Here is a 71171-nt window from a genome sequence, read left to right as displayed (position 1 = left end):
TTTTTCGCAAGACTGTGTGATGAAAACCGGATTTAAAAAATAAAATAAAAATTTTTTGCAGAAAGTTTTTTTTGCGCGTCATTATGTCTGTTCAATGCAGCCTGCCGCCGTGGTTACTGACCTGGTGGGGCCGGGGGGCGGACGAGACGAGCTGCACCGGCGCTCCGGCGCTGGATCGGACCTGCCGACGCGAGTCATGGCGACTGCCTCTCCCTCGCCGCGAACGCCTGTCTTTCTACTGCAGCCCCCTGTCACCTCTGACCCCCCCCCCCACTCGGCCAACCCGCAAAACACCTCCCGCCCGTCCCCCCCCCCCGCCAAGAAGGGTGAAGCACAAAGAGCCTCTTCAGATCCCACCGTGCATTTGCATGATTAGCATGCCGCGTCAGGTAAACCGCGATACCGGACGGACGCCAGCCCACTAACAGGTGTGATGGCGGCGTGATAAGGGCATTCATCAGGAACCCGGCGGGCGCTTTCTAACAAAGTCGGCTTTATCCTCTGTTATGATCTCTGAAACCGGCCCGAGCGGGTCTGCGCGTCGTGACAAAGCTGAGTGTTAAGGGCCGGGAAGTAAAAGCCACATGTAGACAACGGGGAGAGATCGAATCAGACGTCCACGTGGCGGCTGTTTGATGTCGCTTTCTAACTGGGGGGAGAGGAGCTGGTCACATTTCCAACCCGGTTGCATGCACAATAGCCCAATTAGCCACTAATGCACCCAAAAGTCTTTATTAAAGCTTCTTCTGGTGCTTATTAAATCTATTTTTGAGTCCTGAAAAAAAAAAAACCGCACCGGAGGCCCAAATAGGCCGCCGTGGACTAATATGTGACAAATGGAGGGAATGGAAGACGCAACGTCTTTGGCTCTCGCTGCTTCCGCGGTGGGAGAAAGGAAAAGAAGCTCCAAGCCGCAGGAAATGTTCCGTCGAGTGTGTACTTCATCTCCTGTATGAGATCCTTCTGGTCCGGCGATCGCATTCTGCCGCGTTACTACTGTTTTTTGTGAAGCCCGACTACACCTTTGGACCACGGTTATTTTTTTTACGACACTGTGCGTGTGCGTCCATGCGCGTGTAGCCGCTGATGGAGAAACAGCTGCAGCAGGTCACTTGAGTCGGACGAGAAACGTGCCGCGTCCACACTACAAGATACCGAACGTCGGCGCCATTAAAGGGTCGCCCGGGTCCCTCGGTTGATTGACGCTCTGCTGGGGTCGTTGGAGCACTGAAACAATGGCGACCATTCAGAGTGAGTTGGAGCGCGCTGTTTGGCCGTTGACGTACAGTCAACGTGAACCTTGGTGCAAGGTTGTGTCGAGAAAGATGATCATCCAGAACCAGAGCGGAGGCACACTCATGTCTGATGTGTCTGCTACTTTTAGCTTAAGAAAAAACTGAATTAAGCTTTGATCCCGAACGCACCGCGAGACATTGGTGGAATTATATCAAAGAGGAAAACTCTTTGAATTTAGAGTTATTAAGGTGTACTTTGAAATCCTAACAGGACTCGAGAAAAAAAATCGAAGGCATGGCAGGACGCTTATTGCAAAGATCGAACAAGACAACATAACAACTCACTTTGTAGCGGTGTTCAGGTTTCTGGCGTTTCTGATCTTTTCTTCTATTTAAAAGCTCTTTGGGCTGAAAGAAAGGGGATGAAAACAGAACAGGCTGGTAAAGAGTAGTAAGCGCTCAAAGGCGGCATAAAATAATCAATACTGTATATTTGCTTTGCAAAAGGTGTGGATCCCTTCCACACGAGCATTGACTTTTTCAAAATGCAGATCTGGATATTTTAACCAATGTCCGGTTATAACATCCACATCTGCATGTCTCAAACACCGGCTAATGTCCGCCGGAAACTCACGCGCCGCCCGCATAACACCCAAATATACAGTAAGAGTATATATATAAATATATATACATATAGTATGTGCATCTGCTGTGTGTGTCTAGTGTCCGCTCGGCCTCCAGTCCACATCCACTGCACCATTGAACGGTGAGCCGTGTGCGGCGGAGGACACGGCCTGTAAATGACCGGTCCCGTGTGATCGGGCGAGCGTTTGGGTAATTTAAGGTGCAACATATGCGTCCTGCTTTGGAGACTTTCCAAAGTACACTGGATGCAATGAAATGGTTTCTCTGGGCAGGAGCCAACTGGGGTCCAACGCATACAAGGAAAATGGTCTCTGCGAAGCTTCGTGTCCAAACGGACCAGATGGGAGAAGACAAGTTGTGCAGAAAAAGAAAAAAATATTTTTAAATAAAACATCGTGCGTATTCTATTCTTTGACAGGAAATACCGTGTCAATTACAACAAAGAGTGAGTGCAGGCGCAACGTTATGCGATGAACTATTTCAAGTTCTGAGCAGTTGTTGTTAACAACCAAAGGTGTGTGTGTCACAACACAAAAAAATCACAAGAAAGGTTTCCGGTTGATACGTTTTAAATGTGCATCAACCAAGAGGGGGAAATGCAACCTTTTTGTCTAGGGGGTCTTTGATGGTCCGGCCTAACGTGCACATGCGTGTGGTCGGTTAACAAACCGCCGCATGCTGTATTTACTCTCCAGCTTGACCTTTTAACTCCACTACCAGACGGGCTTTTAGTACATTTCTGCTTTTTGGGGGAAAATGAAGATGAAATGCTCTTCGGACCACACTGATAGATGTGTGTGTGTGTGTGTGTGTGTGTGTGTGTGTGTGTGTGTGTATTTGGGGACTTGAATGATCCCTTGCGTTGCTGACTGGGCCTCATTAGAGAATGAGCTCTCAGGACCAGCGACACAAAAGCCTTGGCCTCTTCTCCTTTCCTTCCCTCCTCTTCCTCTGTGCTCTTGGCCTTTTGATGTCGAGGGTACTGAACCATATAGTGCCGAGTCCAAAGAATAAGCTCATCAGGAATACACACTTAAGTGTCCTCATTTCTTTTGGTTTGTTTTCCACCTGTGTGTGTGTGTGTGTGTGCGCGCTGAGGAGCAGACACACACAGACCTACAGGCCTCTGATAAGGTGCTGCTGCTCTGCGGTCGCTGGTCATTATGCTGCACAAAGAGCAGTGTTGGGAACTCAGCGCTGCGATGGAGTGATAGAGACATCACAAAGAATACATTTGACTTGGAGTTTTAGGGGCAGCCCCTCCGAGGCCCGCTGCGCACACGCACACACACACACACACACACAAACACACACACACACACACACACACACACACACTCGTTCAGCGGGGACACACACTGCTATGTCATACTTCCTCCAGTTTCCTCCATAAATGTGACATGAATAGCAGGAGAAGTGGACCGGCGAGGAATGAATGGCCAACTTTTCATTTTGTCTTCACGCAGGGCGAGAGAGAGAGAAAGAGAGAGAGAGAGAGTCGGCGTTTCCTCTTTCCTGATGAAAAGATGATGCGTTTGCAGTAAATAACACAATCCAGGGTGCCGGCAGGGACACAAATAATAACCATTAATACCAGTTGAATGAATAGTTAAATATACTCTACTTATTAACATTTACTTATAATTAATAATCCTTTAAGTGGTTATTTTAAGTATTGTTTAACAATGTTATATTCAGTATTTGGAGATGACCTTAAATGGAAAAAGGAACAGCTATTTGTAACTCATGGTTGATATCGACAACTGTTTATTGGGGACTTTTGTAATCACACGTACTATATAACAGAATGACGCCACCAGAACTGAAGTGACATCACGGGTTTTGTCTGCCTGGTTTTCCCTCTGCAGTCCTTCCAGCCTGGTTCTAGAATGCTGGTTTTGTGTAATTTGATGCAGCGTGTTGTCATAAATAAAATATGTGAACGCGTAGAACAATTTGCTGAGGCACAAGCTAACTTGTTGCTTTGTATATTCACTCTCCATCTTCCCTCTTCCTGCCCGGCCAACTCAAGCCTCCTGTTTTTACTCCATATGGATTTGTTTGACGCCCGGTAGCGATGGAGAGGCGGGACCTTTTGTGTCCGCGTGGCCTTGGTATGAGAATAAATAACATGCCATTTAAATAGAGGATTCTTTTGTCGTCCCACTTCAATAATATCGTGTCATTTTCATGCAAAACAGGTTTACCCACCGAGCGGAGCAGAAGAACTCGGGACAAGACTTGGGAAGTAGCCCAATAGTGCAGCACAACCGGGGATGACTCAGCGCCGACCACGGAGAGATAGGCTCATTTTCTTAAACGAAAACCACAAAGACTTCCGTCTGTTGGCCCGGAGATCGGGGCGGGATGAGTCTGCGTACAGCGGTAGTTTTCACTTCCGGGCTGCAGTGTGGACTCTTTGTTAGCTATCCGAGCCCTCACAAACAGAAATGGGGAAAACATTCAAATCTTCGCGATGAAATTGGACGAGAGAAGCGTTTGGTGCGCTGCGGGACGCTCAGTAATCTGCCCCGTCGACAGGCCCGACCGGAGGGAAGCGCGCGGTTCAGAGGGCGCGACCTCTCCGCAACGCCGTGCTTTTCAAACGCAAACTGCACAGCCTGGTTTGTGTTTCAGTCCCAACGAGGCAACGACACATTTCCCCAGAGGCAGAAGACAGAAGTCTCTACCGAGCGGCAGAAACGGGGCTTATTTTGTTAATCCTGCTGCTTTTTGGCACGTTGTCACGGTCATGTCGCCCACTGGTCGGTCGTCTTATCAGAGGGCAGAAGCCACGGAAACAAGAGGCAGGAGAAACAGACACGAGGAAGCCGGCATGCTGCAGATTAACGTGCAACTCCCACAATACGAGCCATGCAGGTACCCAAAAGCCACGGCACAGTTACTGCCGATTCAGAAGTCCTCATTTATACGCACGAGAATCTATTGCGACGCATTAAACTACTCGTACTCGTCAGATTGGCTCCACGTCAACCTAAATGAGCGCGTGAGTACTTTGGATTTTATCCAAGGACGATGCTCCTCCGACCGAGTTAAAGGATCTGAGCACATCTTCTACCTGCGAGCTCGTCTTTGACAGTGAAAGGAAAAAAAACACTAAACCAATCACAACAAGTCCCCGTTGCGTTCGGTTGGTCGGAATAAAGAAATGAATCCCTTTAAAGCGCAGCTCCAGCAGGATGTGAGCGAACGTCTTTATGTTGAGCGCGTCTGCTCCGATGCACTTCACAGGCCTTTCTCTGTGGCCGCGCGCTCTCAAAGCTTTCTAAATAAGATGTATAAATAGGCCGATGACACAGCCGAGCCCCTCACAAAGACGCCGAGCGGGGAGAAAGGAGAGGAGAACAGGACTCCGGCTCCCGTCACCGACCCTTTCTTCTCCGCTTTTCAGAAGCGCAGGTTAAAAAGCAACCATTTCTCTTTTCTTTTCATCCCTCTCTCCCTCTCTCTCCCTCTCTCTGCCCCTCTCGCTCTTCGAAACAGGGTCGACTATTGTGGCGGCCCGGCGAAAGGCTACTGTGGCATTTATCAGAGAGGAGGAAGAGCAGCAGGAGGAGGAGGAGGAGGAGGAGGAGGGCCGAAGACAAAACACACTCCCAATAAAGAGATAGAACAAGAGGAAAAGGGAAGAAAGGATGCGTATGAAGGCCACTTTTTTCCCCCTCTTCCCTCACAAAGCCCCCCCCTCACCCCCCCTCGCCACCCCCCCTACTCCTTCAGGCTGGCTCAGACAAAAGGCGGCCCCCGACTCTCACAATACACTCTCTCCTTCAGCCCGGCACACTTTATATCCTCACTCCTTTCACCGCTGATTCTTGAGAGCACACGTGTGCACGGCATGTGTGTGTGTGTTTTATGGAGTTCGCGGCGGCGGTAGAGGGGGTCTGTGTTTGCCGAGGGGTCTTATAGACCATGGGGCGAGGGCTCGTATAGGTGTTACTATGGAAACGCCTCTGAGCAGCGAGGAGCACAACAGGTGACTCGGCCGAGGGCCCTCTGGTCGCCGCGTCCAGGGAACCGCGGGGGGTCATGCGCTGGGCGGAGTGTGTGCGCGTGCATGTTTCACGTGTGTGGCCGCTGACGACTTAGTGCCGTATGTCTCAACCAACGGCACAGCAGAGACGTGTTTTGCCAGCACGTGAACTGCAGAAGTTGCTCTTCACTCTCAGGACAGCAGACGGACGCGGCCCGTCCACGTAGCGGAGGACTTCAGCAGCCAGGGAGACACTTCCCTCGGGGACTACTTTTTTTTTTTTAAGTCAATATTGGACTTGCACTATGTAGCGGTGACAAACATGACAGTTTGCTTATAAGTGGATTATAGTCGGTTTGCCCACCAGCTATATTCCAAAAGGATGAGGCTCCTTGTTTATTTATTTTACACATAAAACCATTATTTATCCCACCAAACGCGGATTAATCCGCCACTAAAAATAGTCCCCGATCAAATGGAAGTTTACAAAATGACACGGCAATTCTTCTGTTTCAGTGGATCTGTACATCGGTGACTTGTTTTATGGATTTCCACCAATTGGCTGGAGGTTGGCTGCTGCAGGGAAGCTCTGCTCAGCTGTCATTTTGAAAAACAAGGAAAAGACACATGGATTTTTTAGATTTTGATGTCAAGCAGGCTGCACGATGGGAGGCGAAGGTCACTTTCACTGGAACGTTTCTGTTTTGTTTTGTTTTTTTAACGGAGAAAAGCGGGTTTCCTCAAACAAGGCACTGTGTGGCTGCAGCACGTGCAGCTGGACAACTTCTCTCTTTAATTCCCATCTATCAGGAACCCAAAGATATCAAGTCCCGTTACAGCTCAGCGTGTCGGAGGGACCCGTTTTGTGCGTCAAAGAAGCAGCCGACTTACCCAAAGTCACATAACGGCCTCCTGTTGCTTTAGATTTCACTGATTTTGAATGAAAATGCAAATCATGCCACTGTTTGCAAATGACCGCACGCACACACACGCACGCACGCACGCAGGTATAGAATAGCCTTTTGTCAAGGAAGAAGAAAACAAAAAGTCGACTTACAGTTTCGTTTCTTTGTCTGATTCCGGGTGACCGTCATGTAAATACATTAGGAAAGCTCTATGTGTATATTTTATTCATCAACGGCGCGCTTGTGAATGCTCACGGTGCAAATGTGAAATAAACAAATAGGCTACGAAAAAAGAAAAAAGAATAAGAGTTTTTAAAAAATGGCTCTTCGGTCACCGGCGGACAACGAAACATCTGTACGGATGCGCTCGTCTCCCGTGGCGATGCAAATGCGTCGGGGGCTGAAACATTTCGGGAGGAGGAAGCTGACGTGTGTGTTCGGGGCCAAATTGGGTCACCGCACTGCGCCTCCTTCGGGCCCCCCCCCCCCCCCTCCCCTCTTTCTTAAAACCATCCCAATTAAGAGGCAGGTGTGTCACGACCTGCTTCTTCACGTCCGCGCCAAAGACAAACAGAGGGGGGGGGGACCGGAAGTTACGGGCGAACGCCCGGGGGAGGGGGGGGGGGGGTGAATGAAAGCAGAAGAAAAGAAGAACCACACGCAAACCTGGCGACAAAACGAGGCCTCCCCTCTCCACGCCCTGGTCCTGTGGCAGCTTGCATTCTGACGCGCGGAGGAGAAGTTTCTCTTTTTCTTTTTTAGCCCTCGAGGGAATTAAGAGAAAGGGTCAAATAAATGCGTCTGCTCTCTCCCTTCTTCACACGCACACACACACGCACACACACACGCACCTCGGCCTTGTTAGCGCATTCATAGGAGCTTAAAGCGAGTGAGTGCACGCGCAGATCATGAAACGCACCGAGAGTGACGTCTCCCGCGCTGCGCTTTAAGTCCAAGTTTAATGTGCAGCTTTACGGCATCACTGCTGTCACACGCACGCACAATCCGATGTCTCAACACATCTGCATCAGAGACAAATACGTGAAAGCACACATTGAACCTCGCCCTCAGCAGAAAGGTCATATTTACCGTGACACCAGACGCTTGCAGGGTCGTGCGTGTGCGTGTGTGTGCGTGCGTGTGCGTTCGTTTCCTATGAAGTTCCTATACGTGCATCTTCCATGAAGACAACAGGTGGAGGAGGAAAGGGACGACAAAGAGACAAATTAAAGAGTTTATCCACACACACAGTTACCCTTCTTTAAGTAACACACAGGGGGAAGAAAACCACTTTGTCAAGTTGAGGTCAGAAAAATAATTTCATGTAAATGTTCTCCTTCCAGTAGAACATTTACACGAAGGATTCTGCTCCTTTTTGGATGCATTTAAAGAAAAGAAGTGCAGTGGCAGGCGTTTGAGTGCAAACTGCGTTTCACGACTTCAGCTCGCAGGTTTTTAGCGCTCGATGACAGAAATCATGGTGATTCAGACAGCGACTCTTATCTACAGCTAAAGTTATCCTGTAACTCATTACACGTAGATTCATCTGTCACTTCCCGTTGAGACGGGAGCAAAGCTGCGTAATTCGGCCCTTTGTCACTCATCCATCCCATGACGCCGATTGCATGAAAAGATGATAAACAAGCGTCTCTCCCATTTCCAGCGGCCCGTTCAATAAGCCGTGAGATGAGTAATGAAAGCCCCCCCCCGTCAGAGGCGTCAAGTGCCCCCCCCCCCCCGTGTGTACCGGCGCCGTTTGAACGTTCGCTGTGCTGGCGATCCTCACCGAGGGGACAATGGCGAGCCGGAGGGCTTTATTTCAAGAGATCATACGGCTTCCCCGAACCCGGCATTGTTGTGTGTGATTGGCTTGGGCCTCACACTGCGCTAAAGAGGAGCGGCTGAGGAGTGCGCACACACACACACACACACACACACACACACACACACACACACACACACACACACACACACAAAGGCACACCATTATTCTGCATTGTGGCGTTTCTCTGTGGACTCCTGGTTCAATAGGAATCAGAGAACAATGTCGAGAGGATATAGGAGGTCAGGAGGAGAGAGGGAGGAGGGGGGAGGGAGGTGGAGGTGGAGGTGGAGGGGGGAGACCTTTGTCTGCTCTGCTGCCCTCATGGAGACTGGCCATATATAGGAAATGGCGTGCGCACAAACACACACACACACACGCGTTGTCACTTCAACACACACATGACATAATCATTAGGAAATTCGGAAAGTGTAACGTGCGCGTTGAAATGATGCCCGGCGGCGTGTGCGGATCTTAGGAGATAACAGCAATTACACGGCTGGAGGAAGATGTGACGTTGTTGCGATAAGTCAGCTGATGCATAAACAAACAATCATAAATAAAAGAATTGATCTTTACTATCGAATGCCTGTGTAAGAGGTCAAACTATATTGATACACAATAATAATACGTATACCAGAAAGTTACGTTTGGAAATTAAACAATAATCTGGTTTTGATTGGATTACTTTGAAATGTGGTCTGTTAGCGAATTCTAATTACATATCATTTGTAACGTGATCCATCCATGACAAAATAACTGAATCAAAATAGTTTCAGATTACTTCAAATTCAAACATTGCACTTTGCACAGAAATGGATGCAGCCACACAAATATATATTTAATATATTTAAAATCTTAGAATCACCTCAAAGCACTCTAACACAATTCTGCCTCTTCGTGTAGTTGACAGGCGCCGACATCTGCACTCTGCTACACAACGTGTGCGACGCGACAACCAACAACGAGACGTCGTCAAAAATGCAACCGAGTCGTCCCTGAAAGGTGCAACTGCACCTCTGTAATCTAATGTGTTAACAAAAATACAGACAGATGCAACAGATGTTTTGCTTCTGTCTACACAAACTGATCCAGCTATTTTCTGGATGTTGGACTATTAAGAAAAAGGGTTTTAAGAATCTTTTCTCTTTTTCTAAATCAACCAATAAACGAAACCTTTGCTCATCCGGAGGGTTTGCAAACACACCTCAGGCAGCGACCTGTCACACAAGAGGGCCACTAAGAGGAGAGGGGGGGGGGGGCACTGTTGCCACGGTTACCAGGAGTTTGAGTAAACTTCTCTCTGATTGAATACGGCGCTCTGAACCCGAAGGACACCAAAGAGAGCACCTGCGAGGACAACCGGTAAGCAGTAAAGTGTCCCCTTGACCATCGAGACAACTTGTCGTCACTCTGAAGTGAGAACAATTTAGAACAATTTAACAAGAAGGTCGACGGGGGCTTCAGTAGAATGAGACCCTGAGCATGTTCTCACAACAGAGGGGACATCACTGTCATCACCACCCTCCTCCATCATCATCCTCCCCATCATTCCCATCACTATCATGAGAGTGAAGTAAAGAGATTCCACACAGACAGATGGAGAGCTGAGTTTAGACAGCGGATTAGTGGGAGAAAAGACAAGTTGGAAGTTGAATTTTTTTTTGGGGGGGGGGGGGGGTTGAAAATTGCGATCCCGTTGGGCTGTTTGGTTGCGATCCAAGTCACAACCATCGCGCACCCCCACCAGCTGACAGCAGAGGAAGTTTTTGGAAGCAAACGAGCGACTCTGCGCGTCTCTTCCCTACACGGCGGCACGCGGCTTCACTCACCGGGTCCCGGTGGCGTTTCTCCGCGCGGACGGAAGACTCGTCGAGGGAGGGAAAAACTAAAAAAAAAAAAAAAAAAACTTCGCCGGTGGAAGAAAACCACTTTGTCAAGTTGAGGTCAGAAAAATAATTTCATGTAAATGTTCTCCTTCCAGTAGAACATTTACACGAAGGATTCTGCTCCTTTTTGGATGCATTTAAAGAAAAGAAGTGCAGTGGCAGGCGTTTGAGTGCAAACTGCGTTTCACGACTTCAGCTCGCAGGTTTTTAGCGCTCGATGACAGAAATCATGGTGATTCAGACAGCGACTCTTATCTACAGCTAAAGTTATCCTGTAACTCATTACACGTAGATTCATCTGTCACTTCCCGTTGAGACGGGAGCAAAGCTGCGTAATTCGGCCCTTTGTCACTCATCCATCCCATGACGCCGATTGCATGAAAAGATGATAAACAAGCGTCTCTCCCATTTCCAGCGGCCCGTTCAATAAGCCGTGAGATGAGTAATGAAAGCCCCCCCCCGTCAGAGGCGTCAAGTGCCCCCCCCCCCCCGTGTGTACCGGCGCCGTTTGAACGTTCGCTGTGCTGGCGATCCTCACCGAGGGGACAATGGCGAGCCGGAGGGCTTTATTTCAAGAGATCATACGGCTTCCCCGAACCCGGCATTGTTGTGTGTGATTGGCTTGGGCCTCACACTGCGCTAAAGAGGAGCGGCTGAGGAGTGCGCACACACACACACACACACACACACACACACACACACACACACACACACACACACACACACAAAGGCACACCATTATTCTGCATTGTGGCGTTTCTCTGTGGACTCCTGGTTCAATAGGAATCAGAGAACAATGTCGAGAGGATATAGGAGGTCAGGAGGAGAGAGGGAGGAGGGGGGAGGGAGGTGGAGGTGGAGGTGGAGGGGGGAGACCTTTGTCTGCTCTGCTGCCCTCATGGAGACTGGCCATATATAGGAAATGGCGTGCGCACAAACACACACACACACACGCGTTGTCACTTCAACACACACATGACATAATCATTAGGAAATTCGGAAAGTGTAACGTGCGCGTTGAAATGATGCCCGGCGGCGTGTGCGGATCTTAGGAGATAACAGCAATTACACGGCTGGAGGAAGATGTGACGTTGTTGCGATAAGTCAGCTGATGCATAAACAAACAATCATAAATAAAAGAATTGATCTTTACTATCGAATGCCTGTGTAAGAGGTCAAACTATATTGATACACAATAATAATACGTATACCAGAAAGTTACGTTTGGAAATTAAACAATAATCTGGTTTTGATTGGATTACTTTGAAATGTGGTCTGTTAGCGAATTCTAATTACATATCATTTGTAACGTGATCCATCCATGACAAAATAACTGAATCAAAATAGTTTCAGATTACTTCAAATTCAAACATTGCACTTTGCACAGAAATGGATGCAGCCACACAAATATATATTTAATATATTTAAAATCTTAGAATCACCTCAAAGCACTCTAACACAATTCTGCCTCTTCGTGTAGTTGACAGGCGCCGACATCTGCACTCTGCTACACAACGTGTGCGACGCGACAACCAACAACGAGACGTCGTCAAAAATGCAACCGAGTCGTCCCTGAAAGGTGCAACTGCACCTCTGTAATCTAATGTGTTAACAAAAATACAGACAGATGCAACAGATGTTTTGCTTCTGTCTACACAAACTGATCCAGCTATTTTCTGGATGTTGGACTATTAAGAAAAAGGGTTTTAAGAATCTTTTCTCTTTTTCTAAATCAACCAATAAACGAAACCTTTGCTCATCCGGAGGGTTTGCAAACACACCTCAGGCAGCGACCTGTCACACAAGAGGGCCACTAAGAGGAGAGGGGGGGGGGGGCACTGTTGCCACGGTTACCAGGAGTTTGAGTAAACTTCTCTCTGATTGAATACGGCGCTCTGAACCCGAAGGACACCAAAGAGAGCACCTGCGAGGACAACCGGTAAGCAGTAAAGTGTCCCCTTGACCATCGAGACAACTTGTCGTCACTCTGAAGTGAGAACAATTTAGAACAATTTAACAAGAAGGTCGACGGGGGCTTCAGTAGAATGAGACCCTGAGCATGTTCTCACAACAGAGGGGACATCACTGTCATCACCACCCTCCTCCATCATCATCCTCCCCATCATTCCCATCACTATCATGAGAGTGAAGTAAAGAGATTCCACACAGACAGATGGAGAGCTGAGTTTAGACAGCGGATTAGTGGGAGAAAAGACAAGTTGGAAGTTGAATTTTTTTTTGGGGGGGGGGGGGGGTTGAAAATTGCGATCCCGTTGGGCTGTTTGGTTGCGATCCAAGTCACAACCATCGCGCACCCCCACCAGCTGACAGCAGAGGAAGTTTTTGGAAGCAAACGAGCGACTCTGCGCGTCTCTTCCCTACACGGCGGCACGCGGCTTCACTCACCGGGTCCCGGTGGCGTTTCTCCGCGCGGACGGAAGACTCGTCGAGGGAGGGAAAAACTAAAAAAAAAAAAAAAAAAACTTCGCCGGTCCTCCTGCTCCTCCTCTCCCGCTTTAAGTCCTCGCACGGGCTCGGGCTCGGGACGCTGGGGCCGCTGCTCGGTGCGTGTGCGCACGGACTCCTCTGCGCTCCGGGGCGGGTGGGGTGCGGGGAGGGTGGGGGGCGGGGCGGGCAGGTTGTCGAGGATGTCGAGCTCGAGAAGGCGGCGCGGCTGAAGCGCTGAGGCGGGCGAGCGCTGTCTGGCCCTCGCTCGCTCTCTCCCGGTGACTTTCTGTCCGACTGCCGCGCTGTCGCCTCCCGGCGCTCGTTCCCCGCGCGCCGCGCGCCCCGCCGCTCACCTCCCACTTAAAGGGAGAGCGACGGATTTCCAGGTGGTGGTGGAGGTGGGACGGGTGCGCGCGCGCGCGCGTGTGTGTGTGTGTGTGTGTGTGTGTGTGTGTGTGTGTGTGTGTTTGGGAGTTATGGCATTTGCCCCCTCAGCCACTCGTAACTTGAGTTTGTGGCATTTCCCCCTATTTGCTGACATTTTATGGACCGGAGAAAGTCCGATCCGCTCATCGTCAGTTTGCATATAAAGTTGGATTAACAACGAACGTTAACTGCTTATTTCTGTAAATAAACCTGGGCCTTTAGAGAAGGAGCGCGCTGCGACTTACCTGGACCTGTTCGTAAAAATGTATACGAAAATCTTGAACATACAAATTCGTAGTGATACACACTAAATAAATACGGACTGCAACTGATGACGTCACCCTATTCAAAGTGAACGGGGACCTGCGCCCCGTAAACGCACTTTGTGAAGTCTAACGATGTAAAATAAACGTGTTATGATTGCATTTTAACGAGAAATCAATGTTAACTTGTAAGAATACAATACTAACCCTAACCCCCTCAAGAATTCCAACATGGCGGACAGACGTTCACTCAAGAATCCGACATGGTCCGCCATGTTTTTCACTCAAGGGGCGTGGTTAACCACCGCCAGTTCCGATGTATTGTTACGAATATGTATGTTCAAGGTTTTCGTATACATTTTTACGAACAGGTTTTTTCAGTTCATTTTCTATTCAAATACACTTTTTTAAATCTAGGGGGGTGAAATACAGTTTCGATGGGGGGGAATTAAACAAGTTGTGGGCAAACAAGAGGGCCGAAACATCAGTTGCTGCATGTTAAAAGCACAGCAATGGTCTTACTGTGTAGTAGAGCTGAAAATGTTACTAAAAAAGCAATAAGTTGCAGATGAATGGTTGCATTGTTTTTCATGTAATAAGTAACCAATATTTTTCCTGAGGTCTTTGTGTTTTCCCTCACAGGTTCCTGTGGAAGGTGTTACATCTGATGGTGGTTGGCCCTGCCTCACACCCGGCTCGCTTCTATCAATATTTCAATCATTTCTGTCATATGATTTGAACGTTCTGTACACACGTCCTACTCCTCTGCTCTTCCCTCTCAGGTTTCTCCCAGTTGAAGGATTCTTTTTCATTTTGAGTTTTTTTCCTGTGAGGGTTTTGCATCTGTACAGACTCTATAGCTCTCTGATGCTAATTTGTGATTGTGTCTGTACATCATACAATGATTTGGATTTAATTAACACGTTGGTACCAGAGGAATCTGCAGTATCCCCTCAGCTTCCCTTAACACAAAGGGTCAAGTGACGGTGATGATTTCGCGTCTACACAGTATTCAGATTCAAGTGACTCAGAGCCACATCTTGTTACAAAATAATAAACGTTTCAAATCTTTCCAAAGATTTAGAAAAATGGGCTACAACACACACAGATGTAAACAAACGTGTCCATGTTGTTTTTCTGCAGTTTTAATTACATAGTTTATTTTCCCTGAAATAAAATATTAAATATTATATAATTTATTAAATATAAAAATAAAATATTTTATTTTTGTATTTATATTGCTATATTGTTTATTGATAATAAATAAAAAATTAATCAAATAATTAGTTAACATGACAACTGTGACTGAGAATGTAACTTGTAAGTTCCCAGCGAGCATTTTTCCATTGAAAAGGACGTCTATGGCCGACATTGAACATTGGTTCAAAAGTGAACATTTTCAGTCTATTTGTCGTTGTTGAAAAGACGTTCATACCCGTTTTAAACTTGATTTGTAATATTGGTCGTAAACCACGTAGAAGAAATGTGGTTTAAACGTAGACGCCGTTTCAACGTTTACAAATAGACGTCGGCCATAGAGGTTTTTTAACTTTTCAGCGTAAAAATGCTCACTGGGACAGTTTATCGCCCCATTACAATCAAATAAGTAGATAACGTGATCAAAATTTCATAGTGCATCTGTTTTGCATCACAACAGGAAATGTGAGGTTGTATAATCTGCTATTAGTGTGGCGACACAAAGCAGGATGATTGCGGCTGTTCACAGTTTCTTTTACCTCTTTACTCTGTTCTCCCTCGGTTAAGCCAGATGTGTACGAATGACTTGAAGATGACTGCGTGTTCCCTTTGCACAGGAATATTCCCACATGTGTGAAACGAGAAGGTTTAGCTATTATTTTTCCAAGGGTCAAGGGTTAGGTCCAAAGCAAATATGATGGGATGGGGTTTTATTCGTATTATTAGTGTTTTTAAGAAGTTGGAGTTAAAAAACGCTTGTTGTCTTGTGCTTAATTGCCTTCAAGTTATCTATCAATTCTTTTAAAAAAACAGGTTGAATTCCATCAAACTAGTTGATTATGCAAGTTAAACTCATGTATGAAAGTCGACGCCTTGAAGTTCTGCTGGACTATGTTACGCGTTCCTCCTCTGGTAGTTTGCACGCTCAGCAGGTTTTCACCGAAACATCTGCCGCCGCGCAAACAGCCGACACCAGAACAGGAATCCGTCTGCTGCCCGAGGCAACAGAATACAGGACATTCCAGCAAGTCACAGCAGCGCCTCTTCTGTTCCTTAATCAACTCACCTAAAATAGTTTGGTGACCTTTAAAAGAAAACCCTCACAAAAAGATTTGAAATAAAAGTCGTATCCATTGTTCCTGATGTCATCAAATGGCTTTAAACAAAACCACCTCTTTGTGCCATTTGGGTGAAATTAAGTTTAACATCTTTACTTATTTCCTCTTTAAATCCCCTTAAAATCTAGGAAGGATTGAAGGACTGCATGACAGCATTGCTTAGCATCACTACATACTGTATGTATTGGAGATTTGTTAATGGCTCCACAATCACATACAATTACAATATCATGAATCTCTTCTATATTTCAGCATTTTCTATATTTTGTGAAATTTCCTCCCTGGAGGCTCCCTGCCGGAACGAGGCAAAATAAATCTGACTATATAGTTCAACCAATACCAAAGGATTTATATTCTTGCCAAAACCAAGTGAAGTCACAAATAGATCACATAAAATAATATATGAACAAATAGAGAACTAAAGTACGTCACCCAAGAGACTTGAACCAATTCACTATAAGGTGAATCCCACTAGAAGTCAATGGAGGCAATTTCCATCAAATCTGTTTTGAAGTCCTTGTGTCCACTCGTCCTACGTCATGCGTCCTTGTGTCCACACGTCCTACATCATGCGTCCGTGTGTCCACTCGTCCTGCGTCGTCCGTACGTCACCAACACGTTCAGCTCAGGGATTTGCTGAGGCCACCACCAGAACCTCCTAACTGATACCACCTCACGATGGTGATGATCTTATTTGGTGTCCTAGCAGTCAGTTTCTCGTTATGTAATAACTGAAAAGAGAAACCCTTTTTATCACCATGTGGAATGCTTTCCCCGTTCTGTTTCTTGTCACTTTGAAAACAATAGGGGGGACATTTAATCCCAGTCTACGCTTCTAAACCTCAGACGGGGCCCACTGCACTGTGGATGGTTATAAAATGTGGTTTGAATTACGGCAGTAGGAAACGACACGGTGGTTCTATTGAGGAAACAATCGGACCTCTGCTCTGTTTTGTGCGTTGGTTCTGCGTTTCCATCTCTCTGAGCGGTTTCTGTCATCAGACGTCTTCATCAGATGTCTTCTGACACGTGAGCTGGTGTCTCGTTTATGCCCATGACGTCGTGTTGGTTAGATCAAAGGCCCGGACCTTGAATCCACGGTGGGCGAGATGGCAAATATCTCAAGGAAAATTGGTATCGTAGGGAGGGGACGCCTTTATTGCAACTGCCCCCCCCCCCCTTAAGGCCATTAGTCTTTTTAGTCCCAGTCTACAGCGATTTCTCCGGACAATCTCCGTGCGTCGCCGCCTCGGCCTGAAGAAGCTGAGACCTCATCGGGAATCAGGAATCAGGAACATTTATTACCAAAATGTGTCCGACGTACAAGGAATTCGACTGGGCGGCAGGCGCGTCACATATCGAGACGGGAAGAAAAGGAAGGAGCGAAATCGCCGAGGTCACGGGAGTGCACAGCGGTGAGGAGGGAGATAAAAGGAGGCGCGGCACCGCGGGGGGACGGGGGACAGATAGACGGGAGAGAGAGGGACAAAGGGAGGAGGGGAAAGAATGAAAGAGAGGGAGAGAACGAGGTAGAGAGAGCCCGGCGGTGCGTTGGGGGAGCCGATGTGCCATTTCTAATCCCTCCTGTTCGTGGCTTTGTGCCGCGGCCCAGCAGGAAGTGGGAGCTGGGCAGACAACAATTAACAAAAGAGCTGTGAAGAATACAATTAGCCATCAATGGCCAACCACGGGCCTTTGTGCCTGTCGCCATGGAGACGGCACAACACCACTATACTGAGATTACAAAACCCGTTTCTACACTTCTCTCTCTCTCTCTCTCCATCTACCCTTTTCTCTTTTACCCTTTCCTTATGTCTCCTATTCTTCAGCTTTTAAACTAATGTCCGTTTTTTCCTCTTCAGTTCATCTTTTCAGTCTTTTCTTCTCTCTGAAACACACACACACACACACACACGCACAGACACACACCTACATGTACTCCTCTATGCAGTCTGTCAAGCAACGTGACGTCTCTGTGTTGTGGAGCTCTGGCTCTTTAGATGCCTCACGACTGACGAGACGGAGGATTCAAGCACTAGATGACCCCCCCCACCTCATCCGGGACCAGCCAGGAGTTCGGTTTTGTTCAGGCTCTCCTGCGTTGTTACGTTTGTTTTTCGCGTGACGGCTTTAATTCCACCTGGCAGCCCCCTCAACCAGTTTTAACAGCACCTGTCGCGGCGTGGAGGTACCTGCCTCGACCCGTAGCGGCTCGTAAAGACGTCTGAGTTGGATTGGTTCGATCGGGCTGAACCAACCAGGCAAGTCATGGCGTGGTTGGAAAACACACTGAAGGTTCACACGGGTCATTTTACTCGATAACCAGCCGTTTGCTTTGTGAGGGGCGTTTTTACAAACAAAAGCTGTTTGCTTTAAAATAACTTTTTTTCGGGCTATTGGGGTCACAGCAATAACAGCCCGCTTGAACAAATCACGGCTCCCAGCGGTGAGCGATGAAAGGAGTGCTTTACCACCTTAATGGATTATAGGTCACCGGCTTATTTCTTCACTGTAATAAATAAAAAGAACACCTTGTATGTTTGTGTTTTCCACATTCTTCCAATAACAGATTTGATGTGTGGATCAGTGAGTGAAATGACTTAGTTGACTTGGATCAGGTCAAGACATCATGTAGACACTGGTTACCTGTCAATGATTATAAGCCAGATAAAAAGGCTTATAATAAATGATGAATAATAAATGTTCATACAGTCAAATCTCCGTCACCTGTCTTCAAAACTGTGCCTTTAGTCTCCAACAATGGATGTAAAACGACGGATGAGGAGAGAGAAGGACGCTGTGAAGGGCAGAGGGAGGAGGAGGAGGCCTTTAAAGAAAAGAGCAAAATAAATTACGGCCGCAATTTTGGATGCAAAACTGTCATTAGATCTACTGCAGGCAATATGGAGTCGCAAACATCTCGAAAGTGTTATTTTTAGCCGCGTCCTCCACCTCTTGTGATCTTCAAGGTGCAGCTGGTGAACAGGTTCACGCCTTGGACCTTCTGGGCTGTGAGCCGCGTGTCATCGCTTCTACAAATGGACTCAATATCACGAACGGAACTGCGAGTAGAGCGGCTTGTTTTTTTTTCATGTCACTGGATTCGTTTTTGTCTCTTTATTGTAGCATTTGCTCGCAAACCGTTCCGTGCATTATGACGGCATTTCAGCGTCCACCATTTTGGAAACTGAATCGCAGTTGTATTGATAAACAACTCCTTCCAAAAAAAGCGTTGTCTCCTTTAACGACCTCCTAAAACGACCAGGAACTAAATATGGTTTTCCTCCAACGACGAGCCGAAGAGACGGAAGCTCTGGTTCGCATCTCCATTTCTAAGAGGGCAGTTTTTTGTTGCTCACTCGTCTCTGTTTGTCGTCACGGAAGTGAACCGTGCCAGAGCGGGGGCCAAGGTGAATTTCCACTGATACCTGAGCTGTGAAGAAAAGTCCATCATGTCAATTATTATCAGGATTTGCATTTGCGCAGCCTGCAAAGCACCGTCGTCAGCAGTGTGTTCTGTGGCTTTGCTGTTATATACACATGTGAGTGGCTGCGATTCAAAGCTGAACTTTTTTAAAGATAAGTCGGCCACTGATGTAAATCTCTCGAGCTCCTTTTTTCATTTGAACGCCACACACTCGGCTGTGGTGTGAATGATCGTTATCCAACGCACAGCTGTCAGTTTTTGCACCGTGATGCGGTTGCAACTGTGAAGGTGGCTGCACGCAGTACACAAGTTGGTTTCTTGAATGACCAGACCAAAGCAGTTCAGCTACTGGGGTTTTCTCCTACTCACAAGCAAGGTACACCTGGACAGTCTTGTGCAAAACCAATGCGATTGATGTGCCGTTAATCACAAAGCTCATATTAAGCAGAAATGAGTGAATTGGATTGTGCGTTTATTATTGAGCCCATTGTTGACGGAGCGTTGCAGCTGTGTTGTTGCTAAACTACATTGAACTGACGGGTCTTTTTTTAATATGCGCGAGGTCAGCAGAATAATAGTCATTTATTTAAATATAATACGAGTCTAGCAATGAATGAACGCGTATCTTTCCGTATCTGCCGGCAGCGTTTACTTTCTCGGCTGCAGCTGCGCCAAATTCAAAAGTCAGCGTCACGTTTGCCAACACACGACAGGACTTTGTGTGCAGTTATTTCTGCTACTTTCTGCTCTGCCAGGTGGTTCCATCAGCTGAAAGTAACAGCTGAAAAAGTCCCGTGACTTTTTGATCCTCAAACTTCACTGTTTTAGTGTTCAAGAGACACAAAATGCGCCCTTGTAGAAATGGGTTTAAAGTGTTTGAGGCGTCTGTCATGGGGATTTGACATTGTCCCGCCCCTTTAGGCAATAAGTCCCGAATCTATTCACTCAAAAGAGGAAAAGTGAACATTGTCAAAGGCTGTGGCGGATTATTTCCCCCATAGTCGCCAAAGTGTTGTATTGTTGTGTATTTGTACTTCAGGTAAACAATCAGGAGTAACGCTCGCAGTGTCTGACTCTTAAGTCAAGCGTTGAACAGACAAAATGAAGCTAACGTCGACCAACGTTGCTACAGACGTAGCAAAGAAATTTCCGTTATGCTGTGTAAATAATATCAGCCAAAGAGTCAATACATCAGACCGTAAGGAGACGCAGAGTTCACGCCTTTGAGGAAGCTCCTCTTTTTTACCGAGCATCTTTAGTTTAACCTGAACAATTAAAGAGCCACTAGAAGATAAATCCAAAACACAGCGGGCGATATTTCTTTTTCCTTTCTCTATGGAAATAATTAACACGTCAATATCTCTTTTGATATCTTTGTTTGACCAAACCACACTTTTTGTTTTTGTTTCAGCGGGCAGCGTAAGGGCAGCGTCCCAATCTCGTAGCTACATTCTCCGTGTGAAGCCTTCCAGAGGTCCGCTCTGTCTGTTCCGCTCAGCCACAGTTAGCTGTAGCTTCTAGCGTAGCCTTGTTTCAGCATGCGCTGTGGTACACGGCCTCTACTCGGACTCTGCAAACGTTTCCATATCAGTGTGCCTGGTTATTTGGATGATGAAACTAATTATTCCCTCGGGGATATTCAGCAGAAAAATAGGATACAGCAGAGGATGCGAGGAGGCAAATTGGTACAGAGTAAAGTCCACACGGCAACCAGCAACACCTGCTTTGACCTGTCTTATTTAAAATAGTGTCAATATACAAGTTACGTACAGGCAGTAACCACCAAGGTCAGTTAGTGCTCCTCTCTGGTAACAGTTCACTTAGTAAGTCAACTCTTACAATCCGATTCAGATTTTCTTTTTGTTTTTTTAGATATTAATCATTTTTAAAGTTGCGTTTATTAATACTTAAAAATCAACAATAGATCACAAAGAATGTTCACTTGTCCCCCTCAGCTCTACAACGTTTTTTGAACCTCTTTCAGCTCATTGTTTTGTTCTTACGGCCTACAAATGTACTATTTTGGATCACTCTCACCGGTCCCATCAACCTTGTTTTCGGACCACCGGACATCAACTCACCTTCACAAATTTGACTGTGAATGTTTTTGAGGTTACAGCCTTTTCTTACACATTGCACGTGTGAAAAAGAATATTTTATTTAAATGTATTTATTATTATTGATATTGAGAGCAGCAGATAATGATTGATGGGGTTAGGGGGGGGGGGGGGGTTAGGTACTACATCCCTCGTCCAATACTGTTAATTTACCCATTGCTGTAAATGTCACCAGAATGCATAAAGCGAAGCTAGCGCCATCGGGATGCATTGAACGTACATCCTAATTTGATGGTTTAATAGTGAGGGATGTTTATTTACGCTTATTGTCCTCTGCTCGCAATGCCTGACGGGTCACCAGAAACGAAAACAGAAAGTATGTTACGGGGGCAAACCCGCGTTTTATGAACACCAGGACGCAGTGGCAGTTGCTGCAGGCCTGCTGTGCCTGAGCGACCCGGCGTAATCTATGGGCAACATGTCATAACAACCGCCCGACCTCAACCAAAGTCGAGCAGCCCACACGGTCTTCCTGTGTCTCACTTAGCCCCTCTTTTTCTGGGGGTTGTCAGATCCTGGTTGTAGAGATTGGAATCAGGTCACTCGACTGCTCTCTCCTCTCAGACATCTGTTGCTATCTGAGAGCTGCTGCCTACCTGCCGATCCTCGCAAGCGCACGCACACACATGCGCGCACCTCACAGAACCACTCAAACCAGTCGAGTGCTGGATAACGGCCAGCAGATGCTTGAGTATTTCGTTAATGCTGGAGGTGATGGACTGCGCCAATGATTTTAAAACTTTGCAAACGGGTTAAAAAGCGCAAAATTGCCAGTGTCCTCGGCACTGTTGAAGCGTGAGCTTCAATGTGGCGTGATAACACACTTTATAAAAGTGTCCTTCTAACCTTCTGCTCGATTGCCTCTCAAATGCACACAAAGGAGTCCGCTTCGGCATTTTCTTAATAAGATTCATCTATTTAATCACGTCTTCGCTCCATATAAATGCTGCAGATGTCATCTCACCTCGCTGCAAGTGCAGGTGGTAATAATGCCGCTGCCCAAGCAAAAACCCGCGTGCGCTCCGAATGGGTGTAGCGGTGACACCTCACACAACGAGTCCTCAATAAAGCACACAGAGATGGTTGGGTCACAGAACTGGATCAGAGCACGGAAATAAACTGTGAGAAAAACGGGGCAAAAGAGTGAAAAGTAGGCCTGGCGGGGTTTCGGGTAAGTGAATCCGGCAGCAGTGGTCACTCAGAACACATTCGCTCACAATGACAAGTCAATATATTTCGTCAGATCAGTATCTGATCTCTTGATTGTATTTTCCTTTGCTACTTCTCTTCTCACTGTAATACAGCATGATACAGATGTGGTATTTTTTTAAATGCAAAAAATACAATTATCATTTCAATGTTAATGTTTTGCTGTTGTTTTCAACTATACGACCCACACAGCCGGAGGGCATTTGAAAAAGTTACAGAGTCTATTTTTAGTTATAGTTTAGTTAGTTTGTCTTTAGCCCTCCTGTTCTCCACTCGTTACCTGTTTGAACTCGTTACCTGTACAAAAGACACCTGTTCACACACTGAATCAAACAGAAACCAACCTCTCCACAATGGCCAAGACCACAGAGCTGTGTGAGGACATCAGTGATAACATTGTAGACCTGCACAAGGCTGGGATGGACCACAGGACCACAGGCGGGCAGCTTGGTGAGGAGGCAACAACTGTTGGCGCAATTATTAGAAAATGGAAGTTCAAGACGACGGTCAGTCTCCCTCGGTCATGCCAGATCTCACCACGTGGGGCGTCAATGATCACGAGGAAGGTGAGAGATCTGCCCAGAACTACACGGGTCAACGGGACCTGGTCAATGACCTGAAGAGAGCAGGGACCACAGTCTCAAAGGAAACCATTGGTGACACACGACGCCATCACGCATTCAAATCCGCAAGGTCCCCCCTGCTCCAGCCAGCGCATGTCCAGACCCGACTGAAGTCTGCCAATGACCATCTGGATGATCCAGACGAGGTACGGGAGAAGGTCATGTGGTCAACCTCCTTCCCTCAGTAAGAGCATTGAAGATGGGTCGTGGCTGTGTTCAGCATGACAACGAAACACACAGCCAGGGCAACGAGGGAGTGGCTCCGTGAGAAGCATCTCAAGGTCCTGGAGTGGCCTCGGTGATCTCCACACCTGAACCCAATAGAACATCTTTGGCGGGAGCTGAAAGTCAGTGTTGCCCAGCGACAGCCCCGAAACCTGAAGGATCTGGAGAAGGTCTGTGTGGAGGAGGGGACTAAAATCCCTCCTTGTTTTAGATTCCATCGCTCACAGTACCTATAATAAACATCCATAAACAGACTCTTACATGCTTTATAAGTGGGGAAAACCTGCAAAATCGGCAGTGTATCCAAAACTTGTTCTCCCCACTGTAGATGATCTAGAGCTAGCGTTTAAATGCTAACACTACTAAATAATATGCTAACATGCTCTGCTAATGTTAGCCCCCAAGGTTAGTAGAACGTAACTCTTTAGAGGTGCTTATTTCTAACCAAACCACTGGGTGAGGCTTAGGAACAGCTCAAATAAAGAACTATTAAGCAGTATTTCAAGGTGTGTGTGTGTGAGAGTGTTTTTAAGTGTGGTACGTCTCAAGTGGAAGTTCACAGACTTTATATAACTCAAGGAGAGTTTACCTACTTCTGTGGTACGGCACAACTGTCCACTCTGCCTTTACAGCATGTAGAAGGAAGACTTTTTATTAGATTATTAATTCATTCCACAGTGGACTCGATTTCAAATGCCCACCTTGTATCTTTTGTACAAGGAGAGCTAGTTCGGCACGAATCAGTGTGTGAATAACATTAATGACGGCAGGAAGACCGGATGAATGCACATATTACAGGAAATTTCACAATCTGTATTCCCCCATCATAAATTGCACGTCACTGTGAGCGCACGGCCATCAAATAACCATCAAAAAGCTCCATGAATGACTATATAGACATCTTGCTTTTTATTAACTATCTTTACCTGCAACAGTGTGACCCGTGACACCCGGCCGGAACATGCACACCCAGAGGGAAGGAGGGAGGGAGGGGGGGAGGGGGAGGCCCCACCGAGATAAACAGTACGAAAAACCTCAGAGATGATTCTGCTTAGCTGACACAATATCGCAGCGATAGCACAGATGTGCTTTATGTGTGAATTTAGACAGAACATGCTTGTCTTAACCAACATGCAAAATAGCAACGTTACCAACAACGCACACACACACACACACACACACACACAGCAAACCGCACTGGGGCGTCTGAATAAGACCATCGAAAACAAGCGTTTTTTTGTGAGGGTGTTGACATCCCGTCCGATAAGCAGCGTTCGCATTATTTCCGAGAAGCAGGCCGACCGCAACACCTTCTTTTTTTCCGAGCCCCCCCCACCCCCCTCATCCGCCGAACGCAGCAGGCGAGATATGCTTTTTTTTTGCAAACGTCTCCCCATAGAGGCCGCATTGACCTGATTGGGTCGATAACGATGTGCACGGCGTCCTACAGAAAGTCTCCGGACGCCACTCCGGTCGGTGTTGGCGAGCACGATCCCGACAGGCGACCTTGCACACTGTAGGTCAGCGTGTTCGGGGAGTCGGTGCACCCCGAATACGGCCTTCCCCCCCGTCTGCCTCCATCACACTGCCGCTCTGGTCCCAAGTCGCAGGCCGCTAACCCCGCCCTCCCGCTGACGGCGAGCAAATAACAAGCCGCACGGAAAGCGGCCGACGGACACACACTTGCACAAATACGCGCCGTTGCACACAAGATAACAGGGCCTCTGCGGGGGCGAGGGTACGGGAGGTGAAAGGGGGGGAATCAGGGAGTTGAGGGTCGAGGGATGGGGGGGGGGGGCGGTATGGCACTGCCCCACACAAAGGCAGCCCTGAAATAGCCCCCCTGCACAATGAGACCTGCCACTCTGTCTATGAGATAATGTCTAATTGAAAACACTGCAGCCATTGTGCTCCTGTCACCGGCTCTATTGTCCAGATAGCCCTCTCCCCCCACCTCCCCCCGCCACCTCTCCTTTTTCCATTGACGCGGCGCGATTGTTCCTCGGCATTGTGGCAACCCTACTCTCTCTCTTTCTCTCCATCTCCCCCCCTCTCCCTGTATTGTTATAATTTCATTACTTATTTGTTTTTTTGTTCCGCTTCTCCTTTCAGTCCCCTGCAGACCTTTTGTGCACCATATTTAGGCACTTTATTGGGATCTGCTGCCAATGTGTGTGTCCCTTTGTGTGTGTGTGTGTGTGTGTGTGAGCAGGTGTCAGTTTCACTCGGAGATAAAAACAGGAAGCAAGATAAAATAGTTCTCCGGGATGAAATAAAAGCCCTCGCATGCATCACAGCAGGGGGAGGTTGGCTTTCATCCTCCTGCAGCTCTTGATTCCGGTAATATGAAACAAGGCCCCGTCGTCCTCGGAGACAAGTGGTCACGAGGACAACAGGCATTGTCCTCAGTCTCAGTCTGCGTGGTGACATTGTTGCAGCGTGCCTGTGGGCAGAAACTATGGACCAACTATCACCTAATGACACAGATATCTGGCGGACACAACTGAACGTGGCTCATGAATCGGGCGACTGACAGGGCCGGTGGACTTGAGACGCATAGTGATGCAGCGGAGGCCTTGTGCTTGTGCCATGACTGCGCGCTGAAGAATCTACCGCTGCTCATCTTACAGCTGCTGTTCATATGGTTCTTCTCTCAAAAGTAGATGAGGGGAGAACCGCATCCAAAAAAAGGATGCAAGGTCCTGTAATACTGACTTTTTTGCCCCTCAGCTTTAAAGAAAAAGTTTAATTTTTCGGAAGACTTGAAACTAGAGCTTTTATTAAAGTAGTAAATCAAACGAGTCATTTTCTCATACACTTCTATGGAATCGGACTTCAACACCAGAGGTGGCCCTACTGGCCATTGGCAGAAATACAGGTTTTAAGACACTTCGCTTCCATCGGCAGAACCAGAGGTTGCCGTTTTCTTTTTAATGTGGCAAACATGTCTGGAAGCACACACGACTCGAGGGTGACGGACGGCAGCAGAGAAGACAGACAGATTTGTCGCCGTTCCTCTCTAGAAGGCAACTGGCAAGTCTGACAGGCCACAAACGTCGGCTGAAAGAACAATACCGATCATCCCCTCCGGTGAACATCTCTGCAGTCAGCAAATCATCCAGCACACTTCACCGGCACCGCCGAGGTGTGAGCATTTCCCCCTGTGGAGTCACTGAAGAATGACGGATCCTCGTAACGTGACTCAATTCTGACACAGGCGCTTAAAACAAGTGGACCCTGATTGTCTGCCTGCAATTCTTCTTTCTTTACGAATCAGGAATGCATGACGGTAAAAAAAGGTTTCTAGTGGCCTTATATTTAAAGATGTATATTGTACAACAAAACCCATGTGTTACGGTTATAGAACACATATACGCTAAAGAATAAACGTCTCTTGATTCGAATTGAACCGTGTATTCGGATTTATTTCGACGACGGTCCTTGAGAGAGAGACCGAACACTAATTCCTTCGACCCTGCTCAGCGACCACGGCCACTTGTGGAAAAGCTCCGGCCCCACATGTTTGTCAGATCCTCAGTGTTACAGCCAAACGACCTCACAATGAAAACGGCCTGCACATTTCCTCAGTTTCACAAACACTGTTTGGAACAAAAAGCCCTTATCCGACCTGCGTATTATTCACCGTGTTAATTGGAGGGGAAATAAATGTATTGTGCATCTCGACGGTGCTGTTAAAACAAGATAAGAACCAAACGAGCGAGTCCGAGGCGCCCAGCCATAGAATCAATTGTATAACAGAGAAAGTGTGAACAAGTTGGAAAGTTGTTTTTTATGTCTTCCTCTTTTTGCTGTTCCCGGCGTGGTTTGTGTGACCGATCTGGCGATGCCCTGGTAAATGCCATTTATAGACCATCACTGATTCTGGCATCGCCCGTTCACCAAAAGGTGAGAGGTCAAACATATACGGACACCTCACCAAGGAATAAAACACGTTGGAAAGCCCAGCCCCATGAGACACGGGCCCCCTTAAAGCTGCCTGTTTGTTTTTTACAAATGTAAATAAAAGAATCTACTGAACTGAGCCAAAGTGTTTTGAAACAGCCTGGTACGCTTTAGGGAGGGTCTCCTGTGATTGACAGCTCGCTGCTCTTACCTGAGCTGTAGACGCCGTCCCAACGGCACTACTCCACGTTCCAATTAGAGCGGGCTTCTGTTCATTGGTTAGAAGAAAAACGCCACATGGCAACGTCCATGTGCAGTAATTCCAGATGGCAACGGCAGGATTTCATAAATATGGGAATCCTGATTCTGTTTCCACTATTGCCTATTTCTTACCTTCTGCTTTGAAATGAGAAAGTGGGCCTGGTTTAAAACATAAACAGTACACAAAAAACATACCTGATGTTTTTACAGATGATTGGTCGGAAGTCACAGTTATAACAAATATGGCAAAAGCAGTAAGCAGCATTTCCATAAGCGCTGAACAATACAGTTAACTACTGCATCCATGGAGAAGAATACTCGGATTAATCACATTTACTCTGACATGCTCTCCAGCTGTCAGGTTCTTTAACCCAATTAACGGGTCTTTTCGATTTTCATAAAGCCCATGACGTGAAAACGAAAACTAAAAATTGGGATTTCCGGACATCATGTGATGGAGATGTTTTGAATGCAGCAAATATGCATCCAAATTCTGCTGCGAGGTGACACGCCACAAACCATAACCTGTTTTTGTTTTTTTTGCAACTGCTAATGTATAAATGTGGTACAGTGAAGTAGAACACAAAAAATAATTAGTTTGTGACTCACACTGTAAATCTCCATGTTTGGTCAAGTTCGGGCATATCGAATGTTTCTATAATTGCTTCCCAGGGCGGAGCCTTTTGATTGTCCGCTTTGAATGAGGGGGATATGCGTGTCAGTAATCGCGCTTTTTCATACTGTTCATCTCGTGATACCGTCTGCCTACTCAGGCGCTGCGTGGCGCTCAGGTCGGGCATCGCGTGGCGCCATTGTCTCCGGGTCGACGGTATCACGAGATGAACAGTATGAAAAAGCGCGAGCTTCACAAGCAGGTCCAGACAAGCCGCCTCCACAATACTCAGAGGCCGAGCCGCTCCCACTCGAATCAGCTCGTCCTCCCGAACACATCGGGAGGCCAAATGGGTGTTTTGGAGCTCAAGTGATGAAGACATGCAAAACGCTGCTGCATTTTTTGATGCAGCCGTCAATAGAAATAAACATTGCCATTGTTTAAAGCGAGACTGCGCACTTTTCTTTTTTTAAAACCTGCTACATGCACAGCAGCGCTGTCTGAAAAAGGCATTTCCATACAGCGGATTGTGTCGTGTAACAAATTGCTTTAGATGTATTGCAAAAAGGGTTTATGTGAGCGGCGGTGGCTGGTGGAAGATGTTCTCGGGCAATCGAATCCATTTCAGCAGACATCCCACGTTGATTTAATGCAAAACAATCAAAAAACAAACGACTACTTTCTAGTTAAATGTTTTATATTTTTTCCAACATGAAAAAAGGCAGTAATCATATTTTTGTCACCCTCACAGTATATTATATATATACAATGATATACATCTTACTCGCATTTTTAAAATTGAATAATTTCATGGCCAAAGTGCTTCTTAGACCCGCCTCCTGCAGGCAAGAAGGCCGTAGCACAGCTGGAACACGTATGACGACAGGACGCGTGTATGACAGGCAGGATGTGCAGGAAAGCCATATGTTTTGCTCAGATATCACATTTTATAAATATTCCACATTTCGACATGTTTTAGAATTCTTCTTATTTCTTTTAAAATTTGTTTTTGGGCCCCCAGGCGGGGCGACGCCCCATCGCCCTCCATTGGCCAGCTGCCATAGAACTGCGCTGGAATGAGGTCTGTTAGTGGATAAACAGGTATTTTACTCAGGAGGCTGCAGTTTGTGTCACCTGTGAAGGACTTCTGTTGCCTCAGGTGGAAACAAGTACTTTCAAAGCATTTTTGTTATCATTTAAAGGCAAACCAGCATGTTTTAATTTACAAAACCAAACCGTTTTGTTGCCTGAACCCACCTGGGCGGTTTTATCTCGCTGTTTTCCGGTTCTAATTTAACACCTAACACCTAAAACTCTGAATGGAATATGTTTTGCTGGAGACGTGATGAAGAGGGCAGTTTGGTTGTCGGGGAAAAAGGTTGTGCAATGACGCGATCAATTGCGAGGCTGACTCATTGACAAAGACAAAAACACCAAGACGGTGACGGCGAAACGGGCCAACCCGAGGCTTCAAAGCGGCAGTCAACCAGCCAGTGGGAGACGTCGCCATGACTACGTTCACTTGTTCTAAACAGCCTGCGGTTCAAACTCCCGGGTGTGAATGTGCAAATTCCAACTTTGCATTTTCAAGGTTTTCAACGTAACCTCTCGTTCCCACAAGTAGAACCGTTGTTGCCTAATGATTCTATTCTTTAATCAAATCAGAATAGTTCTAATTTTATTTTACGAAAAAAGTCAAAACAACACACCAGCAGTGAAACTCAAACTGCGCTCCGAGCACGCGAGGACATCCTGTCAGTCAGTGGGACAGGAAGCAGACAGCCGGCGGGTCGTCTGGCCTGCTCTGCCGTGGGCACGTAGGGGTCAAGCCTGTCAAGTGGGAAGGGGGCAGAGAGTGGGGGGGGGGATCAGTCAGGTGAGGCAGATAGTGAAACAAAGGACCCCCCCCCCCCCCCCCCCCCCCACCAACAGCCTGCCCTCCGTCCCCTTTTCTCCATCCGTTCCGCTTCGGAACAATCACCACCAACAGGAACAGGAAGTGATGGCGAGAGGAGGTTGACCTAACCGGGGCAATTCCTTTTGGGCCGGGTCGGACCAGGGAAGAGAGGGGTAGGAAAAGACAGCTGTGGAAATTGCGGATTAAGATTGAACAGACAAAAACACACACAGTTGCCAAAACAGTGCCAGGGCATCCTGCTCGGGATCGCGTGCAACGCCTCCTATTTATAGAATATTCCAGCGGTGCCGTTTTAACAGTTTTCATCCTCTTAGGTTTTGTCGTTACGACCAGCGTCCCTTTCCTGGCCGCCCCGTGTGTGTGCGAGTCCGTGTGTAGACATTGTTGTTTGGCCCCTTCGTGGGGGGAGAGGGGGGGTGGGGTCTCTATGGCGTGTCTCCCGTCTCTCGGCCATCCTTGGGAATGCGAGCAGGCGTGTGGCATTAAGAGCCAGCCGGACAATTCCTGCCCCCCCCCCCAAAGACAAGCATGTGGCACTTGACAGCAATGCCCGATGAGCGACGCGCCCCACCGGGGCCCTGCCCTTTAGGATGGGACCCCTGCCCCCCCCCCCCCCCCGGACCCCCTCCCCCAGTGTCCTCCTCCCCCCACTGGAAAGGCAACACCTCGGCCCGCGCCACCGGAGCTCCTTTGCGTCTTCACTTTCCTCGCCCCACTTGCAGACTCTCGTCTGTCCTCGGCAGCTAATTTCCGTCATACTTTCTCCTCTGGGCAGGTTGTGGGAGGGGGGGTGGGGAGGGGGGGGGGGGGGCTGCGTTACATGTTATTAATACCATTGTTAACTGCGCATTCAAGGCTGCCCCACCAGCCGACCCCTCAACACCCCGGACCCCTCCACCCCCGACTCGGCTCATCGTGTTACAGGTATATTGTGCGCGGCGGACAAATTGCTAATCGTGCTTTAAATAATATACCATCTAAATATATCAAGAGGGAACGCCGTGGCCAATTATGGTGGGATGCCGGCTGATTGTCGTGAAGTGTCTGGCACCCGGACTTCAAGGCCTTCTTGCTGGCACGAGAGCAGCAGCAGCAGCGTTTGGACGTCTCTCTTTCTTCTTCTTCCCAGATCAAAGATGAAGACATGAAGTGGTTTTATTTCTCGCTCTTAGAGATGAGAGACCAGCGTGCGGGAGAGGAGATCGCCTATTGTTCCACGCGTCTCCGGAGGAGCTGCTGCCAACTTCCCCAGAGAGACGACGTGTTCTGTCAGAATATCGATATGTGACGCGGCGCCCTCTACAGGCGAACGTCCCATTTGGGTAAAAAGTACAAGGTTAAGTGAAGATAATCAAATGTTTTGTATTAATATTTCTTTATATGACTGTTTACGAACTAAAGGATAACTTGTTTTATATATATTTAGTTTCTTATCTGACGCAACAGGTCCCTAATTAAGTAAACGGAAGTTTGCACCTTTTTTGTATTTTCCACACGTGATTTAACCTTTTGATACCATGCAACACCATTTCTTTTGACCGTGTTTATCAGAGATCCAAACGAGATGAAGGAAGGTGTCGCACATCATCTTTGTGTGCGCTCATGTCATGCACACACGCTGGAATGTTTCTTTTTGTTTCACATTTTCCGCTCATTTTCATAGTGTTTCACTTCGATTTATGAGTCCCTATTTATATTTACAAATAATGTCACGTATCAGATCTTAAAATGTACATGTGCATTCATTAACGCTGTCTGTATAGAGAGGTCAGAGGTCATGGTGAGCCAGGGCTCTTTCAGTATCAAAGAAAAGAAAACGAAGGGACAATCGGATTGAAATTTCAACAATAACGAATGGCATTGAACTGAAGGACGCCCAATTGGCGAATTTGCTAAATCTCCAATTGACTTGGGACGCGTGCAAAGACGCGAAGCAGAATGACTGAATCCTGCGGTATTAAAACATGTTGCAGCTCTAATGAGAGTCCCTGCTAATCACAGCTTGTCAGAGGTTAATACGGATCATGTATACGTAAAAGAAAGTGGACCTCTATTTCTCACTATCTCATTCCATCTCCACTCTTTTGCTATCAAGCTTTCCATTTGATTGCGGTGCCTTAATGCAAGTTCAAGTAGCGAGTCATCACCGCTGGCAGCTGAGACAGTTGTGTTTTCTTCTTTCCCATGGGGCCCTCTGGTGGGTTGATCTGGCCATGGCTTCCTTTCAGGCTATTGTGTCCATATTAAAAGCTGAATAATGATCCATCATGGATATGCAAATGATATGATATCACGGTAACATGAACCAAAAAAGAATAAACATTTGGTTACCGGATGTGAGAACGTGTCAGCGGTACGCATTGGAACCAGAAGTTAAAGGGAAATGGACTATGACGTTATACCATTGATTGCTAAAAAAGTGTTTAGGGTGCATTAAAAAGGTTACACGTTGATAAAAGACAGTTTGACAGTGCCTATATGTTCTACCAACAATATGCATCGTCCCCGTAAAATACCTATATACTCAAAACATGAAATGAGTGTATGAACATAATAAAATGCTACAAATGCTTTGAGATCTTCTTCGAGCACAGATGTATTTTACGAACATTGCATTGTGACAGCCAGCAAGAGACCGCTCTCGGTATCTATGTGTACAACATTTGTTTTAGAAATAAAATAAATGACCTCAAAAAGTACATGCATACGCGTGAAAACGTCAACACGTGTCTGCGGAGCAACAAGTGGCTGCAGTGAGGACATCCGACCTGCAGGGGCGCTGTAATAAACCACGCGACGTCTTTCTCTTAACCGGCACGAGCACGCGGAAGAAGCCCGCCATTACAGCAGAGCGATCTCACAACGTGAGCGTGTCGTTGACGTACCGCGCTGATAAAAAGGTGCAATTTTTTAAAATAATACCTACCGCTGGTATTTTCTCGGAAGAATGGCGTACAGGGGACAAGGACAGAAGATCCAGAAGGTTATGGTGCAGCCCATTGTATCCTTTTGTGTCTCCATGCACGGAATACGCGGGTGAATCGCTTGCTACAATAACTTAGCAGCTAAGCTAACCTTTCTCTTTAGCTTGCTAGCCGGTCATTCATTCACCGCGTTGCTAACGCGCAGCGAGTTTTAACAGCTATGGGATTATACAACGAGGCATTGAAAACACGGGTCTTAATCAACCCTGGCAATTAATTGTGGTTAATTGATGAATTAATGCGTTTTACTGCTTCTGGGACTTCCCTTTCGCACAGTACGTTTCCTCGTATTGATATGTGGATATCTGCTGCTACGTTATGCTTTGTACGTGATGTGTCGTTACATCGCCCGGCTCCACGTAGTCCATTTAATGCTAATTAATGCCTAACGTGCTCCAGCCTGAAGTCTGCAATGCCACCAACATTTCCACTAGTCTTAAAACATCATGTGCGACTGGTGAACATCTCACGATGCACATATTTAGCTCGTCGGTGAGTTTTCGCTCTTGAACGTTGAATTTCCTTGACTCCGTGTACCAGAACCTAATTTTCAGGTATCTGCAAAACGTAAGTATCTAAACTTCTTTCTCTCCAAACCACACAGCCCATTCTGACGTTATCTCCTGTCGGCCTTGTGGCTAAAGTGTGATTCGTTGTTCTCGTTCGCAGCGCTCACGGATTCAGGTGTGGTTGTATGAACAGGTGAACATGCGGATAGAGGGATGCATTATTGTAAGTTGACTATTTATTTAAATTTTTTATTTTAATTGAATCGCAGGATGTCGTGTTGGATGACTTCTTTCCCATAGTCACCTCATAAACACATTGCTGATTGACAATGTGGAGTGAAAATGGTCAGGAAGTCTGCTGCTCTCCCTGAAGACTCCAGCCGGAGAAATAGTAACATTGTATTCGGAATATAAATTTCCCAAGATCAAGAAGAAAAATCTACGGCTGTGAATTCCAATCATCTATGTTGGTATAAAATGAGGCTTTGAATCAGACTGCCATGGCACGCTGAAATGATACACGTGTGTCTATGCAAAGTATATAATAAAGTGAATGAATCCCAGCTGAGAACAAGGCCGTTTTCCAATGACCGCTCAGTGAAGTGTGTCTGCGTACACACGTTGTTGCCATTGATCAGTCACAATGGCTGTGGTCGGTTAACCAAACATTTACGTTCATGTGGCATGTGTGGCGACATATTCCCATAGGCGGTTATTTTTGAGATGCTAAAAAACGGTGGCTAGACTAAGACTTGAGTCCACAAGTTATTTGTTTTACTGGATAAGAGGTCTCCTTAGGAGTTGGTCATTGGTACTAGTATGACCATCTCTCCATCCATCAGGTGGTGACGACGTATCAGATGTAGGTGCCCATTATGCAGACAGGGCCCAAAAAAATCAGTCGGTGGCGTAGCGCTCCTCTGTAAAACTGGTATTTCTTTATAAATAGCCTGTTTTGTTTTCATAATGGCTCATGACTCGTCACATTGGCATCGTCTCTTCCTCTGGCCGGTACGTTTGGTGTTGTGGAACCCATCTAAGTTGTGGTCCCCCGCTTCAAGTTCTTGTCGAATGGCACTGCTCTGATAACCAATTGTTTCAGAGCCACTTATCAGCTAGATAGATTTGGTCATCATAAAAGCTAGCCAAATATAAGGGATTTATGATACGAATGTGAAAAAGTAAATGCTTTAATTTGTGGCTAACCATTCCATTTGTCTCAGGGCTTTGATGAGTACATGAACCTGGTTCTAGATGATGCTGAAGAGGTCCACATGAAGACTAAGAACAGGAAGCCGCTGGGTAATAAATACATCTGTATTTGTAGCTTTCTTTAACATTGATTTGTACGCATTTGCATACCTGACCGTCATACCGTCTCTCTACTAGCCGCTTTTAGAAAGCGTTACTCACTGAACACTTGTTAGTGTAAATAAGATATCTATTTTGCACCACGCCAAATTTGAATACATCTTTTTTCAATTTAATCCTTTCACTTTTCATCCCAAAAACTAACTTTTTTTTTTTCATGCCAATATTTCAGAAGATGCATAATAGTTCCAGCTGACACTGAAATTACTAAAATCCTTCTAGGTCCATTTGGGAATGAACCAAGCAAATTATAGCCATTATAAATGTTGCCAACCGTCACTCCAGATGCTGGTTGGAACCTACGTATTGTATCTTGAAGCCCATTTTTGGCTCATTCGGTACTTAATGAACCCGCTTGAGCTCAGAGGGGAGCCAAACCTTCTACAGATCCAATGACGTTGATGCACTAGTCAATCATCTGTGGGACACAGGCCCGGCTCCACAAGTAGTAACTCTTTATATCGGTTTCGATCATCTCGGATTCTGACCCACCTCCACTTTTGTTTGTGTCTCCCAGGCAGGATCATGTTGAAAGGAGACAACATTACCTTGCTGCAGAGTGTGTCCACCTAGGACATCTAACATTTCTTTCAGAGAAAACTGTTTTTGCAAATTGATGCTGAGTATGTTTGTTAATACAACATGAATATTGTAGTTGTTTCTTTCTAACATTGTTTTGACAATAAATCTTTCTTTCTTACACCTTTTTTAGTATTTCGTCTTAATTCACTACATGGTAATAGCTAAATAGTTTGCATGAGAATTTGGGCCATTGAGCGACATTGCCATCTAGTGGCAGACCACACTATAGCAATAATCTCGTGTTGGCCCGACTCTTGCAGCCAATTAAACATTAACTTCTATAATGTTTACGTGAAAGAACCAGAACTGGTTGATGGTTTTTGTATGATCTCACCCGTTATGTTACATGTTTTATGAAACCGAGCTAAAGAGAATAGTCCAAAGGCTAAAAAACATAAGTCAAATTCAACTAAAAACCGCATTCCCAGATTATACATTGAGGCACTTTAGGATATATTTGCATAGAAATGACTAGTTCACTATTATAAACGGAGAGATGGGAACATATGTCTTTAGTGTTCAAACTGAGAGTAAGGCATCTTATCACATTAAACTGTTCAACTCGTTATTTTTTTCATCTCTCAAATAGAAATGTTTCAATATTTTACGTGTGCACAGGCTTCTCGTCAAACCAGTCTTGCAACTCGCTTGGTTTTAAGTTTCTTTATCGCAATAGAAATTGGTCGCACAGAAAATCGATTGACGTAATTACGTAGCAGCACGTCACGCACGCAACGCGTCCCTGTTCAGTTGACTGGGAAGCCCCTAGCGCGGAGCTGCCAACGCCCGGCGTAAAGACACAAATAGAGGATACGGTATGGATAACATGTTTTTTTGTTAGCAGGTTATAGCTGTGTTTGTTTGTTTTGTCTCAAATGTTGTCAACATAATGTGTGCTGTGCGTCTTCAGTACTCGCGTTGTGACTTTTAAATTCGAATTGCTCATTCAACCACAGCATCCGCTGAGGTAGGCTCAGCCAGTTAGCTTGCACAGCTAACGTTAATTGAGGAGGACAGGACGCTAGTTAGCCAAGCAGGCAGGTCAGTCTGTAACACTGTAAACTAACATCTGCGGGCTGTGTGGCCGTCATATTCCACTTTGAAATGTATTGTGTTGAGATCATTTTCTATCTCCTCGCCTATAGGTAACGCTAAGTATTAACATGCCAACGATACAACTGGTTAGCAGCTAGCGGTTAGCTGGTTAACCAGCTGAATGAAAAAGGCGAAACAAACCCTATGGTCAGTAATGTGCCTTTAAAACAGTTAAAACGTTATATTCTCCAATCAGGGTCTCGTATTATGAAATAGTTTTCTGTATCGTATATATTTGTGTTTATGGGGTAACGGTTTACAGTCCTTACTGGAAAAGGAGGGGCAGCTAAGTGAGCCGGCAGGAAATTAGGCCAGATTGAGGGCCGGGGGATGCGGCCAAAATACAGCAGCTAAGCATCCGAGCTAACGGTCGCTCGTAACGTCAGCTACAGCGATCTCCATCTGCAACTGCTGCTGTTACGTAACGTTAGTTAGCTTTAATCAACGTTACACGCTGCGGTGGGTGGTCGCGACTCCCCACACCACTGGTGGTGCATACGTAGACGTGTAATCGTGCGGATACATGTGTATTACAATGTCAATCTTTCTGATGACTTCACAGATCGCATCGCTATTAAACCAGAATTATTTGTGATTCATCACTATAATTTGAGGTACGCTTGTGTCAATGATCGAACAGACTGATGTACAATGATGTTCCTCGTAAAGGATGTACCTGAGGACCCTTAACCAGTTACTGGGAAACGTGATGATAAATATGATGTAATGGCTCTCACAGCCTCCAGACCTTGGGGCTTGGAGTGTGTACGGATCGCTGTGTTGCTGTGGTTGGCAATAGTACCGTTATTCAATTTGCAATAGAAGTGTATACTGATGAGCTAATGGATGTTTCAAAACTTCTCCTTCGTTGCAACATGCAGTTGTTGTTGTTGTGAAAACATCATGTCAAACCCTTTTTCAGGTGCTTTCACCACTACCCTTTAAGCCGGCCGCCGTCAGTGCTTACTGGCCTACAAATGCGTGGATTAAGTATATTATTATTGCAGAATAGTATTATTGCAGATGTGTTGCCAGTGGGCATCGTCTCACGGCTTGGGTTTGATAAAGGATTCCGAACTATATTGTTCAATTAACACCTGAGGCCTGCAGGGCCATGGAACATTTCAGTTCACACACCGTTGTGTGGCTGTAACAGAGAGGAGGTAAAAGGATTCCTCCACACAATGCCAAAGTTTTTGGTTTAGTCGGTGCTTGAGGCATAGAATTTTATTTTGTTGTATGTTGGAAAGATGAACGTCATCTGAATACCCGGCCCACTGAGGTTCAGTGGTTAAAACCAATGTAATATAGAAGCTTTGCAGCTGGACGTTTTGGATGCACTTTTTGTAATTGCAAACTTTGATTGTAAGACGTTTACGCGACACTTCCGCAGCCCCTCCTCAGGCTGAATGAAACCATTTATTTGTGATGAATATTGTGATTACAATTCAGTATCTAATCTAACAAAAGTTTCTTTTGTTCCCTATTATTCACTTTCCACAGCCAAAACGTATTTATATAGTATGAACAACACAACATTGGATGTTATTACTACCCAACATTGGTATTTTAATATTGACGTTTTTTATAAAGAGCCCATGTTGCTGCACAGTGCAATGTACGTAGGCCTTCTTTTTCCTGTTTATATACTACATTTTATACTTCAGTAAGTTCTTGGATGCAGGACTTCTCCTTGTAATGTTTTTTTTTAACTGGAGTAGATTATTGAGCAGAGATGCCCTGGAGCCGTGTAGTCAATCAGCATTTTTAGAAAGCCAATCAGAATCCTCTCAATTGGCCATGAACACATTCAATGAATTCAAGTCTGATTCTTCTGCTCTCAAAGTACTTGCATAGAAATCCCCAATCAAACCAAAGTCCACAAATCAGAACAAAAAAAGAAGCGGAGCTAAGACTTGGAAAAGAAAGGAGGCAAGGATTGAGCAGGCAGGAGGCGATGTCTGCCCTCCCGCATGGGTTATCAATGGTCATGCACGATGGTCATCGCCACGCACCCGCATGATTGCAGGGGCGATTTGAACTCACACGGGCCTTGTGATCACTGCCTGTGGCGCGGTTTCCAGCACTGCACACAGAAAGGTTCAGGGCTTCCTGCATCAGAGGTCCGTCCGGTCCTGCAGAACGTCCCGTCACAGTTGGTAGCCATGGAGCTCACCCATAACTGCTCATTGTTTGGATGCAAACAAAGCCTTTACTGTGACAGGCGATGTTACACGTCCTGTGTCTGATCCTTTGCACGTGGGGTATTTCATTTATTGAGAGCTTTTGTTGGTATCAAAGTGTACTTTGCAGATGTACAGGTTTTGTCTAGCGGTGGGCTCTAACCTTGTCACGTGTGTTTTCTTCTTCCCTCACTGCAAGGTTTAGTCTACGTGAGTGGAAAGTGTGTCCTAAAAAGTAAAGAAGCCACCCTTTAGTGAAGGTCGCGAGCTGTTGGGTCTGCGTCTCCGTCTCGAGCACAAGCGCAATCATTTAGTCCGCCGTTACCAGAAGCAGCTGCACGCTTTAATCCCACTTTTCTTGTTTAGTATTCCACCCCAACGTCATGTGCAGGGATCCGTTGCATTTCTTCATCAGTTATTTGATACAGTTTCGCTTTGGCCTTGTGGTTGATAAGGAACACGTTTATGTAGGGAAATTGTATTGTTATCCGTTCGCAGCATTGGAAACATGCAACCATTTTGAAAGCAGTCTGGAGCCATGACCTCATTTCAGAAAAGAGCTGCGCTTCCTCTCCTGGCTCCCACCAGGACAATACTGGGACAAATCGGATGCACGTGAAGGCCCATCTAACGCATATTAACAGCTTATCATGTGGGCTGAAGAAATCCGTATCGGTGTATTCCCTGTGCTGAGTTGAACCGTTACAGCTTCATTCAGTGCCTCCTCGGTGCTGCAGAGTTCTGCAGTGGCTTGGTACTGACGTACTGTACGCCGCGGCGGACAAACGGGGGAATGCTGTGCTGCTTGTGCTCCTTACTTGCTTGTCCACAAATGCACAATGCACCACGATGCAGCACGTCGTTTGTGTTTCACTCGCTTTGTAGACCTTTTACATTGATGGCATCTGAGCGTGATTAAAAACACATACATGTGCAGATTGTTTTCTGGACGAGTCATTGTTTAAAAACAATGGAAAATGTCTTTTTCCAACTGGTTGTCAGATAACCTGTTCGTCTGTCCAGCAGCCCATAAGCCGACACAAGAACAAAGGCATCGGTAATTCCTTCAGTACCACCATAAGTCTGAATGTGTGGCCCCTCATTCTGGGGTCTGTAGGAGGTGCTTGTTAGTGGTGGCCAAGGCCACGTAGAGACCATGTCATGGCGACGAGAGCATAAGGTTCATAAGGAGCATAAGCACATTCTCTGTCACTCAAGCAGGACGTTTCCGATGTACGAGAACATAACGGATCGCCGGAGTTGTTTTTTTGTGTTTTGGGGTCCTCAGACCCCAAAACACAAAAAGATACCCAAATGAACGTGAAGAAGCACTAAAAAAATAATGTCCCCTTTGAATAACAGGCATCAGATCAGAGAGGCTAGATTATTGATCTGTGACGCCCCCCCCGCCCCCCTGAGATGCCATGGTGCTGAGCCTTCCAAGGTCGCCACCAGAACACCGTGTGTGTGTGTGTGTCCTGCTGACATAAAAAGTCCACGCTGTCCAATGCAGCTGCTTATTGGTCCCCAAAAAACGAGTGGCACGGTTAAACTGAATGCAACTCTATTGAAATACAAATCTTTTCAAACAAGAGGAGCAATAATCATTGATGCGATGATTAGGCTGTAGTTTGTACAGTTTTTAAAACCAACATATCTATTTAACAGGGATAGTGCGCAGCTTCCATAGCAACCGTTAGTTCTAAGCTAAGTCACATGTTATGTCCCATAAGCAGAGCCATCCACTGCTGACGGTTCCTCCTCTTTGTTCTCCTCCAGATCTTGAATGAGTAGACGACTGTAAAACGAAGCCATGCAGACCATCAAGTGTGTTGTAGTCGGGGACGGCGCGGTGGGTAAAACCTGCCTGCTCATCTCCTACACCACAAACAAGTTCCCTTCTGAATACGTACCTACGGTAAGTCGGCGTGATCAAATGAATCAGTCAGTGGATTTTCATTTTGCTAATGTTAGCTTGGTTAAGATTCGTGTTAAGGTTTATGACCTGCTGCTGCGTGGGCACGGTTCCTTCCTGAATGCGCCTATCTGGACTAGTTTAGTGCAGCCTAACCTCAAACCTGATCCAATGTTGTTTCTGCTCTGCGCTGCAGGTGTTTGATAACTATGCCGTCACGGTGATGATCGGAGGCGAGCCCTACACTCTGGGCTTGTTTGATACAGCAGGTATGCGCCTCCTATTCCAACACTGTGCCGAGTTCTGACCCTGTGACTGAATGGACACCGTGTTTGATAGAGATGGTACTAACTGTAGTGCACGCATGTGGTTTCTGCAGGTCAGGAGGACTACGACAGGCTACGGCCTCTGAGTTACCCGCAGACAGACGTCTTCCTCGTCTGCTTCTCCGTCGTGTCCCCCTCCTCCTTTGAAAATGTCAAAGAAAAGGCAAGTGGAATCCTTCCTGTTCCTGGATTTTTTGTTGGACTTAATGACCCCCCCCACCCCCCCCCCCCCCCCCCCCCAGTGTGTTTGGCCGGTGTCTTGACCTTGTGTTTGTGTGTCCAGTGGGTTCCAGAGATCACCCACCACTGTCCAAAGACCCCGTTCCTGCTCGTCGGGACTCAGATTGACTTGCGGGATGACCCCTCCACCATAGAGAAGCTGGCCAAGAACAAGCAGAAGCCCATCACTCCGGAGACCGCCGAGAAACTGGCAAGAGACCTGAAGGCTGTGAAATACGTGGAGTGCTCAGCCCTCACGCAGGTAACGTACATGAATACGTGCTGTCTCACACACACACACACACACATGTCGTATGGTTATGGCGTCCTGGTTACTGTATGTGAGTGTCGGCGAGAACACAAAGACCACTGAACTGGACTTTCTTTAAAATCCTTTTCCCTCCGGTCTTTTCGTCCTGTGGATGTTTTTTAGAGACTCTGCAGGCAAACTTTTGATTGGAATCCCAAACGCGAGACCCTAATAGTGCACGTAAAAATGAAGCATATGGGCCAAAAAGTGAGCGCATTAATTTAGTTATTTTTCGTGACATCTACAGCCGAGCCACTTAAGATAAACAAGTCCAAATTGACTTGGTTTTGAATCGTCCGGTGTGGGAACATTTTGCCTTTAAGCCGAACGTTAACGGCTATCGTAAACATGCGTAGTTTTAATGTTTAATATGTTCATGTAACGTGAGCGCGGCAGTTTGAATGTCCGGCAGGTCACCAGCTCTTATGAATTACATGCTGTTGGAAGCAGTTAAGACCACATGAATTAGCATTAGCGTTGGGGTTCTTAGTACTGATTGATTAAATCATTGTAACAGAAGAGCTCGTGCTTCACTCAGGCAGAGAACAATAGTGTTGATGGAGTCGAGCTGGTGCCCCGACCCCTCCGCCCCTTCCTTCCTCGCTCCCCCTGCGGTCCCCTACATTGCTGCATAGCTGCTGATGTCATTTCCCGTTTCCTGTGAGGGATCAACGACTCTCCGTCTCTCGTTGAGCTCTTTACTGCCGTCTCTTTGCATTACACACTAACATTTTCCTCCTCCTCTTGTCCCGTCTGCCTGTCTGTGTTTGCTATGCTAACTGCTGTTGTTCTCTTCCCTCTCCCACCAACGTAGCGAGGGCTGAAGAATGTGTTTGATGAAGCTATCCTAGCTGCCCTCGAGCCTCCTGAGACGCAGACAAAGAGGAAATGCTGTCTATTCTAATCTCCTCCTCCTCCTCCACCTGTGATGGCTGCTGCTTTCTGGCATTTTTCATTCAGTCACCCGATCTCTCACATTGGCTCTCCTTTCCTCTCTCCATGTATTTACATGTGCTGCTTTTATGGACCAGTCTCCACTGTTAAAAAGGCCAATTAACTAACTGAAATAATGTTAGAAAGCGACCACTAGTAAAACTCTGTTCCAGTTCAGTTAGGACTTTAACTAGCATTCGCGCGCCATAGTCACTGCTATGAGAGCAAATTTAGTTTTAAGTGTCTTGCCCAAGGGCACATCAACATGGACACTAGTGGGGCCGGGGATCGAACCACCGATCCTCTGATTGAAGGATGTCGTTGCCTCCGATGAGCCACAGTCGCCCACTTCAGAGTGCTGTTCTTCTCACGGCCTCATCGTCACTTCACCCGTTGCCTTCCCTGAACTTTGGTCTGGTGGGTGTCACTCGCCTACGTCACATCTGACCTGGGGGGGATTTAAACACACCACCAGTCTTCGACGTAGAGACGAGCAAAGTATCGGGTGCAGGCTGCGCGTGCTCTACGTGGGACGGCCAGAGGAGAACGCAGCCATGCCCCAGGATGTCTGCTGGCGTCGGCGTAAAAGCGTCTGCTGTGCTTCAATCTGTAGGTCGATAGTTGTTTTAGAGCAAATATGATTCACCCCCAGCGAGCCACACCTGCCTTCACCAGTATGATTCCTTGCTTTGTTCCTTCGGCCCCGGGCCAACCTATGGAGCGGGATATTACTGAGGATGTAGGATGTCATTTGGGATGTGGCCATTGTTTCATTCAGCCCCCTCAGTATTGTGTGTGTGTGTGAGACTTCACGTGGCTCCACGCTGAGGTTGATCTCCTCACTAAACACAGCTACCATTGTTAACGCTGCTGTAGATTTAGTGTAAGTGATAAAGTTGTACTTTAGAGTCGTGGCGACGGCGGCTCGTCGTCCGGTGTGTGTGGAGCGTTTGGCCACATCGACATTACCCGGCTGCTGTTTTGTTCCTTTTGAGGGCTTTTTAAGCGGTAAAACAATTTGTTCTCCATCACGGTGACCTGCTGAATTACAATCAGCGGTGTATTCAAAGGGCTTTAAAGACCACGCTGTCTGTCAGGGTGCTGTCAGCTGTTTGCTGTCCAGGCTGCCGTCTCATAATCACATAACATAACCTCTTCCCCCCCGCGGATAAATTGTTGCCACGACAGCGCTGTCTTACTGCTCCGGTCGATAGCGACACGGACAGACTTTTTTTTAATCTGCAGAAAAATGCTTTTCCCTGACTAGTTTGACCCAAGCTTTCTTTCCATATGACAACTGTGTCCAAGAACAAAGGCTCTAACTGTGAACCGAGCGGTGACGTGAGTGAATGAAGGACACCTGAACCGGCTCTGCTCTTGTGCTCTGTGTGTTTCCGCTGCGTTGTGAGCGGATTCATTCTGGGTCACAAACCGAGTGGGTGGAAGCAGCTCACAGTACCTCGGGTTCGTGCGTCTTTGTGAGCGGGCCGTCGGGGGAGGGTTAGAGAGCCGGGGGAGGGCGGCGAGAGAGAACCCCCCCACACCCCCCCCCCCCCACACACACACACTCACTTCCCCGTTGTCCTTGTGGTCACGCTTCCCCTTTCCTTCCCTTTGGCTTTTGGGTTCCTGCCGTCACAGGATGTGCTGCGCTTTGCACCCCAGCATGCGCGTGATTTGCCTTTTACTCTCCCCACGTCTCCAGGAAGGCAGCGCACCCTCCCCAGTGTATCCTGATTTAATGCAATCATTTATACATTTGTTGACTTCTTTTGTTGTTCCTCCCCAACTGCACATATTTGATGTCCACAGCTGATTTTGTTCCCACCTAGTTATCCCCCCCCCCCCCCCCTTCTGTTTTAGCTGCCCCTGCCCCTCTGATTGACCTGTGTGTGTGTGTGTGTTTGCATTGTTCCCCTTTAATTGAGCCCATGTTTGTGTGTTTGTGTTCACAGAAAGGCCTAAAGAATGTGTTTGATGAGGCGATACTGGCCGCACTGGAGCCCCCAGAACCCAAGAAGAAACGCAAATGTGTGCTGCTATGAGAGGGTGCTACCTTTTAAAGCAAACACACCCGCACACACAGTCATCTTAAATACACACACTCACACACTTAAATACACTTCCCCTGCCACGCCCCCCCCCCCCCTTTCCGTCCCTCTGCTGCGTTTGGTCAGCGGCTTCTGGAAAGAAGTTTTCAGATAAATCTCTGCAATAAAAAAAGGAGCTTCAGCCGACATGGCGGCGGGTGCTGGGGGGCGGGACCCAGATACACAGCACACACACAAGTACAATCCTTTTTGAAAGGGCGGGGGGGGGGGGGGTCATTCCATCAGTGCCGTGGCCCCGTGAACCCTTTGGATGCCCATAGCCCTAAGCCCCTCCTACACTTGACCCCCCCCCAAGCTGACGAGCACACTCATTGGCTGAGCCCTATGTTTCTGTCCCAGAGCTGCCAGAATAAATGCGAACACACAAGTAGTGTTTTATTTCTGGTTTGCCAACCCCCCCCCCCCCCCTCCTTTTATTTTCCTTGTCCCCTCCTCCTCCAACACACGACTCATCAGAGATATTTATTCCAGGTTCCAGATAGATGCTCCTAACCACTACGGAACCTGCGTAGGTCTGACAGGATCTCAGCAACAAGCAAAACTGCACTCAGCGCTGAATTTACAGACATCGCCATCTAGTGTCCATCTGGAGCGCCGTAACCACTCGAAGAGCTCAGACGTAGGCGACTGCGAGGAATCGGGCCTTTTTAGATGCAGGGAACTTAAACAGTGTTATAAGAGCAAGCGGCGTGCTCATGCTGCTTTGTCGAGAGGGGGCGGGGGGGGGGCGCAAGGACGGCTTTTAACATTGTCACCACCTCACACTTAGAACAGGTACAACAGAGACAGCCAAATCATCGTGAAACAGCCGACCAATTACCCCCCCCGCCCCCCCCTGCCCCACAATCCCCCCCCAAGAACTGTGAGCTGGGCGAGAGTGCTGGTTCTGTTGTGCCGCATGCAGCCGGCTACGGCCGATGGGTTGAACAGATGTAATTATAATGTAAGCTGGCACACAATGTTGATGTAGGCTCCAGGTGTTTTTACCAAAACGTTTTTTTCTGTTTTTGTTCATTCTTTTTGTTTGTTCTTTTTTTTTTTTTGTGCTGTTTTTATTTTATTTTATAAATATATATATAAATATATAATTAAAAAAATGGGTTACTTTCACTCCTTTTACATTTATGGGTGGGAACTCATCTAAACTCTTCCCTGCCAGTTTATACCAAGATGAAGCTCTGATTGGTTGAGTTAACGCCCCCCCCCCCCCCCCCCCCCCCCCCCAAAGGCAGAGACTGTTCTTAAAGAGGATTTGTTTCTTGTTTTTTTTCTTTACTGAACAGCTTAGTTGGGTCGATTTCCAGCCCACGTCAGTATCATTATTATAACCTGTTGTTGTTGTTTTGGTGCAAAACCAAATGCTCTGTCGAAAAGTCTTTGTTCTTTGTATATGCATTCTTTAAAAAAAAAAAAAAAATTAAACTTATACCTTAATTGCCTTTACCACTTTTCACTTGTCCTTCCGTGTGTATTGTGGCTGACGATGGGACCACCAAAGAAAACAGCCACTTACCACAGCTACACGGCTCAAAAGACATAAAGGAACACTAGTTTATCGCAGAGGGCACAGATTCTATTGCACGTCTCTGGTAATGTTCTGGTCGGGTAAGTGGCACAGGGGGGTTCATCAGTTACAGCTGCAACAACAGGAGCACTAGAGGGGTGAGACCTAAGACATTACATCGTCCACATCGGGGTAGATATCCAACATATTGTTTTCACATTGAAGTGTTTTCAAAGTGCTTCTTTGCTTTTTGAACAGTGTTTAATCATTGAGCAATTTGGCACCACTGCCTCCATGGAATCGCTAGTTTTCCATCACATCTGGATCGACCTGTCATTGCATGTGCAGCCAGCAGAGGGGGCCCTCCACCCACATCTTAGCATCCCAACAATATTTAAAGAAGCTGATATTTATATCTATAATCCACCAAAGCAGATGTATTGCTTCTGGCCTGTAGATGTTTATTTGTATGCGTGGATTGAAAATGTTAAAATGAGACAAAAGACTAAAACCCCATCAAGATCCATTTCTAAAAGTACAACATGACAACGATGAATGGCCTAATGGACAGGTTCTCTTTTTAATGACACCATGTTACATTATACATACATATTAAATTACAGGTCATATAGCAGACGCCTTTATCCAAAGCGACATTTTGCCCGGGGAGCAATTAGGGGTTAGGTGTCTTGCTCAGGGACTTGAGACATGGGGTAGCCGGGACTCAAACCGCCAACCTTGCAGTTCCCAGCACACCTGCTCTACCCCCTGCGCCACAACAACCCCATGTTGATATGATTGTGCTTGAAATCGCAGTGTGTTGTTGAGGTTTCCTCAAAGTTACCAATATATGCATCAGAGTAAAAACATAAACCCAAACTGAAGATAGACACCGTTTACATAAAAATGTGTCTGAAGGTCCATATCATTTTTTTTTAGATTTGAATAAGTTCCATTTTCTTAGCTGGCTCACGGTTCTCTCAATGTCTTGGCAGAATTTTAGCAGACGCAATAAGCGTAATGAAAAGGTTGCTCTTGCTGCAGAGGGAGAGCCTTTCCTTTAGGGGTCACATCCTCTTACAGTGCACATGCACGTACTATATACGACATGTTTGGATGCATGTCGACCAACCCATAAACCACAAAATACGCCGAACGGAGAAGAAGCGATTCAACCGTCCGCTCAGACTCTGCTCAGCCTTCCTGCACTCCATGAGTCGCGCTCTCAACAACACAAGCTACCAGGTGTCCTCAGGGAGACACTGTGTTGTCCTCACAGTAAGGACGTGTTAGCATGTTAGTTCAAACCCACAATAGAAGAATGGGCCAGAAAATGAGTGTAAATGTAAATACAAAAATGTAAATCCGAACTGGCTGGTGATGCCGTGCTATATTAATACAAATGGACAAAAGGGCCAGATGTGCACCTTTTGAAAAAAAAAAAACTTATCTGAGTCCATCGTCATCACAGGAAATTAATATCACGAGCTGAATTAGAACATAGCATTGCAATAAGTTAAACTATTTCAACAGGAGAACCTAACAGCTATACCTCTGTGTTAATCATGCTCTCTCTCTCACACACACACACACACACACACTCTCAGCACCACCGTCGCTTCTACGCTGCTTTCACAGATGTGCATGAATTCCTCAGAGGCAGCAAATGAGGGCGACGTGTCCCGGGTCTGCTGATGGTTGGGAGGCCCGTTGCACGTCTCCACCTGGACGCCTCGGCTCCCTCCAGCCTCCGCGAGGCGTCCAGACGTTTGTCTGTCAGCGCCTCCTTCTGCTAAAGAGACGCTGACAGCTATTAATTATCACGCGGGCTGAACGAAGGGAATTCCTCTCTGCTGAAATATCGCTACACACACACACACACACACACACATGCACATGCACACGCGTTGCCAGGTGTGCAGGTGAGCAGGTGTTTAAGGGAAAGTTCTTTGCAGTTCAGACCGAATCTCCCTGGTGACACACAGCTGTAACCATCGAGTGTGTTACTGCGTGTATGTGTGTGTCTGTGTGTGGGGGGGGGGGGGGGGGGGGGGAGTTAACGTAAGCTCACAGTGATCCTCCATACCAGCATCCAGGGATGAAGCTGTGGTAACCCTCATCATCAGCCTGATCAACCACATGTGTGCGTGTGTGTGTGTGTGTGTGTGTGTCACTCTCACTGGTCCCGACTGATCTTATCTGATCAGATACGATGTAACCTCAGGACGACTGCTCGGAAACCCGCGAAGATGAAGCTCAGTGGGTTTGTTTGGATAGACGGGAATAACAGAGAGCGTTTACCGGACGAAGAAGTCCGGGTGGTGGAAGATTGTGACAGAAATCCCCCCCCCCCCTCCCCTTCAAGCTCCCCGCTGACGCATAATCCAAGAACGTTCTAGTTTGATCCTCTCGCTACGATTCGCAGTACATCAATGATCAGCATTTGACGATTTCACAATCAGACAGTGACAGAGAGTTCAGAGGTCGTGCGTACGAGACGTTGGACGCTCTAGGAGGACTCATTGGTTCCTGGTTGCTGCTCCCCCCCCCCACACGGGGACGTAGACAGGAAGCCGTTGGTCACCAACTTTCCTCTTCAAAGGCAACCAACAGCCCCCCTTTGCCGCTGCTTAAACATCCCCTGCCTGAAGTCTCGGGGGGGGGCTTTTTTTGTGTGTCTGATGAATTCACACATTGAGTAAGTATTATTGTTTTTTTTCTCTCATGGCCGCGCCGCTCGCGTTGCGCAACGTGGCCTTCTCGGGGCAGAGTGCGGCGGAGGTACCGGAGCAAAAGCCGAGAGGAAAGGGGGTCTGGAGGAGGAGGAGGAGGAGGAGGAGGAGGAGAAAGAATTGCAACTGTCATCACAAACAAGAACCATCTGTCTCATTTGTGTAACTTGTTTTCTTTTAATATGAGAAGTATGCTGAAGAGATCTGGGAGTTTGAGAGGGGCCTGGGAGGGCCGGGCCCGGGGATAAAGCCAGCCCTCTCTGAGCGAGTGGCATTAAATATGTAGCCGACCTGCACCGTTAACCCTTCGCCCTCACGGCGGGCCCCCGTGAGGAAGCCCTCAACCCGAGAGATGCAGAGGGGCCGACATTCAGCTGCCGGTCCGGGAGAAGACTTTGTATGACGCCGTCGCTGTCGCATACATGTCATTATAGAATTTGTGTGTTTGTATGTGTAGACTATCTGCACGATGTGCTCGATAAATAAACTCGCTACTGGTTTATGACAATATCTATTAGTTCTTTGATTTGAGTTGCTTTTATCCCGCGTGGCCTTCGAGCTTTTTCGCCAACCGGCAGGGAGGCCTCGTCCTCGTCTTATCGTGACTCTCCCTCTCCCTCTCTCTCCCTCTCTCTCCCGCAATCGCCACACCTGTTGCTGGCGGCTGGGAATAAGAGTTCCCAGGCGGAACGTTCACTCGGGGCCCAGTGATCTCTCTCATTGTCAGCGGAGCACGAGGGAGCAAATGATTCATTTTTTATTTCTGTCAATATCTTTCATCATTATCCACAATAAACTTTAAAGAGCGATTTCCACGAGAAACTGTCTGTCTCTCCAAGGCCTGGTCACCTCTGGGATCAAGTCTTGAATAGAAGTGAAGATCTGAAAAAGCAACACATTATGTCATATCTGTCACATCTGACTACTATACTATTTTGTATGCTTGATAGCTATTCAGTGACACAGCGGATGTATTGAGACATACTAGATCTGGTGATGAAACTGAATATTGGTTTTTAGAGTCAAGTTCTATCGTGCCCCATTTCTTGATGTGCAGAATTAGGTTTTAAATTCACAGACATCATGACACAATTCATATGGGATCAAATACTTAATTGTCTCTCGCCATTGACCATCGTACATATTTTATTTTTTTAGAAAGGTGGTCACACCGTTACCTCTCATTAGTTGACGTAAAGTTGCTGCTGAGCCGCTGTATAAATCGGTTTGGGAGGGACAGAGGGGGGGTGGTGGACTCCAGTGCTCAACGTGCATTCTCCAACACATTGCTTTTACTCAGTGTGATACTAAGTTTGGAGCCTTGATCGTACGACTGAAATCGTGAGGGTCGCTCTTGTTGCAGCGAGGGTCATTAAGTCATTTATGCGCTTATGAAACTATCGTAATTGGTATCTCGTAAGCAAGGTTTCTTTTTGTTTATTCGTATACATTCAATATGGTTTTTGTTGTTCACAATGTGGCATTTCAATGAAATATCAGTGTGTGTCTCTTGGATTTATGGGTTGTTGTGCGTTGCAGATGTAGGACGTGTACAATAAAGAATCTTCTCACGTTCGTTTTATTTTATTTTTTTACCAACATTGGACATGTAATTGGAGAAATTACGAGTGCAACAATGTGTTTATGGCTCGCTTCTTATTTTATTCAACATTTTTATCTTTGACATAAACTTTTTAAACTCTTTAAAAAATCGCTTCATAAGTTACGTTATAAGTTATGATTGTGATCATGTGGTTATGATGATTATGATTTCACCTAAAAGGTTTGACCGTTGTAACTTTTTCTGGCGGCCACAAGCTATTATTAGCATTATCTACTTAACGTTAGCCACCGTTAGCCACTATGAGCTAACGTCAGCCAACTCTAGCTTATGTTAGCCACTACATGCTACTAGTCTTATCAGAGCAGTATCGCTGCAGCAAAACACCTGGACTACATTGTGTTGCTTATGAATTCAACACTTGTTTCTATATATCGCCTGTAAGTCACACACACAGTAACGGCTCGTATTCCTTTCGGCCCTTTCTTAATTCAAAGGGATTCAGTTGGTCTTAAAACCTGCTTTCTCTCTATCAACCAGCAGGGGGCGACTCCTCCGGTTTCAAAAAGAAGTCAGATTCATAGAAGTTTATGAGAACTTCTCATTTGATGAATTACCTCTGTAAACATTGTAAACATGTGTTTACCGTCTCAATCCCTAGTTTTAAGTGAGTTGTGGTGCTTCTTGTCTGAATTGGAACTCAAAGCACGCTATGCTTCAGGGCAGGCTTATGTGATTGACAGGTCACTGCTGCCACCAGAGACTGCACGCTGTGTCTGATGTTGGATATGTTTATCAAAGATGTGCGTACATGATGTATACATTTTTGGGGTATTTTTGGCCTGAATATTGTCCGTACGGAGGTGAAATATTAGCACAAAATATCAACTTTCTTTTTATTCCACAAATATTTGAATCAGCTTTATAACCCCGTGTTTGCTGCATCTTAACTTTGACACAAACCCTCACGCTGAGTAGTGAAACCCAACTGTCGGCCTCTGGTCTAAGCCACAACCGCAGCAAACCACAAAAGGCATTAGTAGTTGTCTGACTGACTGTCTGACTGTACATTTGGCTGTGTGGCCGACTGCACACACACACACACGCACACACACACACACACACACACACACACACACACACACACACACACGCAGACATTTCCCCATCAGTGTGACCACCCACCCCTTCCAGGCCATCATGGGGGCTTGATGAAGGACACCATGCCCGAGGGGGAGAGCAACCGGTGTACGTCTACAACACTGCTGGAGGAAGAGCGTGAAAGCTTGGTGGGGGGGGGGGGGGGGGTTGTGATATTGATAGAGACAGAAGGAGGGTAAAAAGGTTGCACCATGTGGTCTGCATTTGGCTGTGATCCCTGCTACAGCTTGGTGTTCCTCGCCTCTGTTCACCCTCTTCAGCCCGAACCCAATCGGGCCGTCGCTGGAACCCGAGCAGACGCTCCGGTTCTTCCCGAGAGCAGACTTCACATGCTTATGTCTCCAGATGATATGCTGCACGCAGTAACGTATGGCACATTTAACTGTGTCTGGAGGTGTCAGGGGTGCTGGGAGAGGGCCAAACAACACACACACAATCACACACACACACACACACACACACACACTGACTAAATGCTGCAACGTGCACACTGTGGTCACATAATAACGCAGCTGAAAGACACGGGAAATGGACGATTTTATTGAAATATGTGTCCGTCCGTCAGAAGGGCTGCGTTTTGCGTGTGTGTGTGTCTCAGGGCTTGGTGGTGGAATGGGGAATGAATCCACCGTCTCCATGCTTCTGTCCTCTCATGCACACACACAAAACACGTGGACTCTTTTGAAAGACGCGACAACAGCCATTTTTGACACAGCATATATTCCGTATTAACATACATTCATAGGCAGTACAGTCTTCTTCAGTGTATAAGTCTTACAAGATAAGATCTACAGTATGTCTCTATAATGATAGCACGTTATTAAGGGAAAGCTTGGCTTCGTGGTGGTGGCACAAGACAACAATAGTCCTGACAGTGGCATGGGAAACTATGTGTGTGTGTGTGTGTGTGTGTTTAAACAGGGAAGACTGCGTGTATGGTCACATAGTCGCTTGCTGGGGCTGCGAGGGCTCTATGTGCGCTTGGAGAGAAAGTGCTTCAGTCATCATGCATGGTGAGCATGCCCGGCAACCCTCTGGCAGACCCCTTTGTGTAGCGTTTTAGGCAGATGGCGCCGTGCAGGTGGGGGCCCAAGATCAACGAGCGAGACTCTCACAAATCGCTCTTTAAATGCAGATACGTTAGCGTTTTTTCGTTGCACGGTGTCTGGTTTCATGTTGTGTGTAGAGCAGCTGTGGATGAATACAGGTGTTGATTTGGAACAATGTTTGCTGTGTGTGTGTGTGTGTGTGACAACATCGCGAACCTGCCATGAACTTCACCTGCCAGTAATGTACAGAAAAGTCAGGAAGGAGCTGAAAGTGGCTTTCGCCTGTCAATCAACATCCTCCTACTGACAGTGAGTGAGTGTGTGTGTGTGAGTGAAGCAGCATCAGGGCTTTGAAGGGGGCAAAATAAATGACTCAACCGCCTCAAACCACCTCAGCTCAGCACAGCCATGCGCACTCGGGGAGCTAATCACGGTCGGCCCTCCCGACGGACTCGCCGTCTCCCTTTCTAGACATCCAGCAGTCCGGCTGAGTCCTCCGAAAAGCAGCAGCAGCAGCGGCAGCAGCAAGGACAGAGGGCAAACAACCCTCCTCTTGACCCCAACGCAACCCTTTAACCCCCCACCCACTCCTCTGCCCACACCGTGGGTCCAGTTTGTCCCCCGTCATCTCCGTTGGCCTGTCCCCCTCCCCCCCCCCCCTTTGTAGGTCCGCCCCTCGGCCATCTCCTCAGTCTCAACAAAATAAGTTAAATATTAGAAAAACAAGAAGCGTCAACGACACATAGCGAGCACGAGAGTGAGGGAGGGGGGCGGAAAGTGAAAGACGCTCTACTTGAGAGGAAACAAACTGCCTCTGTAGATTTGCGGTCCCATGCGTGATCTGCTGATGTCCATGAAGGTGTCATAGAAGGAATAGGACGACGTTTGACTTCCAAGCCCCTCGGTCTGTTGGCCAGTATCGGGAGGGTGGCGTGCTGTCAAGCGGGAGAAGAGGGAGGTTAGCGAGTCTTTCTTGCTCCCTCTTGGCCTTTGTGGTGGAGCAGGAGTTTGGGGACGTTGGCTTTGTTCATCAGCAGTGCCCTCTGTGCCTTGCCACCATCACCGGCAAGTGTGCATCTCCACCATTTTGCGACACTGTCTGCACTTGACGTAACAGCACCAGTGGAACTTGCAGCTGCACCTGTCCACCACCTCCACCTCCTGCGTCTGGAAGCCGCGGCCACAGCACATCAGCTCGCAGCCGTCGATCGCCTTTGACGTCCGGTTGCACTGGCGGCCCATGGTGCCCAGCATGCCCGGCGTGCGCGGGTCGTGGTCGCAGAAGTCCGGACTGGGTTCCAGGTAGACCAGATCTTCGTCAGTATGAGGTTTGAACTGGGAGTTTCGAGGCACCAGGGCTTTGGTGGTGCCCACCTTGCGCTGCTCCACCTCAGTGGCGCCGTCGAACTTCTCCTTGATGACGTTGCCCACTTTGCGGAAGGGCGGCATGGCTTTCCAGCAGGTCTTCACCTCACAGGAGCCTGACACGCCGTGGCATTTGCACTCCACGCGCATGTGGGAGAGGATGGCCTGCAGAGAAGAAACTCTGGTTAGCAGAAAGACCTTGAACTGATGTGACGACGAGGCAATGCTGATGTGGACATCTGGATCCATATGTCACATGCTGACTGTTTGCTTGTACAACTACGTCGTCGTGACTACGACAACTTTTTGTCCGGCTACCAGAGACTTGAAGCTAAAGTCGGACTTCATTTAATTCTGATTGATTCTGAACTTGATGTATTTTTAAATTGAAATGTCTCAAATGACCTGAAGACGAACTGATTATTGGATGACTTAAAGCTCGGCTGGGAGTTGACTTTGAATCGTCTCATATTACTTTGGACCAGACGCCAGCTAGTCTGGAATGATAAACTTGACTTTAACTTGTCTTCAACTCGTCAACTCGAGACCTGCCTCGTCTCTGTCTCTGGACTGCAGCCTCTAATGACACCTTTCGAAGTAGCTTCCCGATTGGACTGACTTGAGACTTGGACTTACCTAGAAAATGAAAGACTTACCCCGGACTTTTCCGACTAAAGGCTCAAACTTATATCAAATAAAGACTGCGAGGAAAGTGCAAAGGTGGTTCAGAAAAGTGAACTGTTGAACTGAGCTGAAGCCGTTCTAAAAGAAGTAGCAGCAGCGTGTCACAAAGGGCGCATTCTGTATGCCAAGGACGGCTAGTTACCTTCCTGCCAGCCTCGTTGTTGTGCAAGTTCATGAGAGCCCGACTGGAGGACTGGCCTTTACTCCTCTCCCTCACGTCGACGAAGGACTGGGAGAAAGCCACGCCGTATGCAATGTTATCGCTGCAGCCCGACCACTGGAACCCTGTGAAACGACAATGAGAAAATAATCATTATACACCTGAAAATAAGACATGAAAGCTGTCACAATGGAACATGCTGAATATGAACGTTATTCCAGTTTACTTTTTAAACTCATTGCATTAAAATGTACTGGATTAGTTGGTCCTTCTGTTTCTTTTGTGTGTGTGTGTGTGTTTGTGTGGAAGGGAAAGAGAGACCTACCCTCTGGACTCACTCCATGTACATTGTGGTCGCAGCCACATTTTTCCAGCTCTCCGCTGCTGCAGGCCCTCGTGACCGCAAACGCCACACTGGCTGCTGAGATGGCATACACAAAGGCGGCCTCGCGGGTGCCTAACACACACACACACGCACACACACACACACAAACACAGGCACACACAGCCGTATTGTTTCATTATGTAACTGAAAAGTGCTCCTCGTTTTGACTGGCGAGGAAACCTCTACAGATAAAGACTGCATTAACGTCTAAGGGAGCTCCGACATCGACACACACGAGCTGGTTGAGCCAAAACAAATGGAAACCAGCTCTAAAATGTTACTGAATGGAAATAACTCTATTTTTGTAAACGTGGCTTGGAGTGTCAATCAGTTGGAGGTTCAGGCATCTCATTGCCTCATACCGATGCACAGGGCTGTGGAGCAGCTTCAAAGCCAGCTGCCGCTCAGAGCGACCCCCCCCCCCCCCCCCCCCCGGGGGGACGACGTGTGGGTCAAGCAAACACAGGACTTTCTCCCAGGAGACCAGTGTTTGTGTTCCCAGTGAAACCATAAGTCAACATTGACTCATGTTAAGTAGCGTAAGCGGTTACACAACGTTACTAATTTACATCCCGGGCCGGAACGTAAGCTGCGTGACTTTACTGAAGCCGTGTCACCCACACGTGGCAGGTTGGGGATGACACCGGTTGGTTGGTCCTCGCCTCGTCTTTCAAGCGACTCGCTGGGAGTCGGCGACGGGAAGGCTCACAGAGCATCGTCTTACCCTGCGTGACCACCTTGCCAAACACGGGCATGGTCTCCAGGGTGGAGCAGTTCCATCGACGGTTCCGAAACTGGAACTGACACTCGTCTATAGCCAGCTGGGCTCCACGACGCACCGCGTCCATCACCTCCACACTGCGCTTACAGATCTGGACCTGGAGCGGAGACACGCGGGAGCTGTCAAATGATTGGTTCTCCACGCTGGCAGAAAACAATGTTGGACACAAAGGTGGATGTGGGTACCTGTCGTTGGATGAGGCCTCGTAACCTCTCGCACGTCTCCTCGTCCCGGATGCTCCCCACTGAAGACAGCTTGGCCAGGTACCTGACAAAATGACAACAGGACCTCAAACCTCAGTGTCACAGTTATTGTCAAAGAAAATGTGACACTTGAAAATCCTGCAAGGAGAGAATTTGATCACCCCGTCGAGGTGAAGCACGCGTTGTGCACCGAGGGGTTTGCTTCCCATGACGTTGTGGGATTGTTTTGGATAAATGTCTGCTTGTGAGGACACTGAGAGGAGGGAAAGTGGCTTATCGTACACACCACCTCCAGGCCAGACAGGTCGGGGAGATATAGTGCATACACACACACACACACACACACACACAAACAAGATGGGTGAGTAAATGGCATCAGTCTGGAAGCCCTGACCCTCACACATCCACCTCACCTCACTTCAGCCTCATATCTCCAGTCCCAGCTGCACCTTACAGAAATAGGCTTCCTCATAAGCAGCAGCCCTGATTATGTTCCGTCTACACTCCTCAAAGTGCGCTCATGTAGACGTATGTTGAGTCTGAAAAACATACGTTCTGAAAAACAATGGAAAGTTTTGCAGATCCACGTGACACAGTTTTGGCGCTTTGAAAGGTACTAGTTAGCTTGTGATTTGTTTGTTGTGTTACATTGTGTCAACAGTGTGTAGACACAAGGTAACATTTCTTTTCCCATCCACAAAAGTTTAAAATTGTGTCAGAGGTTGTTTTGTGTTGTTTGTTTTATCCAGTCCTAATCGTAGAATGTACGCAAATCAGAGGGGGAGGGGGGGGGTCCCAAAAATGCTCAACAGGCAAAATTCAACACTCTACATATAGAAAGTATATGAAAAATAAACTGCAGAGTTTGAATATCAAAACGGGCCTCAATGAAAGCAAATTCCAAAATAATGAACTTTTTTTTTCTTCAGGCCATCGTTCCATCCCAGCAAACATGTTTTTCCTTAAGGTTTCTCAACCTTGCTTTATGAGTTGTGGGTTCCTGAGACCACACATACCTCTGCAAAGCCCTGCTAGTCCGTCTCAATCGAGCTGCGGCCCACATCCAGACTGCAGAGAGTTCTGCTGTTGGATCATTGACGGTAACGCACAACACACACGCGGCAAGTCGTGCCACCGATGACATCCCGATCGATCGATTTCATCACGCACGGATCGGCGTTTGGCCGCTCCTCCACTCGTCTGCATCCTCCAGTCGTGCAGTTTGAGTGGTAACGTCCATGTGTTGCATTGGCGCATTATCGTCATGGCTATTCGTAAATGTGGCGGTATAATTAGTACACCGTCGCTGCAGAGGTCAGACGGCTCCTCCTCTCATCCACCCTCTCATCTCCTCCTCTCAACGGGGCAGATAACATCTCCGTCTCTTTGATGGACTTCTGTTTCTCATCCCTCCAGACAGTGTCAGCATTTAGCACTCATCGCTGCGATAACCCCGCTCTCTGCCACTCCACCACATCTCCACCACATCCGCTCACATCCACCCGCAGGGGTGACCTCACTCTGCAGCGACATTTTTGAAAAAACTGCGGGCAAGAATGCATCTCTGGCTGGATGATTGACTGTAGGTGGAGGTCTTTGAAGGTCCAAAATGAGTCACGTGACGTCACATGCTTTATTTCAGGCGTTCTTATTTTGAAGCAAACTAAGCAGTTTTATCGCCTTCACCTCACTGCGAGCGTTTCCCTGCATTGGCCACGTGACATCGGTCTACGTCGAGCTCCTACGCTAAAGGCTTCTGCCTGAGAGGCAAAATGGGACAAGCGGAGGTAAACATTTACACTGCCAGAGCTCTAATTTAGACCGATCGCCCCCAGCTCAAAGTGTGATTAACTTTAATAGCAGCAGCAGCAGCAGCATGATGCTTGTCACTGTAGCCAGGAGAAGCACTAGAACATGTCCCAGGAATAAATGTAAACGTAAAAGAAACTTCAGAGACATTTCTACAAATACTCGGCATATCAAAAACGCTCAACATGTGAGTGTTACAGCATTTTGAAGGCGTCACAATTTGGGTCCTGGCCGGAACGAGGAGAAGGTCTCCTGTCCTCTTTTAGCACTGTGATCAAATATTTGTAATGCTAACTTTGGCTAACGTTAGCCACCATTTGCTATACTGGCCATACCAGGCCAAAAAAAGGCCTTAGCAGGAAATACGATATACCGAACAATATACCGTTTAAGAAATACACAACCATTAAGTTGAGTAAATCTAAACTCTTGGGGGATTCAAGCCCTCTGCCAGCTTATATATTTTCCCCAGATCCACATGTCCTGCCTTCCACGTTCCAACTCGCCTCTGCCCGGCTCTGATTGGCTCTGTTGTGGTAGCGTGGGGGGGGGGGGGGGGGGGGTTCCATCAAAGCCATGTGTGCCTGTTTGATCCCCCCCACGTGTTGTTTAGCGTAGCCTCGGCCGCTCGAGCGCTACGTTCGGGCCGGGAGAGACTGTCCGTCGGGCGACGGGAGAAACCCGACGGACAGAAGAACCCGGAGGCGAGAGCCCGTTGGGCCAGGCAGCATCCTGACACAAACAGCTGGGTGGCATCCGGCCGGCCTGACATTCACCCTGGAAACATTTAATAAACACACGATAAGCCCTTATGCGGCTAATGTTTCAGGATAAGTGTTTGTGTGTGTGTGTGTGTGTCTGTACACGCGTGGGAACATTTCCGCGGAGGCCTTGGGGCCAGTGTGTGTTCGGGCGTTTTCATCCCCCGTCTCACTTTTATCTGCTCCCCCCTGCGTGTTTGTGCCCTTCGCTTCCCAGAGACGAGGTTAACGGAACGCCTCAACAACGAGTCCAAGAGAGCACACACACACACACACACACACACACACACACACACACACACACACACACACACACAGACACACACACCTTCATCCCCACATCTCATCCTCATTCCGCTCCCTCCTTCCTCTCTGGCCTGTGGCAGTTGCGTGCTTAAATCCCAGGGGGCCTAAGCCCCAGTGGAGCCAGCGGTGTTGTGAAGGCTGCGATGTGTAATGCAACACAAACACGCCAACGCGCCGCGGTCCAGGTGGAATGCTCCGTAACCTCCCACCCGGGGCCCCCGCGGCCTCACCCCCCGAGAAAAGAAAGAGATAATTCCAAACAGAGGAGCCGTTTATGACGCAGGGTGTTATCTGGAGACAGGAAATAAAGGCCGAATACCCCACGAAACTCCCGTTCGGATTACTGCGTTTTTATGAAAATCGGAGAGATGAAAAGAAGGAACGCACGTGGAACGTAATCCTAAGCCGGGCATTTAGTGAGGGGGGAACTCGTTGGAATGATTTGGATTTGGAGTTTGTGCCTTTTCAGGAGTCTTGTGTTTTTCTTTGTCCTCCGTTTTTTTTTTATTCTCAGAATTGTGTGCATGCTGCCATTTTTATTGTGTGTGTGCGCAATAAAGTAAGACTGCGTTCTCGTCAAGGCCCGTCAAAAAAAGTTGGGTCTATTCTTTTCTGGCAACTTGCGAACCGCATGTTTCACAATTTTATTTTCATAAACTAAATAACAAAGAAATGAATCCCGACTAAAAATGCTGACGGGTTAAGCTGCAGCTGCAGCGTTACTTTATTGTTCAACATGGAAAACCGAAGAGAAGTCCGTCAAAGACTTAGGAGGTCTGGAGTTGTCCTCCTCGTGCAGATTAGCGGGTCCCTGTCACCTTTTCCACTCTCCTCATTCAACGTTGAATATAAAGCGCCAGACAAAATATCCTTAACAAGTCGCCCTGTGAAGCTTAAACGAAGGCCTAAAGGAGAGAGATTAGGGACAGTGGAGAAGAGAGAAATGCAGCGTGGGAGGGGTCGGGGGGTCGGGTGGGGGCTTAGTGGATGTGCAGCCTGCACACATCTGCACGACAGTAATGTGCTTCAGTGAGATCCATCTCTCCTTAATGTGTATTTATATGAAAATACCCGCATGTTTGCCTTTCCAGCGCCGAGCACACAGCGGAGGTACACAGGTAAATATAGCGTGGATGGGAAACGCAAGCAGCAGCGAGCCTGAGAAGCGCTGCGCGCGGACCTGCTACACTCCCTCCCTCCACGCAAAGTCAAGTGCAAAAAGGCCTTTTGCTTAGAGCGTCCGGCGGGCAGCGGCGATTCGAACCGCTCGCACGAAGACGAGACCTGAGACCACCGACCGGATGTAAAGCCCACAGTGAGCTGCAGAGGGCAATATCCTCTCAGTTTAACTAACGCTTTACCGCACGGGACGGCACCGCCGAACCCGCTTGTGTCTCCGCTCTCCTCGGTTGAGGGCTCGATGCGTCGGTTGTGTAACAGAAATACAGAAAAGAAAGTCTCCTCTTTTCTAGTTCGAGCAGCTTCTGAAGGAATGTTTCATGGTGACAGATATTTTATAGACATGTGGATCTTAACAACAGATCAGCACGTGAAACATCTGAGTAACGTCAGCAAATACACACAGAGATCTTATATTGTTATCTTATAACAATATGTCACCACTGAGGGATTTTTGTGACAATTTAGGACCCACGTTGGCCTTATTTTGTCCTTCGAGTCTGTCTTAATCTGAGATGTGCTGTGCACTAACATGACCCCATGACCCCGGACAAGAACATCCCGTATCTCTCTAGTGCTGAGAGAACGCTGCAGTCCGGCCTCAATAAACGTCCACAAAAAGGACTTTTTTTGTCCACTGACCGAATATAAATGTCCGACATGTCCAACATTACGGAAAGAAGCAGCCACGATGGTGATAATCTTCTAGACAGCAGCGAGCTACAATTTCTCTACTCCGACAAAAACCAACCCAGACAACACCTGCGCTGCTCTCTCTCTCGTTTCAGTCAACTGTCACTGGGGCAGTTTCTAACATCATTGCCCCTATTGGTCACTTCAAACACACACCGTTTCCCTGTAACATCTGGATTACATCTGGATTACATAGTGTCCCGCACAGTCCACACACACTTTCAATTCAAACGGTCTGTTTGAATTTTGCGGAACACGGTTTTCATGTGAATGATCACCTTCTGAAAGCGTGCCGTTGATTTAATATCAGAATAGAACGGGGAATTATTGTGATTTAGTCAAACATAGTGACGATGAAAGGAGCATTTCAATTTCTGACACAAACATTGAAGTAATATGCAATAAATAGAACAGTAATATAAAATCTGTGATTCTTTCTCATGAGTCAATTCAAAAATAACCCCACTGAGATGATGATGCCGAGCCGCGTTGGTGACAGTGGGTCCGGTTTGTTGTAGGAACGATTACGTGGATCTAAATTTGACTCACTATGCTTAAAATAGCTTTTGCTCTTATGTATTCAGTGACAAATGACATTAATGTGGGGACGGTGGAAAAAGGTCAAAGGGAATCCTTTAAAGTACAGGAGAGAAAAAATAGAAGCAAAGCGTGGAGACAGTGAAGCAAAAGAGGGGAAAGAGATGAGAGTGAATGCGTCTGATGAGTCAAGTGTGTGTGTGTGTGTGTGTGTGTGTGTGTGTGTGTCTGGGTGTATTTATATGCTGCTGGCTCCACTAGAGCTCATTTCCCCCTTAAAATAACATGCTCTGCTAACACGCCAACACCACACACACACACACACACAATAACACACTTTCACAGAGCGATATAAGCCATGAAATCGACCACCTGCCTGGGGGTTAGCGGTGTGGCCCCTAAAGGCCGGGAATCAAGTAGTGTGTGTGTGTGTCTGTGTGTGTCATGATAAAGTACTAAAGGCATCGCCCTCTTGGACTGTGATTGTCCGCCGTGCTTTGCATTGTCTTGGTTCTGCCTTTGATGGTCCGTCAGGCGACCGATGTTGGAGGTGTGTATAGGACCAGTTCTTTAGCCGATCCCGGTGCCGAGCGACGTATGAGTGTTCAGTTGAAGGCTTCATCATCAACATTGCTGAAGGGGGTACAAAAAGTGGCCCCCCACACAGTGCTGCAGGGGCTACACGCAGTACATGCAGCACAAAAAGTCCTTCTATCTTGGACTGTTGCAGAAAATAAGCTCTTTGGCAATTATACAATACTTGCGTGTTTAATCTTCACATTAATATGAGTTTTGAAGGGTAAATGCAGGAGACACAAAGTGCTGATGAACTCGACCTTGGTCACATGATTTCCACTAAGCTTCAAACTGCTCAGTTCAGAGTTTCTCTTTCCGAAAGGGGGAGTTTGACTCCAGCGATGGCACAGAAGCTTCAGAATTCACGGGAGGGGGGGGGGGGTAATAAATAACGTGCCGACCTTTTGAGCTCGTGTAATGTCATCAATGTCATTTCAAGAAGCTAACCGAAGACATATTGACAAAAACCCGTTGACCACGAGGAGGCGGAACCAAAGTGCAAACTCGCTCCCTGCAGCGCCGCGTTTGCAGGGTTGAATCTTCTCAACGTATTTGTTCTCATGAAGAGCTTCTTTCAAGACTTTATGAGAAGCCGGGACATGTTTGCTTCTAGTGAAAAGGTATGCACCTTGTCATTTTACCAATATTTACAAAAGATTAAGAATCCACAGCGGCGGTAACCTTAGCTTTCAGCTAAATGATGACCTCGACTTGCCAACGTGCCATAGTGAACGTCTGGTAGTGGTCCCATGACCTCTTGGAAACAAATGACATTTTGGTCCATTTGTAGTAATTAGGGTCTATTTCATGACTAAAGATGATTTGATATTTTTCATGAGAGGTAACACGTTCGAGATCTTTGGATTATTTGACAATTTGAAATAAATAATAGAGAAGCGGAGTTAACAGGAAGGCTTGTCGGTAACACATGACCTGTGCTTTGCTCTTCCATACTGTCGATTTGTTGAGTGAATAAAAATGTAATGACATCGTGAACCTAGAAGAAATATTACTGCATAATGGAGGCGTTTGTGGTTGCTCTTTATTTCCTCATTCAGCTTGAATAGATAAGGAGATAAGCTCGCTGGGGAAAATGGAATCATTCATGTGCAACAGGCAGGCCTGGACATGCAGCAGTCCTGCTAACTATTTACACGGTTCACACACATGTATAAACTGTGTTTTGTTCACGAGTGTGTGTGTGTACAAAGAAGCCCCTTTGTGCGTGAGGTTAGAATATTCAGCGTGGTTCTCACCTGTCACTATTGAACTATCAACTTTCTGCTTCACTTAGTTTTAAATGAAGAGGAAATGTGTATGGAGTCAGTAACTTAAAGGGGTTTATAAAAAAGGAACCAATTCAAACCCTAAATGTTAGCCTCAATATCCTGAAAGGCCTCCTGCAGGATCTCAACACTGCTGCTCCATTTGTTATCATATATTTGTTCATTTAGGCAAATTGGTCTGACTAATCTTTTGCAGAATCAGCTGTTACTAGTTGTGGTTGGTGCTGACATGCAGGTCATCTTTTCGATTCATGGAATCATAGAAAAACAAATTTCATTGTGTTGCGCCTGACGAAAACGGGAAATCTATGCTTTCCTAGTTTGCAACGTCAGCTGGATCACTCTGATATTGAAAAAAACACAATGATTCACAGGCATGTTCCGGAGTTACAATTTTAACTCCGCTGGCCTGTCTGTCAAAGACGGAAATCTCCTCGGGCCACTTTGAGGGAAAGTTTGATTTCACAACATCAAGCTTTTAGAGTCACAGCTGCTGTTGGAGCTGTTGACCCTGTTGGTGGTCAACTATTATAAAACTACCATACTACAAATACTAATACTATACTACTGACCCCCAGCATGCACCTGTCCCGTTCACCTCAGCAGCACCTTTGCCTCACCCCTGTCCCTCAAGTCTCTCGGGCCTCGCGGCTTCAAAAGCCTCTGGACCACAGTGACTGTACACGATCGATCGACGCGTCAAAGACAACCTGCAGCCTACGTTCAAGAAACGCCATCAGCTGTTCACGTCCATTGTTGCCCTTCAAACATGGCCGCCCGTCGTCTTCCGTGGGGTTTCCTCGTCACCCCCTCTGCCGTGAGCCACCCCTGTACACGCACCGGTGACGAGAGTGCTCCAAATAACATGCTGCAGGTTCATCGTATTCATGTGTGCGTCTGTCTGTGTGCGTGTGTGTGTAAAGAAGTGTTAGGCGCCAGTAAGCACCGCAATGCCAAGGTCTCTGCTTTCTCTGGTTACCCATCAGCTGCCATCTCTTTAGCACCTCACCATGGTTGTTCATCACACGTGCATGCATGTTCACACACCGAAAAAAAGGCCGGTGTGTGTGTGTGTGTGTGTGTGCTACAAGTACGAAGAAATGTCATGTATGTAGCGCCGCGATGCGACGGCGGGGTATTTGGTGGTTTAGTGTTGTGTTTTTTCATCCACATGCGCTCGCCGCTGTTCTGTCGTGTCTCCTGCGTCGCGTCGACGGCGGCGAGCGGGGCGTCCAAACTTGAACCCACTGTTCCCTCCCCAAAGTGAAGTGTTTAAAAAGCAAACACTCGTCCCTTTCGAGGCTTTAAAGGGGATGTCCTCTGCTGAGCAAATAAACGAGGATTCTAATCCTTTTCTCCAGAGCAGATTCGTGACGGTTTAAACCGAACAAATAAACGAAGCCGTGCGAAGGCCCGCTCTCCCTTTTTGTCTCATCTTCACACAGATGCCAGATGTAATCCTTCTTTCGCCACAACAGCGGTGAGATGGATTACTCACAGCCGCAATGGTTGCTTTTGCTTTAAGTTACAATGGGGGACCGACAACTGCTGATGGAGGAAAGCGAATAATGTCTTTATTTGACCTTTTTAAGCAAACGAGAGCATCAGTGAGAATATTGTCTCCTTTCTACAGTTGACTTATTCTTGATGCCTGCGTCGTGTCCGACTGCACGGCGAAATCAGATGGAACGATTCATAAACTTCCTTTAGCTCCGATTCTAGAGGTAAAATCAAGTCGATCCTATAGGGCAGAATAAAGCTGCTAATGGCCACATGACAACAGTTAGCAGGCAGCCTTTTTGTGTAGGCAGCAGGCGTCGCCTCCATCTGCACGCTCCCACTGGGTTGGGCGACGTAGCACAAAAGCCTTGCAGGAATCTCTTTGCTGTGAAGTGACTGAAAGGGTTAAAACCACCGGATCACTTCCTGCCAAGACGAAAGTGACGTCCTCTTGCTTGTTAATTTGGTTTCTCAATAACCAAAAGATTACGAGATTTGATTTGATTTCAAAACCGATGCCCCCCCCCCCACACACACACACACGCACACACAAACACACACAACTGTCCTTCTCTTCAGCTGTGCATGCGTCCATGTGGGAGTTGCAGTGTGCGTTGTGTTGCAATTGCAGCCATTGTGGTAATTACTGAGTGTGTGCTACTGTTGGGGAATACGCCAGTTTACACGCTCAACACACACACGCACACACAGGCACACAAACACACACACTGTAGCCCTGGGGCAGCGCACAGGTGTAGCAGAACCAGTCCGAGCAGGGTGAGAGGAAGAGGAGGAGGGTGATGACGGAGAAACTAATGAAAAGTAGCGCTGAAATCCCCATTCGGGCAGCGGGACGCTACACGTGACGCAGCAGCCGCTCAGATTTGGCACCGTGATGCCCGACGGGCTGCAGGTCAACGGACGGGCTGTGGTTCAGTGTGACGTCAGAGCGGCTGAGAGGTGTTAGGAACATTAGAGCTGCTCTGAATCGTGGTCGTAGGAAGACACGTTTGATGTGGGAAACAATAATAACTTGGAAGCAGAGAGGGAGGGGGGGGGCAGGTCACATGCACATAAAGAACTGCTTGTAGTTCTATATCTCAGTGGGGATTTGACGTCTTTAAACAACCTGTCTTATTTTTTCCCCACAGGGCTGCAACGAACTGATGATGTTTCAAGGTTAATTAATGCATTAACTAATTGAATAACCAACATAGGAGCTAAACCAAAGGCAACATACTGCTCATCTGACCAAAAAAAGGTATTTCATTTATAGAAGAAGAAAGTTTGGCCCTAAAACAAGTCAGCCAAACTGCTAACTTAACACTTTCTCATCCATGTTTTTTGGGGGGGGAATTTCACAATCTTTCAAGTTCTGGGTATTTCTTCAGCTTGTGCAAACCGAATGCAATACACTTTATGGAAAAGTTATCACCATCCCCAAGAGGTTGCAGGGCTCATAAACCAGTCAAACAACCTGGTGCTCACTGCCTTCTGTGGAGCTCTGCAGGAGCTTTGTCAAGTGTGGAGAAACAACCCTGATGACGTCACATCCTCCCCCTTTGGGTTGGGAGGTGACAGGCGATGTCGCACGTGTACAAAGCCCCCTGAGGCAAATTTGTAATCTGCAATTGTGGGCTAAATTAAACACATTGAATTGAATTGAAACAAAGAGAGAATTTGTAGTTTTAAAGGACTGCGATTTAATTGAATTAATGAAAATATGATTTCATTTGCATTGTGGGAAAGGATCCTGTAGGATCCTGCGTCTTTGTAGCTTCCACTAAGACATATAAGTCAGCATATATGTTTATTGGCTGCTTGAATTTAATTTTTCTAAATCTGTCTTTTGACCTGTTGAACTTGCACTACTAAATGACCCTCCGGTGATTTCATTTGACACTTTTCCACACACTGGGCCGACACATTCTGACCTGTCCACCACGACTGCTGTACCAGCAACGGGACCAGCCATTGGAACACGTGTAAATAGCATGTTTCTTCAATCATCATTCCTTTACATTTCGGCTATTTTAAAACCGATTCACAAGCACCTGCAAAGTGGTTGCTGTAATGCCGGGATGCCCAAAAGGTCAACGGTTGACCGGTAGATCCCCTGCCATCGTGTCTAAAAGACAAAAAGAAGATCGCCAGGACTTGGTCGATTGAATCTTCCTTTGGTTGGGAAAATAGCAAGATTGTATATAGAGGTCTATGAGAAGATGACTCCACTTCTCCATCAGATTTATTCAATCAGTCAACATCAGTTTATGATCTCGGCCACCAGCGTCAAGCCTTCTACAATAGACAATGTTATAGATATTGTCTGTTCACAGTCAAATAGGCCATAAAGATGCTTTAGGGCGGGCTTACTATGATTGACAAGTCGCTGCGGCTACCAGAGCCGTGTATGGCGGTTCTACTCCTTTGCGATCCCAACATGGACACCATCGTATATCGAATGCAAAAAAAGCCAAGATGGCGAAGTCTGGGCTTCATAAGAGCCATCACCAAACCAATGGGATGACGTCACTCTGAATGTGCCCATTTCAGATATACAATTACAAACGACTTACAAAAGTAAGAGAATCTTATTGCAACCAGAAAGACCCGTGTTATTCCGAAGCAATTGGGTGAGAAGCGATGGATCGTTGTCTCCCGACGTTTGTAATCACTGACGTGAGCGAGATGGAGACGAGCCAACAGCACTGGTAAAGAGTCAAACTGCTCAGTGGACACAGCATGTGTTTTTCTTTGGTCCGATCTAACACCAACTATCTCTCTCCTGCCGGCTCCGCATCTTTTCGACCCCCCATCTGCCAGCTGAAGCCGAAGATCGAGGGGTTCGCTGAGGCGCCGAGGACTGACGTGCAGCTCCGCCACACACAGACTTTCCTCCACAGTGTGATTCCCGTCGAGCAGCCCGGCGGCCCGGCGGCCTGCCTGTACACGCCTGCTGTGTGCTGCTGCTGTCACCACACCTTCAGCCCCAAACAGCACAATTACCTTGCACCCAGTGACAGAGTTCAAGGCGGACGGTGCTGTTTGGCGAGGCCCTCGGTTTGATTTATTCCGAGAAGCCGTCAGCGATACCAGTCGTGTGCTGCGCTCTATGCACCCAGACGTCAACGTGCAACGAGCAAGGCCCGACCGATCGTTTGGTAAAATGAAACAGAGAAATGAAGTGAAAAAAAGTGACTCTTTGGCACAGCGGCCACAATCTGAGCCTCCCCTCCACCCCCCCCCCCCCACCCCCCCCCACCACACGAGAGGAGTGAACAATGGTGTTTTACGATTAGATCCAGGGTAATATTCATGCAGGCATTGATTCTCATGGGACAAAACAACAAAGTGCCCCCCACCCCCCCCCCCCACACCCCCACCGAAGGATGAGCTGGAGCTATATGCTGGGGAATGAATGGCGGCAGACAAATGGAGAGCAGCGCTGCGTGGGGAGGAATGCAGGAAGCCACCGAACCCTCCCACACAGAGTAGGCATGGAAGGAGCAAGTGGGGGGGGGCACAGACACTGTAGTCCGACTGCCTCAAACACATATCAAATATTCCTACGGGCTGACATCGAGCCTGCGAGGACCTGGGGGAGCTTTGTCTCTCCTGAGGATGTACCGTTCATAAGTTATGGTGAGTCTAACTCTTGTTTTGGGCATTCAAACTATTTTACTGCACCGCAATGACAATTTGTTGGGATATTAACGTATTTTCATTTCATAAATGACCATTTATCCTATAGTTTCTTTTGGAACTTTTTTTAATTAACAGCATCAACGTCAACATTTCTATCAAAGGACGAAGGGGATGACAAAATATCTTAGTAACTAAGAAAGGATTCTTTCGATACGTTTTTGCTCACATCATCTCCCAAATTGCAAAACAGAATCCCTCAAGACACCAACTTAATAAACCATTTGATATCGACCTGCTCGTGGCTGACTGAATATATTATTCAAACATTTCCAATCAAGAATATAGAACTTACCTATGTGGAAAAAAGACCGGCAGCTTTTGTGAGCCTTTTTATGTTTATAATTTATTTTTGGGAAGGGGTCTTGGCTGGGGGGGGGGGGGGGGGGGGGGGTGCAGCCGTGTTGGTAATTTATTAAGTCTGGGCGAGAGGGGGAGTGTGTGTGTGTGTGTGTGTTGATGGTTAACAATTAACCTGAGCTGCAACTTTCAGCTGTATTGGGAGAACGAGCGGACATGTGTGGATGAGGAGGAGCGGGAGGGAGTCAGGTGGCCGAGGTGTGATGTGCTCCATTCTCTCTATATTCACGCAGTAAAAGAAGTGAGGAGTCCAACTTACAGCCAGTTACTCGCGTTGGCGGAGAGCAGCGCGCAGCAGAGCATCAGGACGCAGCGCAAAGCATATTCCTCGGTCATCTCGAGAGCGGAGAGGTCGGTGAGGGCTGAAATAATCCCGAGGTGGGCAGCGGGCTGGTGGTTGGAAACAACAAAAAAAAAAAAGCACACACACAAAAAACAAGAGAGAGGCTGCGGCCGGGGTCGGTGCGGGAGGCTGTTAATCCATCGCCCCGCATCCAGTGGGGATCATCCACCGGGGAGGCACGCAGCTTCACGGTCCGTCCGCCCGGGTCCTCCCGTCCCCCGGAGCCAGCCGCTCCGCACTCAGAAGGGACGGGGAGAAGGAAGGAAAAGAGGGATGCTAAAAAAATAAAAATAAAATAAAAATAAAACTACAGCCGCTCGGGCTGAATCGGAGTCTTGTCCAACAACTTTTGGCACGCGTTGATTGATCGGGCGTCCTCTCTGACGGGTTGTCCCCCCGCCCCCCCCTCCCGCTGCCGGCTGCGGGGCTTCTCACAGACAAGCGCGGCTCTCCCGTCGGTGCGCCGCGGGCTCTGCGCCCGGACACATGCACGCCGCCACTCCGGTGAGCGTAAATACGCGCGGCCTCGCTCGCTCGCTCGCCACCGTCTGTCGGTGCGTCTGGCGGAGGAGAGATGTGCGCTGGCTTTAGTGGAGGGGCGGCGCGAGGTTATAGAGGTATGAGCTAGATGGGAGGGTTGTTTCTGGGTGGTGGTGTGTGTGTGGGGGGGGGAGGCGGGGTCATAGCGCGCTGTCAAGGTACTGTGTGTGTGACTGACTGTGTGTGTGTGGACGGGACAATGTGCGTGTTTTTTTTAGAGGTCTCCTGGGAGGATGCAATAGCACAGCCATTCACCCCCCCCACCCCTCCTCCCCCTCCCCCCCTCTCCTCCCTCTCCTCCTCGGCCTCCCCCTCTTCAACGCACACATAAACGCGCTCTCTTTCACCAGCGCTCCCTCCAAACCGCGCGCGCTTCTTGGCAGCGCCTCGCGCTCCCTGTCACACACTCCACCAAATATTCCGCGGTCAAGGAACTATTAAAAGCTTGGCTGCCATAACTCAGGATTTTATTTATTTATTTTGAAACATAAAATCCCCAAAATAAGCGAAATATCAACCACTCGCTGTTGATCGATCGCAGGAGGATAATTAGGTGCAGGCATTCTGTGATAAATGTACCGCGGATGACTCACGTGATTCCGGCGAAGAAGAGGAGCGAGGTGAAGGTCAAAAAGCTGGCACAGTATATTTTATTTACATGACAAAAAATGGAAAGAAAAAAACCAAAAGAGCGCGTATCCCTTATTTATTGTACCGGGACACATTGGACGTTTTGTTACTCACAGGAACTTTATTTTTAACACCAGGGAGAATCTCAAACATGTCAGACTGAATTACGGCTACAAGTATAAAAAAAGATGGACCAATATAAAGCTCTATTTAACATGTTGCCGACATGAGAAGCTTTGCGTTGGGTTCGGTCTGACTGCTCATTCAGTACGAGCTGCTCTAGTTTGAATGACATTATGAAAGTAGAGTTGTTACATTTTGTTAAGAGGTTCTTTTAAGACAAATAAAACGTGGTTCAAGATGCACAAAAAACACACACAAATACAAACACACACACACACACACACAGAACATACATGCATGCATTTTACATATATCCAAACACACACACACACACACATGACTGACAACAAGATACATGCATTGATACAAGTGCATAGATACATACATACACATACATATAGATATACATTCATAAACACACACACTCATAAATAAAATAAATGCACACCTATATACATACGTATG

General features: G+C 47.2%; 4 protein-coding genes across 16 annotated transcripts in view; 2 read left to right on the top strand and 2 right to left on the bottom strand.

The window, feature by feature from the left end:
- sox13 (SRY-box transcription factor 13) overlaps nt 1-13884 on the bottom strand; it is a 37246-nt gene extending 23362 nt beyond the window's left edge. For 2 of the 10 annotated variants that reach the window (XM_078091671.1, XM_078091674.1), the window contains exon 1: nt 12897-13301. Coding sequence is in view for 4 of the 10 variants with exons in the window: in XM_078091668.1 (XP_077947794.1) it covers nt 122-198 (77 nt within the window). In the remaining 6 variants the exon portion in view is untranslated. Of the gene's footprint in view, nt 1-121; nt 277-1580; nt 1644-10433; nt 10523-12896; nt 13302-13834 lie in introns of those variants that run through there. The other 8 variants (XM_078091670.1, XM_078091675.1, XM_078091666.1 and 5 more) reach the window with 6 other exon arrangements.
- A 19107-nt stretch (nt 13885-32991) lies between these two features.
- snrpe (small nuclear ribonucleoprotein polypeptide E) lies at nt 32992-35804 on the top strand. Its single transcript, XM_040204544.2, has 5 exons — nt 32992-33239; nt 33763-33789; nt 33892-33954; nt 34955-35033; nt 35620-35804. The coding sequence occupies exons 1-5, from the start codon at nt 33186-33188 to the stop codon at nt 35673-35675; spliced, it is 279 nt and encodes a 92-aa protein (XP_040060478.1). The 5' UTR covers nt 32992-33185; the 3' UTR covers nt 35676-35804.
- A 565-nt stretch (nt 35805-36369) lies between these two features.
- On the top strand, nt 36370-46219 carry cdc42 (cell division cycle 42). Of its 4 annotated transcripts, none has more exons than XM_040204541.2 (6): nt 36370-36499; nt 40742-40880; nt 41074-41146; nt 41257-41366; nt 41487-41684; nt 44621-46219. In XM_040204541.2, the coding sequence occupies exons 2-6, from the start codon at nt 40776-40778 to the stop codon at nt 44708-44710; spliced, it is 576 nt and encodes a 191-aa protein (XP_040060475.2). In that variant the 5' UTR covers nt 36370-36499; nt 40742-40775; the 3' UTR covers nt 44711-46219. The 4 variants fall into 4 exon arrangements, with proteins under 4 accessions (XP_040060475.2, XP_077947791.1, XP_077947789.1 ...); XM_078091665.1 differs by lacking the exon at nt 44621-46219 and adding an exon at nt 42547-44362; XM_078091663.1 differs by having other exon boundaries at nt 36480-36725.
- A 6034-nt stretch (nt 46220-52253) lies between these two features.
- wnt4 (wingless-type MMTV integration site family, member 4) lies at nt 52254-70002 on the bottom strand. The gene is made up of 6 exons (XM_078091662.1): nt 69330-70002; nt 56344-56425; nt 56102-56255; nt 55318-55449; nt 54975-55117; nt 52254-54313 (listed from the first exon to the last, which is right to left on the bottom strand). Exons 1-6 carry the CDS (start codon nt 69404-69406, stop codon nt 53843-53845), a joined length of 1059 nt encoding a protein of 352 aa, XP_077947788.1. The 5' UTR covers nt 69407-70002; the 3' UTR covers nt 52254-53842.
- Nucleotides 70003-71171: the final 1169 nt, after the last annotated feature.

Source organism: Gasterosteus aculeatus, chromosome 17 (assembly GCF_964276395.1).
Source record: "Gasterosteus aculeatus chromosome 17, fGasAcu3.hap1.1, whole genome shotgun sequence".
In the NCBI taxonomy this organism is placed as follows: domain Eukaryota; kingdom Metazoa; phylum Chordata; class Actinopteri; order Perciformes; family Gasterosteidae; genus Gasterosteus; species Gasterosteus aculeatus.
The sequence above is the reverse complement of the archived record's forward strand: the minus strand, read 5'-3'. Positions and strand labels throughout refer to the sequence as shown.

Bases quoted from the DNA above. Each gene is read 5' to 3' on its own strand.
- snrpe (XM_040204544.2), top strand. From the start codon at position 33,186: ATGGCGTACAGGGGACAAGGACAGAAGATCCAGAAGGTTATGGTGCAG. The intron at 33,790-33,891 runs GTAAGTATCTAA...TCTCGTTCGCAG, and splicing joins TTTTCAGGTATCTGCAAAAC to CGCTCACGGATTCAGGTGTG. The intron at 33,955-34,954 runs GTAAGTTGACTA...CATTTGTCTCAG, and splicing joins GGATAGAGGGATGCATTATT to GGCTTTGATGAGTACATGAA.
- cdc42 (XM_040204541.2), top strand. From the start codon at position 40,776: ATGCAGACCATCAAGTGTGTTGTAGTCGGGGACGGCGCGGTGGGTAAA. The intron at 40,881-41,073 runs GTAAGTCGGCGT...TCTGCGCTGCAG, and splicing joins CTTCTGAATACGTACCTACG to GTGTTTGATAACTATGCCGT. The intron at 41,367-41,486 runs GCAAGTGGAATC...TTGTGTGTCCAG, and splicing joins TTGAAAATGTCAAAGAAAAG to TGGGTTCCAGAGATCACCCA.
- wnt4 (XM_078091662.1), bottom strand. From the start codon at position 69,406: ATGACCGAGGAATATGCTTTGCGCTGCGTCCTGATGCTCTGCTGCGCG. The intron at 56,256-56,343 runs GTACCCACATCC...TCTCCGCTCCAG, and splicing joins GAGGCCTCATCCAACGACAG to GTCCAGATCTGTAAGCGCAG. The intron at 55,450-56,101 runs GTAAGACGATGC...TGTGTGTGTTAG, and splicing joins TGGCAAGGTGGTCACGCAGG to GCACCCGCGAGGCCGCCTTT.